Genomic DNA, 62822 nt, shown 5'->3' on the forward strand with positions numbered 1-62822 from the left:
GCTATGAGCACAGGGCCCAGTGACAGGTGACAGGTAACAGGCAACAGCCACTGCTGTGGCTCTGGGAACACTTAATAGCTGCCCAATTATCGCCCCAGCAGCCCTCAGCAAACTCCCGCACTGGAGCCTGGAGCTCCATTCTTCTGCCACTGGATAAGAGGCCATGCTGGCTCCTGCATTCTGGGAGGGACTCTCAGCCCTACCAGCCCTGGCCTTTCCCCAGTCCCAGCAGTTTGAGGAGGAGCTGGGGCCTGGGCTTGGGCTAGGAGAGAGCCTGGGGAGGACCCAGTAAGAGCCAAGCTGGTTGGACAGTTTCTCAGTCAGGCCTGACTGAGCAGGAAGGGGACCTGCAGGGGAGGGGCAGGACCCCAGGGGGTCTGTGCAGCACTGTACCCCTTCTGGCCTTTGTTCTAGGGCTCCCAGCCCCCAGGTTCTGAGCAAAGATGCCTTGTCTCCGTTGAGCTGCCCCTCCCAAACCCTCAGGGGGGCTCTCTAACCTCTCTGTCCTGCCCCCTGGCTCCCCACACACAGCCTCCGACTCCCTCCCCACTTCCTGACGCTGCTTTGTAACAAGGCTTCCTGGCAGAGCTCATACTTCCCTGAGGTCTCCCACCACCTGGGCTCCCACAGATGTGTGTGGTTCCTACTTAGCACGGAAAGGACACTCTGCTCCCTGGGTCTCCTTGCTCCTTAGAGCACAAGATCCCTGTGATGGCCCGGCTGTCCCTGCCTGGCTGGCCTTCCCAGCAGGTCCTCAGGACTGGGCACAGCCCTGGCAGTCCACCCAGCCCTGCCCTCTGCCAGCTGCCGGGTGTTCTCACAGGGGCCTGCTGGTCTTCAGATCCCTGGTAATGTGCCATGCATGGCAGTTGGCATTACTCAACATTGAGGGTGTGACAGCGGCTCCTTCCGGAAGAGCTCACAACTACATGCGTGCACCCATGCACACTCACATTTGTGAACACACTCTGCACACCTGAACATATGTACATGCACGCATATGCACAAGTGTGTGTGTGAATACAAGTGAACACTAGTCATTTCCTCCAGGGCCCCTGATTCCTCCAGGATCTGGGCTTAGGGACCCCATCCTCTGAGAAGCCGGGGCAGCAGGTCTGCCTTGTTGCTGTCATCTGCCCTGGGTCCCACCAGCTTGAGGGTATACAGGAGTTATGTAGGCTTCATGCCCCCCTCCCCACACTGGCTGAACAGTAGGACTTCCTGCTCAGCCCTCTGACTCCTCAGCCCAGGCTCCAGATATCCTGATGGACAGCCGCCTGTCCACTCCTTTGCTGTCCCAGAACAGCAGGATCTGCTGACCTTGACCCACAGCCTGCTTCCACTGCTGGCTCACCTTCCCAGCTCTCAGGACTTCCCAGGTCCCCCGTGGGGCCCTTAGTCAGCTCTGGCTAAATCTGGGAGCCAGGCACAAGGCCTGGCCAGAGTAAGGGGCTGAGGAACAAGGGATGCACTGCTCTCTGTCCTTCTCTGGTTGGAAAAACCTTGTTTTTCCATCTGTCCAAGGGGGTGATAAGGCCAGGGCCAGGCTGGGGGCTGCAAACATGAGGATTTCCCAGCTCCTCAGTGTCATGTCTGGGAGTGGGAAGGAGGGGAGGTGGGCCCAGCCTCTGCCCTGTGGGTCAGGCCTCTAAGGGGTTCCTTCCTGCACTGCCTCCACCCACGCGTGGGTTAACCACTGGCAGAAGGAAGGACACCTGGCCCTCCCACCAGCCCTGCACAGAGCAGCCTCCAGTCACCCCACTGTCAGCATCTGGCCAAAGTGGGGGAGGCAGAGTCCAGGAGCTGAGAGGTGAGGGTCCCAGACTCTACCCAAGGCCAGTCAGATGAGTGGGGGAGTGGCACACACAGCTGGTTGGGGCTAAGCCTGGGGATAAGACCAAAGGAGATAAAAAAGGATTAAGGGGACAAGGGGGAGACAGAGAAAGATCAGTAAACCAGGATTCAACTCTCGTTTAATTCCTCAGGAAGACATCTTCACCTGGTTTTCACAGGGGTCCTGAGGAGGTGGGGGGACCTGCCTCAGGCCACTGAACCCGCAAATGACAGAGGCAGGCTGGTGTATGTATGTGGGGACTGAACCCGAGGGCTTTGGACCCAGGGGAGATAGAGGTGATGGATCTGGAGGGGTTCAGAGCTCCCCTCCCTCTCCAGCCCCCCCACCCCAAGCTGCAGGAACATGTTCTCTCTGCCCCCCTTCCTTCCTTCCTTTCCTTCCTCTTCTGGCAGGCTGTGTGCTGCATCCTTGTCCCCGGAACAGGCAGCCTGTGCATTCCTGGCCCCCACACAGCAGACCCTCCTCCCTCCTCCCTCCTCCCTCCTCCCTCCTCCTTCCTGCCTCCTGCCTCAGCGTCTCCAGTCCAGCCTCCAAGGAAAATTGGTATTTTTCCACTGATCCTGCACAGTCCTGTGGCTCCCTCATCCCCTTGGGGCCTTGAGGCTCAAGGAGCCCAGGCTCTGCCCACATGATCAGCAACAAGGTGTGGGAATAAGAGTTCAACTTTGAGGGATGTGTGTTCCTCACCACCACCCCAGCCATTATCAGAAGAAGAACCCAAGGTCCAGAGAAAGCCAGGGACTTGCCTAAGCCACAAAGAAAGGAAGGCCAGAACCAAGGCAGGAGGCTTATGGGGGTGTCTGGGGAACACCTCCAAGATCCCAGAGACATCCCACAGCAATTTCCTGTCCTGCATGACCATGGATAAGTCCCCTCAGCCCCCATCTATTCCCTGGCCTCAGCCTCAGCTTCCCCACAGTGGTCCTCATCTATGCTCCCAACGTGGCTACGCCCTCTGCAACCAATCAGCACCCGTAGGTGACACCTGCTCAGAGCCTCAGAGTTCCCTAAAGGGCGTCCATGAGTATTTTTCCTATTGCGGCCAGTAGGCTGGCCTCCTCTGACGGGCACTGCCCAAGCAGGGATAAGAGGGAGGGGCATTGTGGTGCAGATCTTGGGGTACACCAAGAGGCAGGTGTGAGGGTGGGAACAGCGGGCCTCTCTCTGGATGCCCCTCACACAGTCAGTGTCCTCAGCACAGCCCATCGAGCCTGGTCTGAGTGTCCAGAGAGCACGGGACAGAAGAGAACTGGACTCCTCCTTCTGTGTGTCCTTAAGGCAATGTGTGACTTCATGCCCCTTCGAACAGCAAGACTAAATGACTGAGGGTGAGGAAGAACCTGCTGGACCAGTGACTGCTGGATTCCCTCCACTGGGAATGCCCGTCCACCCTGCTGCCCACCGCTCCTTGTTCATTTGACAAAGGCCAACCCAGTGCTAAAGCAGAAACATAGACTCGGTTTCACTGTGGTGCCATCTGGACCTGAGACGACGCTCTCCCTCCAGGGAAGCTTCCGGGCACAGCATCGCGCTGTTCCCTTGTGCCTTGCCTTCCCTGTGAGCACCTCCACGGAGCCCCTGAGCACCAGTGGCCTCTTCCTGGATGTCTGTGCAGGTGTGGGTGTGTGAGTGTGACCGTGTGTGCCCGAGGGGAGAAGCAGCTTCCTTTCTGAGTTAATATAGAATTCTTGCACACTCACTGAGTCTGGTTCTGCCTGGGCAAAGATGTTTGAGGCCCCAAGTGTACTGCTGACGCTGTGTGACCACGGCCAGCAGGGTGGCCATCTGTGTTCTATCCATCGGGCAGAACATGAAGGCAGTGGAGACCAGACAAGAGGACAAGTCTATAGCCCTCCCCACCCCACCCCTCTATTTTGGCCAAGATACCAGCCTTGAACCAGAGCCTGGGATGGCTCAGGGCCACTGTGACCTGGAGAGGATGTGGGTGCAGGAAGGGGCAAGCAGATGCTCCGGGATGGGTGTTCCCACTGAATGAGGTGCCCAGCCAGGTTTGAGGGCTGCTGAGCAGGGCAGGGATAGGGCCTGGCAGGGTTCCTGACGTCTAGGTGACCAGTCCCAAGCTGCAGAGCTTAGGCAGAGTTGGGGACTACAGCATGGGGAGGGCTCACCAGGAGCAGGAAGGGGCTGGACTGAGGTTGGAACATGGCATCTGCCCCCCTACATCTCTGCCCCACTGGGTCTCCCGGCCAGGCTGAGTGCCCCCCCCTCACCTCCCTGCATGCCCACCAGGCCCAGATCGTGCTTCAGGAACCCTGAGGGTAGCTTGCCCTCCAGGGCAAGGGCGGGGGTTCGCTGCCAGCTGGCCTGTGCAGATGCACCCAGAGCTGGGGATTCAGGACACCATGCCAGGGAGGGGGTGGTGTCCAGGGCAGCCCACCCCCAAGCCCTGGTGGCTGTGCTTTCCTGCTGTTCTCTGCAACTCCTTTTAAATGCCTCCCCAGTGCCAGCCAGCATCTGCGGCTCACTTCCGGATCCATAAAAGGAGAGTGGCTGAGAATAGCTCTGCCATGACGCAGCCAGGAGCTTCCCCACGCAGACAGGCTCTGCGCAACTGCCTGCTGCTCGCCCAGAGGCCACCCTAAAGGGACCCCTGCCCGACCCCTGCCCTGCCCCTGCCCCAATTCTGTCAGATATAGGCAGCCAGAGTCTGAGCCAGAGAAGCTAGAGGTGGGGCCACACTGCCCTGCTGCTGATGCTGTGTGACCATGGCAGGTCCCTACGCTCCCTGGACTTTGTCCACTTGCACCCTAGAATTCTGGACCCCTGGGCAGTTCTACACCCGCGGGAGGGGCAGGCTGTCCCAGTCCTGCCCAGCAGTGCCTCAGCCCTGCAAACCCTTAGGCATTTCCCATATCCTGAGGGATCCAAGCTCGGTTCTGGATATAATGTGTGGCCAACAAAATGGGAACATACATCTCCCTCTTCCCCTGACTGCTCGTGGGAGGGCCATCACCCAAGAGGAAACGCTGAGACTACAGGAATGGAACAACTGCAGCAGAAGACCCCAAAAAGTTGTGTCTGGAAGCTTTGAGGCCCAAGAAGGTTTCCTGGGCCAGGGGCCTGCAGATCCTACTGTGAAGGGGCACAGCACCCCGTCCATAGTTTGTATCTGCTCCATTGTCTCCTGCCTGGCTCCCTTAAAGCCCTCGGCCCTGGCCACCCTTGTCTGGCCGTCTTCTCTCTCCTCTCTGAGGACTGGGGTGTAGAACTCCACCCTTCTCAGCTGCCTCCCTACCTGGGCCAGCTTCTCCATTGCCACAGGCCACCTGGATTGAGGTCTTGGCCTCACCTGGGGTCTGAGCCTAGGTGTCCTTTGACTGCCAGCTCCCATGACCTGCACAGCTGCAAGCACTGGATGCCCTAGGCTGGATTCCTACTTCCTCCAACTTCCTGAATGTGGACACCTCTCTGTCCACTTGTGGGCCTTCTAGGCATCAGCCTGAGCCATGATTCTTGGCCTCACCCGGGTGTGGGCCACAGGCTCAGTGACTGCCAGCCCCAAACCTCCTCATCTCCCAGATCTCAACTCAGCCACTAATGGGCGCCTCTGGGATGCTTTGATAGACACCTGTCCCTAGGGTGCCACTGGTCAGCTCACTGTGTGAGGCTCTTCTTTCCCCTGTACCACACAGGGCTTTCAGGCTCAGGTTCCCAGGTTTTTTGCTTGCAGGATGATTCTAGGCAGGTGACATGGTGCTTGTCAGGGCCAAGCTCACGGGGGCCTGTGTTAGTCTTCGTAATGTGCAATGCAGTTCTTACTGTTTTCATTTTTTTGCTGGGCCACTGATTATGCACCCTGTCCTGCCTGACCTCTTCCTATCCCAGGCCTGAGGGAGGGGCACTGTTCTCTGGCCTTTCTGGAAAAGTGGGTGGAAGCAGAGATCACTGGGAGACAAGGGCGCTCTATTGCATGGAAACATTTTACCAAGCCTCAGAACAGCCTGGGAGGGCAACCACTGTCCCTTCCCCCTACACTCACCCACCCACTTCACAGATGAGGAACCTGAGGCATGGATAGATTAAGTGGATGGCTGAGGGCGAGATGAACTCAGAGCCTCTGATTTTGGGGACCTCCCAGTCTGACTGCTTGCTGTTGTTTGCACTTACAAGATCCTGTGAGGTTGGGGGTGGGGCTTCCTCCACTGCCTATGGGAGTTCTTGGCGTGGGCAAGGTCCTAGAGCAGATCTGCAGGGGTCGGTTCCTAAGACCTGCCAGGTGGGCTGAGGGGCTGAGGGTGTGGCAGGCTGAGCAATCCAATGGGGACACTTGGAAGGCTGGGGGTGGGGCATGGAGGAAGAAATACCCATCTCCCTGATTCCCACCTGGCCCAGAGCAGTGCACTCCTCCCAGAGCCCAAGGTGGTCAGACAGGGAAGGACAGGATGGGGTCAACACCCACCCAGGCCACTGAGTTGTCACCAGCTCTCACCAGGGGGTGCTCAGCCTTACCAGATCCCTCAGGCTGTCTCCATGGCCCATTTGCCATTTGCAGGTGGGGATGGCAGAAGCTATCAAGGGGTCTTATCTCCCTTGGTCTGTGGTCGGGGATGCCTCCTCATTCAAGGTCCAGCAGGAACTGAGCATCTGGGGAACACCCAAGCGGAGGCCTCAGACACTAGCCTCAGCCCTGGGGAATCAGCTCTCCCATGTCTGAGGCAGAGCTGAGATAGTGGCCAGATGGGCAGCTGGAGCAGGGCAGGTGGGGGTTCTCACACCCAGGCACTGCTAACCTCCCTGAGTGGAGGGGGGATGCTGAGGTCCCACTCCCTCCTTCTCCACCTCTGCCCGGCCTCAGGACCTCTCTGAGCCCACCTGGGCCAAAGGTGGGAGGCCCTAGGTGGGCCCAACATGCATGCAGCTTTTTCATCTGCACGATTTACTGCCAGCAGACTCAGTCCTAGGAGTCATTCAGCTGACTGTCCCCACCGCCCCCATCTGCCAAGGGGAGAAGAAGGTAGGAAATGGGCCCTCGGTTTATAGCTAAAGCACTTCACAAGGAAATCTCACTCCCAGAGTGAAAATGAAATAAAATGTCCTCTCATGACCTTTGGTTGGACGCAGAGGACAACGTCACTTTCAAAAGGTGTCCTTCCAAGTTGGACCTTGTAGGGGCATGGCTCCTAGGCCCTGTTTGTGCAAACAAGCTGGGAGGACCCTTCAGTCACTAAAAATGACACTTCGCTTGCTATGAGCACCAGAACTAAGGGGCCTGATGAATTTCAAAGCATTTGCTTGAATACCCATTTTGTATTCTGGCCTCGGTCTGTGGCCCCCCCTCCCCTCAGTTAAATAGCTCAACAACAATAAAGAACCTGGCAGCACTGCAGTAATCGGTGGTGATGGCGGGCACCTGCGGGAGGGTGGGGTATAAACTGTGAACTCCTCAGTGCCAGAGCACACAGCGCTCGCCAGTCAGCAGGAGCTTAGCATTGGAGCTGGCTTTGTGTTGGCCCACCCTGGGCTTCTATTGAGAAAGCTCAAGACCACCAAGCTTCCTCCAGCCCAAGGCATGCCTGTGACTGCGAGGCTGCCAGGACCGTATGGGGGCAATGAGGATCACTTCAGGGAGCTGTGAACTATGCCCCTTCCTGGAGCCTCTCCTCCTGTCCACTAAGGACTGTCCCCAGATCCCCACTGGCAGGATCTCTAACTCCAAGAGATGTTCCCATCCTGGGCTCCAGCTGACAATGGCAACCCCATCCTCTCCCCCCCCACACACACCACCCATTCATCAAGTGATGAGGCCCTTGTTCATCCTGCCTGAGTACCAGAGAAACGCTAGTGGACATAGCCTCCTACAGAGGTAGGTATGGGTGTTGTCCTGCCCACCTGCCCCCATCAGGGGCTATTACAGCCACCACCCCCTCCAATCATGCTTTGCTCAGCCTGTGCCAAGATGGGGGCTCAAGAGAGCTTGAGACTCAGTTCTGGGGTTGTCCCAGCCTCCTGGCTGGGCCCAACTCCCAGAATGGCGTGGGAGCCAGTGTGTGGGGGGGAGGGGTGGGCGCGGCAGCTCAGCCACATGCAGCCCATGCCTGTCAAGCTTCCCAAGGACAGCGCTTTTTTGTCTTTCATGTTTCTAATTAAAAGGAATTAGTCAGCGGAGTGACACGTTTACAGGGAGAGCCAAGTGACAGTGCTGCCCTGCTTCATTAATAAGGAGAGGGGCAGATTCTCACACTGCTGGAGACTGGCGTGGAACCTCCTTCTCAGCACATAAGGGTTTGGAAACCCAAGCTACTTTCTAAATTAACTAATTCCTCACTAGACTTTTCTCCTGGCTCCTTCTCTTTCTCCCTCATTCCCTCCCACCTTCCTTTTTCATCTTTGTTGGACCAGACAAAAAAGAAATGGCACAGTGTGTGGGTGCCATTCAGGACCCTCTGCCTCCCTCCCCCATCACGGGGGGTGCTGAGGGGAAGGGATCTGCAGAGCAGGGACAGAACTGGGCCCAGGACCCAGGGCTTGTGTCACATAAGGAGGGCTCACTTCTGGTCCCAGGGCTCAACTTGGTCACTTCCCCTCCCCTGACTTCAGTTTTCTTCAGTATCAATGGGTATTAATCCATGGTGTCTTTATTACTCCCGTCCTCATCACCTGCCCAGGGAAAGTCTGAGCACATGCAGGACATGCTGGAATGGGGCTGAAGCCTCTGCCAGGACTAGCTGGCTCTAGAGGGAAGGCAGCAGCACTCTCTCTTCAACGCCGCCAGGAGGCCAGAGCGGAAAACTGCAGCAGCAACACCTGTCCTGCAGCCCCTTGGCCTTTGTCTCTTTTTGGTCAGATAGTGAAGGGCCTGGGCCTTGGCACAGCCCCCATGGGGAAAGTGTGTTAAGCGACAGAACACGATTTTCCCTGACAGCCTACACCTGACTCAAGGGCTTGGAGTGAAGGCGGGGCCTGGGTTTATGGACAAGTAGCTGAGCCAGTTCTGGAGAGAGTCCCAGGCCACTCTGACTCCCTGAGTCTGACAACCACCATCAGCACTGGTGACACCCATCTGATCAACCCATCTTCACCTCCTCCCAAAACCAAGCCAAGTGCCACCATCACTGATTCTGATACTACACCAATACTCTTAACCCTCCTCCTTCAGTTTCCATAATTCCATTACTATTGCTGTCATCAGCCTCACCACCATCATCACCACTGACACTGATGGTGACATCGGCACCATTACCATCACCACCACCATCACCACCATCACCATCACCATCACCACCATCACCATCACCATCACCATTACCACCATCTCCACCATCACCATTACCACCATTACCACCACCACCATCATCACCACCATCACAACCATCACCATCACTGCCATCACCCTCATCTTCAGCAGCACCATCACCACCATTACTGTCCATCACCACCATTGGCACTCTGAGTCATCCCTACCAGGATCACTTCCCACCACCATCTGTTAACATCAACCAGTTGCCATCACTTGCATCTTTCTTATGACTGTTGACATAATTAACGTGACTAGTACTACCCTAATCACTTTGATCCCAATGCTCTTGATACCCAACACTTGCCCCATCATGGCCTCATTTGTCATTTTTATAACATCAACTCCATAATCAGAACAGTCATTCACCCGGCTCATCTACCCTAACCTCCACTCAGCCTGCCAGCCTCCACCCAGCCTCTGCCCCACCCCCACACACCCTTTGAGGCCAAGGATGGATAAGACAAACTGCAATCCATGGGAGAGCCAGGCATCAGCAAGGAGGGAAGGGCACAGGAGGTGCTACAGGCCCCTGCACTCACTGTCACCTTGTCCTGCGGCAACCCAGCTTGGAAAGCTGCCCTTCCTCCTCCAGCTCTTCCCAGTGCTCTTTCTGAGACCCTTCCCCAGGGAGACCTGCTTCTGGATACAGCAGAAAGAGGGTGCTGGACCTGGGTCTTAAACTATATTGGCCAAGTGTGTTCTGCTCGGGGTTTGGCTGGATTGAGGGCAGCATTGAGCTCAAACCAGAGTGGATCACAGGTGGCTGTGCGCAAAGTCCAGAGATTCCATGAAGAATGTTCCCAGCACATCAGAGTTATTCCCAGATGCAGCCAACCTACATAGCCTAATAAGCACCACTCAACCCTACTGAGAGTGACTATCTCCAGGCTCGGCTCCCTGGAGGCAGAGCCTAGGGTGAGACCGGCGTTTGAGTGACGGGACTGGGAGGGTTGGCATTAGGACCAGTAATAGGCTTGTTCACTGAAGAACATAGCTCCAACTCTAACCCTGGGGCAAGAACAGAGCAGCTGCCTCTGGCAGCTGAGGTCCAGCCGCCCATAACCCTGGGTCACCAGTGGCCTCGATCTTCCTGGGGCGGGCACAGTAACCCCCTTTCCTCCAAAGATAGTGGGAGGATGGGGTTGGGGACACTGGTCCTTAGTACTGTCTTTGTGTTCCTGAGGCAGGAATTTGGGAGGGCTCAGCTCAGGGTCTCTGAGGCTGCATTGACATTGTGGCAGGCTGTGCCACCCAATGGTTGAACTAAGGCTAGATCTGTTTCTAAGCTTGTTCACACAGCCTCCAGCCCCTCACTGCTTATTGGCAGGGCTGATGGTGATGGGGCAAGCAGATGAGGAGAGACAGTGACAGAGATGGAGCGAACAGACAGGAAGGCATGGTGCCTTTCAGACAAGGGCACACTTCCACCATAGTCTGTACATTAGCTGTGTCACACACACATTCAACAGAGGGGAGCTGGGCTCTCCTCTCAAGTAGGAAAGTATCTAATTTGTGGACATTCTGAGAGCAGTACAAGCAGCATCTCTCCACAGCACTCTCCGTGCTCTCCCCAGGCTGAGCCACACCCCCAATACCTTCTCATCACCCTCTTTTGTTTTTTGGTGTTGGGGATTGAACCCAAGGCCTTGCTAGGCATGTGCTCTACTGCTGAGTCACACCCCATCCCTCACCTATTCTTGCAGGGGAAGCAGCAGTACCGAAGCACAGCCCCCCTCCCCAGTTCCTCAGAGCTGGGACAAGCTCTGAGCGGAAGAAACCTTCAAGGGAGGAGGAAGAAAGGGCCGGCCCAGCCCATGGCCCACCTTTATGAAGAACGCAGGGGTAGCACATGGTTCCCCGAGCTGCAGTCTCCTGTTGTGCTCCTGGGAAGGGAGTCCTGAGATCCCCAGATGAAGATGAGGGGAGAGGGACTGGGATGAGGATGGGCTGAAAGTGAACCCAGTACTTTTTAGGTGCTGGTTCCAGCAGGTTCCATGAGGTCAACCTTTAACCACCACCACCACCACACACACACACACACACACACACACACACACACACACACACACACACACACACACTGCATGCCCAGCTCTCATAGCTGGGACAAGACAAGCTTCCCACCATCCTAGGGCTGCAGTGTCCAGGCTCAGGGCGAGGCCCTGCTGGTTGTCCAAACAAGAGGCCAGAAGTGAGCTCCCTGGAGGGAGAGGCAGACGGCGCCTGTCTGAGGTGTCACAGAGCTGAGTCAGGACTGCACAGTAGATAGGAAGGACAAGGCTCTGCCTGCTTTACTGTGTGTGCTTATGTGCAATGCACACGGCACACACACACACACAGCAGCCCCTGGTGGGGTTCAGGCACAGCCCGCGGACCCAATGTCACTTCACCCCTCCCTGCTTCTTGTGGAGCCTGGTAACTAGCAGAACCGACCAAGAGCCAGTGCCCTTCCTTCAGCAACTCGGACAGGGCAGCCATAGCTTGGCCTGCAGGAGGTGGAAGGAACTGTCTGCCCTAACAGGGTTGCTGGAACAATCAGAGGCGCAGGCTCTGCTCTTGTGAACAAGGGCCAGGCCACAGAGGCCCACCCTGCTGGTTATTTATGGCTTTTAAGGCAAGACCTCTCTTCCACTCTCCCCCTGGTGGCCCCAAAGAAAATGCCCCTGCAGAGGCCTCAGTAAAAGGGCAGTTCTAGGAGATGGAGAAGAGCAGCCACCTCAAGCCAGGGTCAGGTCCCAGAGGACCCAGATGCCCTCTGCCCTTGCTCCCCTGGGGCCCTCATCTGGAAAATGCAGAGGATGGTGACCCCCTCAGAGTCTTGTTGGGGTTCCACAAATAGTAAGGATAGGACACAGCCCACCTCTGCCCTGCCAGGTGAACAGTATGTGAAGGCTGGAGCTCACTGGCCAGATCAGCTGTGCCAGACCAGAGCCATGTCCTCACTGCTCCTTGACCCCATCCCCTCTGGCCTGAACCTCCCGGGTTCAAAACATCAAGGTAAGGCACTAGTTCCACGGGTACTAACAGGCAGAGGAGGTGCCACAGCAGCTCCCGGCCACTCAGGATGCTCTCCCGCCCTTACAGTGTGGCTACATCCCTTTCTGGACTATGGTCCCACCCCCTCCAGGAAACTTGTCTTCTGCTGTCAAGCTCTCTTCTGCCCTCTCCTCACCAGGCTCCAATGTCCCTCTTGGAAGGTCTGTGCCTCATATTTGTACTCTACCCCACCCCCAGCCCCTGGGCTCAGCCAGTGTCCATCTGCAGGGCCCTTGAGGTGGGGGACTTTCCAATGAGCTCAGGGTCAAGCAGGAGTTCCCTGCCCCTAAGGACCACTTCCAGCTTGGCTTTCTGGGATTATCCCCTGGACCATACAAGCTCTGCCATCCTTCTCTACCAGGCCTCAGTTCAGTCTCATGAACCCTGTAGCAGAGGCCACTGGCCCCTGCTATGGTCCCTGATGGTGGAGCTAGAGTCAAAAGGTCTTGGCTCAGTCCTCTGGGTGCCTTGTCCACACCAGGAGAAGATGGCAGCCTAGTGTCTAAACTTGGGGGAACTGAGCTGTGGCATTTACACTCTCCCCAACTCAGCAGTGACTCAGCCTCACAGTCACCCATCCACCCCCAGGATGCTGACTGTCACCCAGAGGACCTAGAAGCTCACTCAGTGTGGAGTTGTGATGGGGGGCGAGCAGGGAGTGTGGCCAGGGACAGTAGTGAGTCACCTGTGGAGGAGAGGCAGCAGGACAGCTCTGTGTTTTTCTGGGCTAACAACAAAAGCCATGTGGGGACTCCCAGATCCCTGGTTTCATACCCTATATGACCCACTGAAGACAGAATAAGGGCTCAGCGTGCTAACAGGATCAGGGATTGGCTTAAGACCAGGCTCAGAGCTCAGTGTGTGACCCAGATCAAGGCTTAGTGTGAGACCAGAGTCAGGATAGAGTGTGTCCAGGATCATGGCTCAGTATATGACCAGGCTAGGAGCTCAAGGTATGACAGGATCAGGTCTTAGTATGTGACCAGGGCCAGAGCTCAGAGTGTGATCAGAATTAGGGTTTAGTGTGTGACCAGTTTGTGACCCAGGTCAGGTCTAGGCATGTGACCAGGTTCAGGGCTCAGATTGTGACCAGGGCTCTCAGCTTGTGACTAGGGTCAGAGATCAGAGTGTGACTAGGACCAGGACTTAGTGTGACCAGGGTCAGGGTTCAGCCTGTGACCCAGGTCAGTGCTCTAAGTGTGACCAGGATCAGAGATCAGAGAGCCTGAGTTAGAGCCAGGGCTGGTCTGATCTGACTGCCCTATGTCAGAAAGATACATTATGGCCCCTTGGTCCTCTATCAGCACGTACCTATCCTTACCCCAATACCTGCAGGACCTCAGCTGTGGTTGACTCCAGCAGAGGTCACTTGCAGTGCCAGAGAGAACAAGAAAGTGCCCTGTTCTGTGAGGAGTGAGAGTGTCACAGTCCCTGTGACACTGGCAGTGTCTATACCCCATCAGCACTGCCTTTGTCCCCAGACTGGGAGACTGTCTTCAGGATGTGACTGATGTCATGACAATTTCTAGCTTCCATCTGGGGTGCAGCCAGTGAACCCAGACACCAGGAGCCACCACACCACCTCCCTGACCCCACCGTTCCTCTGCCAGCCTGGGTGTGGGGCTGGTCCACAGTGAGACTCTTGCCCACAGGGCCACACCTGTGGGCCCATGTGGGTACATCTGCTCCCCAGAGCAAGGCCTGGGCAGGGTGCTCTGGACACTGACTGATGGGGAGGGAGCTTAAGGGGCTGAACAGTGTGCTCAAGTCCTAGGAGGGGACAGACAAAAGAGGGAAGGAGTGAATGAGGGAAGGGGAGGGAATGAATAAATGAGGGATGAAATGCCTCAAATCCTGAAGCTCAGTTCCTTCCTCGGCCCTTCTCCCCTGCTCTCTCCCTCCCTGCATCCATCTCTCTCCCTTCAGTCTGCCATCTCTCTACTTCCTCCCCTCCCCCTCTTGTTCCTTCCCTCCAGTATGGTACAACCAGCTCCTATCCACAGGTGGAGCTGGCACTGACGCAGACAGCTATTCACCACCATTGCTGGCTGACTCACCTCCCAGATATCCAGGCCTCCTCTGCATCGGAAAGAGGCCTTTGTATCTGGGAACCTTGGCGTCAGCATCAGCCAGCAAGAGGCATCCGGATGGAGCCCCGGACAAGGCTGTCAACAGTAGGTGTTGGCCCTGGGCTGGCACCTGGAGCCCTTTCCAGGTGTCAGAGCTCAGCTGCCCCCTCCCCCTTCTGCAGCAGCATGGAGGGGCTGCTGAGCATCTGTGGGCTCTTGCTAAGGTTCAGCTGCTTTTCCCCAGGGCCTATTGGGAAGATGTTTACTATGGCAAACTTGGCACACACACAGGAGTAGCGACTGGAATGAGGAGCCTCAGTGCTCAACGGCTGTCAACACACTCAACACTCCCTTTTTGCCTCACCCCCCCGCTTTCCCTGGACCATTTTAGAGCAAACCCACACACATCACTTCACCTGCGAATACTTTGTTACGTACCCTGTGAAATAAAGACTTCCGGGAAGCGTTGCCAGCACCATCACCCCAATAAATGTTGCACCAAGTCCCAAACAGGGCCTAAGACCTGTCCACCCTCAGTTTCCCCAGTTGGCTAAAAGTTGTCTTTTTATAGTGCATTGCTCTGGGTTGATTCTGGTCAGTACCCCCATCCCGGAAGCCAAGGGTTCAAGGGTTTTGGTATGTCAGGGAGCTCACTCAGCACTTTTTATAGGCACAGCCCTGCACTCCTCTGGGGGGGAGCAGACCTGTCCCTGGAAGCCCCTTCACCAGTGAGTCCTCCTGAGCAGCAGGAACAGGCAGGAAGCCTGGCCAGATGGAGTCCAGAGAAGTGCCTCAGGGAGATATAGGTGAGCCTGAAGGGTGGTAAGGGCTGGGCACTCATAGACTCAGGAGGCAGGAGGCAGCTCACGCCTGTAATCCTAGATACTCAGGAGGTTGACATCAGGAGGATCACATTTCGAAGCCAGCCCAGGTAAATAGTTCGTGAGACCCTATCTTGAAAATACCCAACACAAAAATAGGGCTGGTGGAGTGGCTCAGGGTGAAGGCTCTAAGTTCAAGATCCAGTACCACAAAAAAAAAAAAAAAAAGGCTCAGGATGAATTGTGCAGACTGATGAAAGCAGGCACAAAAGCTCAGGCAGGAATGAGCCTGCTGGATTTTAGAACCACAAGCAGGGAGCTGGAGATCAAGGTCCTGTTCAGTGACTTCCAGCACGTGAAGACAGAATCCCGTCCCAACTGTAGCATCCTCCAGAAGGACTGGGACCTCCTGGAACCTCCCCAGCCCATGCCCTTTCTGTGACCACAGCTCTAACTGCCGCTCTGACCACCCCACTGTGTCCCACTGAACTGTCTTGATTTCTCTGTTGTCTCCTGGCCAAGTGATCCTTGAGGACCTACACATCGCACAGCAGGCACCCAGTCCACACTCAGCCTCTAAGGATGAGAGGGCCAGACAATCAGAGAGGCAGCAAGCACAAAGGCCCAGAGGCAAAGAGCTGCCCAGGGATGACAGGAGGTGACCCCAAGGAGGGATGGAAGCAAGGGAAATCCACAGAGCCTACTGGTTCCTGATGAAGGAGTAGCGGTGAGTCTGTGTTCCCAAGCCCTCCCTGAGCAGAGATCCCTGGACAAGGCAGGGGACATTGCTGGGACCTGTATGCCCAGGTTCCACTGTTTTCTTGAGGGGGTCAAGGCCTCCTAGGCAGGGAAGCTGGGTCCTTCTCCCCATGATCACCCGCCATGTCCAAGGCATCAGCTGGCGATGCCCAGTGCTGGACTGCAATCCCTGCAGCGGTCAGGTGGTGTGGGACAAGAGGAGGCTGACAGAGTCAGAGCAGCACTTCCTCTGTGACAGTGGCTGCAGAGAGCAGCCTGAGGGAGGCAAGCAGGAGTCTCTCAGCTCCTGTGACGGGGACCTGCCCTGAGCCAGGAGCAACTTCAGGCCCCGAAGTAAACACAGAGGTAAAAATTCTTCCCTGCGCGTTTGGCCTCCTCCCCTGAGAACACCCAGGAAGTCCCTTCCACTGAGAGAGACCTCTGCCCATCTTTTCTTCTCTCTGTATGGACTGTGACAGGCACAGGACAGGAGGACCATCTGCAAGGCTGGCCTACAAATCCCTGTGGCTTGGAACCTCTGCTTCCCTATCATCTTGATCTTCGGGTCCCTACAAGGTGATGGAGACTCCTGGGCCGGGGCCCCACATAGGCAGCCGTGTCTGATTCAGGCCGGACCACCCCAACTGCCTGCATGTCCCTTAGCTGAGCCACTCCCACCCAGATAGCCAGCTGTTCTGAAGAACCCACCCTCAGGCAAGGGGTGGGAAGGGATGGGTCTGACTGAGCCAGACAGGCTCAAGGAGCAACTGGTTCCCTAAAATTCTTGGCCACCCTCCTCCATCATTCCCCAGAAAGCAAATATCCCCACCTTGTCAAACCTAAATTGGGGATGGGGGCAGGAGAAGGTTGGTGGCTTGGGGGGGTCAGAAAAGGGGCCTGACCTTGGACATGCCAGGGCAGACAGTTGGCAGTCCATCACTGGCTGAGCACACAACTGTCCTGGGAGCTGAACTCCCTTTACATCATCATGGGCTCTCTGAGAGTGCTGGTCCCATGTCAGTACCTGGTACACAGTAGGTGCTCAATAAGTGTTGAGGCTGGAAGTGGAGGTAAACAATGCAGATGAGGGACTCTATGCCCCTAAGGGTGTCTGTGGTCCTGCTTTGTGCTCAGCAAGCAGGGAACCAGAGAACCAGGCCAGAGAGGGATGGAGGGGCCCATGTGACTAAATGTGGGGACTCTGGTGTAGTAGAATGTCAAGAACTCCCCAGGGGCCACTGAAGTTCCCTCTAGGCAGCACCCCTGCACTAGAATTAGGACAGAAACCCCCAGGCATGGGACACCAGGAGAGAAAACCAACTCCAGGAACTTCTGATGTGTAGTCAGGGGAGGTGAGCTGCTGGGCAGGCACATGAACATGGTCCCAGGGCATGTGGTCAAGGACTGGCTCTATCATCACTAAAATTGTAGGGACCACAACCTTTCTTAGACTTTGTGTGGCTCAGTCTTTGCGGGCTCTACTGACTTTCAAAGGGCAATGGATGTACCACAGTGTGACCTGGGAGGAATGGCCTCAGTGGGAGCCTGGGTGAATGGTCATGGGTGTCACAGCCCCTCCTGGCCTCATGTCCCCTGTCTATGAAGGTGGGTGAGAAAACTCTCATTTGTAGGATGCAATGAGCCCAGGGGACAGTCACCATCCAAAGAGAAGGAAGAGGAAGGCTCAGTGGAATCAGGGAAAACCCCAGCATCTTAGCTGGTCTCCTCAGCTGGTCCCTGCAGCCTCTAGCAGCTTGCTTTCCCTCTCTGGACCTCTGTTCACCATCTCTAAAGTGGGAATGTGTAGCAAGGGAGTTATGGCATCAGAGGGTGATTGACAAGGAGCCCATTATGAACTCTGGTTCTAAGTGTAGGAAAGGCATGGTCCCAACAGTCTAAGGAGGAAGAGAGGCCTGATCCAGAAAGGGCCAGGGAGGATCAAAATCACAGCAGGTTGTTCAGTGAGGGTGATCTGTCAGATAGACAGATGGAGTGGTGGATAGATGGGCAAATGGATGATGGATGGACAGGTGGACAGATGGATGGATGCATACACAGGTGGACAGATGGGTGAATGTATGGATTGATGGGTGGGTGGGTGGGTGGGTAAGTGGCTGGGTGCGTGGACAGATGGGTAGGGGAGCATGTAGATGACTGGGTGAACAGATAGACGATGGGTGGAAAGACAGATGAGTGGAGGATGGACGGGTGGCTCAATGGATGGATACACGTGTGGGTGAGTAAGTGAATGAGTAAGGGAGTGGTCACTGGCAGAGCCCCGCTGAGTGACCCCTCTGAGGTGGACGAGCTGCAGTACATTTTTCACTTTCTCTCACAGGTTCGGATTTTCTTCACACCTGTGGTGGAACTGAGACAGAGCCATCTCTCTGACTGCAGGCTGTGGTCTGGCTTCCAGAGAGACCTGTCGGGCAGATGCCTCCTGAATACGGAGGCAGACGCCTGGGAAAGTGGAGGCGGTGTTGTGTTTTGGATATGAAGTATGCCCCGAAAGCTTGTGTGTTGAAATCTTGGTCCCCAGCTGGTAGATCCAATCATTGAGGAGTGATTGGATCAGGAGGGCTCCGACCTAATCAGTGGATGGATGGATTCATAACCTGATGGTAATATTGAGAGGCGACAGAAACTTTCAGTAGGTCACTGGGAGAGTGTACTTGGAGCTAAATTTTATCCCGGGACCATCGACTCTCTCTCTCTCTCTTTTCTCTCTCCACCCCCTTCCTTCCCTCCCTCCCTCTCTCTCTTCTCTGGCCGCCATGATCTGAGCAGTTCTCTTCCATCACGTCTCCTCGCCACAGCCTAGAGACAATGGAACCAGCCAATCATGGACTGTGAGCCAAAATAAATCTTTCTTCCTCTACGTTGCTCATGTCAGGTATTTTGTCAGAGCAATGAAAAACTGACTAATACATACAGACGCAGGCCATCTCTGTGGCCAGTCAGATGCTGGGCACAATGTCCTTGAACTCATGGCAGATACCTGCTTCCCCCTGAGTCTAGATATACAGCAGGTGGTCAAGGCCTCTCTCCTCATCTGTGTCCTTCTGGCCTAGGACCCAGGGCCCAGGAGTTTATTCACGATGGCATCTCCAGGGCCTGTATATAGTAGGTGCTCAAAAAATGTGAGGAAAGAGACAAAAGAGGGAGCAATCGCCCCTGGATGGTACAGCCATTGGCAGGCCTGGCCTGCTGGACTCCCAGCAGGGAGTCCACTCCCTGGAGTGGACTGGAGACTGTACTCCCACTGTGTCAAGGACATGGGTCTGGGCCTCTGCTCCACAGGATCTGACACCTTGGCTCCTCCCTGGTTTTTTCCAGGCTTAATTCCACTCTGTGGATTGGCAGCAGAATTTAGTGCACAGTAAACGTTTGCTGGTGGAATGACTTAGCCAAAGACTGTCAGCGCTCCCATCTGGCTCCATTCCCCATCCCTCCACTGCACTTCCAGGCAGGCCTGTAGGCTGGGCTCTGGCCAGTAAGGCTACAGGGAGACAGAAGAGAGAGACAAGCAGATATTTCTCCCCTCCCCAGCACCTTTGTGGTGGGTCCCAGTTTCTACTGGATGATTCAGCCTTGGGCTCAGGTGACCTCACCAACTCCTTTTGTCCCTGTGGGGTTCTGCTGTGTTGCTGGATTCTTGGTGGCTCCAGCCTCTTCTCTGAGGTTTCCCTGTCATCATTCCAGGGTCACCAGGACCTACTCGTTATTCGTTATCCAATGCTTATGTTTGGCTGTTAAAGCCATCCATAAGATAAGGCACCGTTTTAGCCATTGCAAGCGGACAGTTGATGGTCCTCATTGCAGTCAGTGCTGAGCAGTCCTCCCACCACCTATTTCTACAACAGGAGCTCTGACCCCTTCAACACAAAGCCCCCACCCGCCAGCCCTGGCAGCTTCCACTCCACTTACTGTCTCCGTGACTTTGCCTGATTGACATACTTCACAGATGTGCCATCTGACCAGCTTTCCTTTGTGCCTGAGCCACACTCCTGGGTTGTAGAGTTACTGCTACAATGTCAATCCCAGCCCAGCCCCAGGTCCATGGGGGGTGGGGTGAGAGGGCCTGGGAAGGGGGCCTGGCAAGTGGGGATGCTCTAAGAGGCCACTGAGAAGGGAGGGGGACAGAGAGGACATTGGAAGCCTGCAGAGGTTGGCACAGGATTAAACACTACATATATGTGACAGGCACGTCCTTTGTAAAACTTTTAAAGGACTCACAATAACATTTTGATCCCATTTATAGCCAGGAAGCCAGGCCTGTCAGTCCACAGTGCCATTTAATGCCAGGAAATAAAATCCAATCAATAAGAAAGGCCCAGAGCGCTTGATCACAGTGCAGTGGCTGATGGGGCCTGGCTTCCCCTACTGTGAGAGGAGGCACTTAATGAAGTGTGAACTGCATGGCCACCACACCATAGTGTGGAGCCTGGCATGTGGCCGGCACACAGTGCAGGTGACAGGCAGCCAGGGTGGAGCCTGTAGGGACCCAGCCCAGGGGTTGCAAGAGCCTTGGTCCAGCAGTATTTCCTGAGTGCCCACTGGGGACAGGCAGAGACGACAGCAGAGGTTTCCCAGGCAGGTGGGAGGGGAAAGAGGTGGTCAGATGAGGCTGGTTGCAAGATAGAGCTGTGTCTGGGGGCCAGACTGCCCAAGGCTTCAAGGGAGTTTTGGGGGTTCTCAGATTTTCTTCTATAAGTTCCACCAAAAAAAAAAAAAAAGAGAAAAGGGACCACAAAGTTTGTGCTCTGCCCCACTTCAGTGGTCACGAGCCTGCTCACCCTGGTAGGCCCTGAGTCTTCCTGGGGGAGATCGAGACAGGACTGCAGATGGCCCTGGTGGGTGGGGGGAGGGTGAGCTCTGTCCTCCTGGCACACACATGTGCACACATGTATTGCTGCATGCACTTGAGCAGCACTACACACAGGGCCCCGCGGAGGGAGCCATTCATAGAAATGTGCACCTACCTACGTGCTCAGAAACCGGTTCCCTCTCACATCACGGGGAAGGGGGTCAGGGGTTTCCTGCCATGCCCCAACTATTACTGACCTCATGTCTGTGCGGAGATAGTGGCAAGTGGCTTGCACCAGGAGAGGCTCTCCTAGTACCTGTCTTCCCACCCCACACTGCCTCTGTCCACTCGGGGCACCCATGAAGGCCAGCCTGGTGCCCCTAGAGCCTGCCCAAGTGCAGAAGACCACAGTCCAACAGACCTGGGCCTTACTGTGACCTGCTTCTAAGGAAGCCTGAGGCTAAGGGCACTGAACAGGGAGCCCCGTACTCAGGCCTTGCAGATCAAACAGAAAACCCTTTATTAAAGAGCATTGTCCTGTGAACAGAGGCAGCATGTGTTATTCATATTGGGAACATGGAGTGTGCCGATGGCAGATCTGGCCCCAGGCAAGGACAAGCAGGCAGAGCACTAGCTGAGAGGCCCCCACTCACCCCTACAGCCCCACATCTGTGCCATCCCTACCCCTTTCACAGCTGCTACCCTGCCTGATTCAGGGTGTCACCTCACCAAGAACCAGAGTCACAGAAGAAAAGTGCTAGCTCCAGGTCCGCAGACTTGGGTCCAATCGTAGCATCACCTCCCAATAGCCACATGTTCCCAGAGGCCTTTTCCGGCTAAACTCAGCTCCCACCCATAATAGGGGAGTGACAACAGCCACCAAAGCCCCCCATCCAGTTTCTTCTCTCTGCCAAGACTGGATGGCCTCCCTGTCCTCAAACAGCCGTGCAGGACAGTATGGTGTCCAGGCCCAAGGCCTTCTGCTATGGAGTCTTTAAATATATACTGGGTGGGAGCAGTACTGGGCCCAACTCAGGGCCTTGCACTTGCCAGGCAGGCGCTCCACCACTTGAGCCAAACCACCAGCCCTTTTTGATTTACGTATTTTAGGAATAGGGTCTTGAATTCATGCCTGGGCTGGCCTGGACCACAACCCACCTATTTACACTTTCTATCGAGCTTGAATGACAGGTGCATACCACCATTATTGATTGAGATGAAGCCTCAGGAACTTTTGTGCCTGGGCTGGCCTCAAACTGTGTTCCTCCTGAATTGCTGGGATTATAGGCATGCACCACCACGCCTGCTAACTCTTTAAACCTTTTTTCTGCTTTCTCACTCTCCTCTCCTCCTGGTACTCCTATCACCTGTAGGTTGGTGCACGTACCGGTGTCCATGTTTCCCTTGAGACTCTGTTCATTTTTCTTCATTCTTTTTCTCTGTTCTTCTAACTGCACAATTTCCATCGATCTATCTTCAAGTGCACTGATTCTTTCACCAGCTCAGATAAACTGTGAGCGCCTTTGGTGAAGTTTTCACTTCAGTTGTTTTACTTTTCAACTCCAGAATCTTTATTTGGTTCTCTTGTTTTGTTTCATTTCTGAGATAGGATCTTGCTTTGTATTCCAGGCTGGCCCCAAACTTGTGATCCTCCTGCCTCAGCCTCGCTGGTACTGGGATTACAGGCGTGCACCAACTACCATGCCCGGTTCACTGGCAGTTTCTGTCATTTTTCCTGGTGTATGGGTCGGACCTTCTTGTGTCTTTGTAGGTCTCAGTATTTTGCTTGACAGTGGACTTTATAGTTGACGTTCTATAGCAATTCTGGGTACTGGACAGCTCAGTCTGGGATTTACTGCTATTCTCTTGTTCACTTTGCTTAGTGGCTGCTAGATTCTCAGGGGAAGATTTCCCCTGGCCCTTGCAGCCTCTGCAGGAGCCTTGGACGATGCAGCCCAGGTATACCATCTCCGATTCGGTCATGGTTTGAGAGTGTTGCAAGGCCCTTTGACTTGCTTCCCTGGACATCCTCAGTTGCTCTGTGTTTTCAGTAATGCCCTGAGCATAAGTTGCTTTCTAGATGAATCCAACCAAATTTGGGCTCCAATGAAGGGATGGTTCCTGAGGTCAGGGTTTGAAATTTTTTGACTCCTAGCCAGGAGGGCATGAAGGGCACAGTGAAGGAAATCTGCTCACCTCATGGGAACCAGGGAGCAGAGAGAAAAAGGATGAGGCTGGGAACGAGATACACCCTTCAGAGGCCCCGCCACTCCTCTTCCATGACTTCCTCCAACCAGGCCCCACCTCCCCACACCCATTTGTCACTGGCCTGAGTGGTCTAAGATGACACTAGTACAGAAGATCTCAAGTTCTTTCGTTTCAGAGAACTGAACAGAGACACAGATTGCAAAACAGTAGCAAAACTTTATTGAAAAAGTAAGAGGAAGCACAGTGGGCTCCTGCCAGGTGGCCTGAAAGCATTGATCTCTTTGTTTAAAGACCAGTTTTTAAGTTGTAAGGCAGGAAAAGTCTGGGCAGTCCTTATGGAGGGGCTAGGGTGACTGGCAGGTATAATTAGCACAGCCTTGTCACATGACAACAGGTACTCCGTGCATGTGCTCATGCTGATTTCCAGGTGTTTAACTTCATGTATGAGATATGACCAATGTTCATAAGGTCTTAAGTAGAGGATTTTGAGAAGTCACATTGGGTGTAGATCCCCTGCACCAGGCAAACCCAGCTCAGAGGCGCCCCTTTGGGCACTATCTTGCAAAGAGATCTGTAACTGCCAGGGCATTTACATCTTGGAGGGGACTTACTGCTCTAGCGATGGCTCAGGGTGGTGCTGAGGGAGCAGTCAGTCTCTAGCATGGAGCTATCTGTTTGCTTAAGAGAAGCGAGTCCCATGGTGGTTATTTTCCCGTTAAAGCCTGCCTCCCAGTAAGTTGTGAACTTGTCATGAAGACAGTGGCCACAGGCCCCATGTCCACATCCCATGGCCAGCCTCCTGAAGCAACAGCTTTTCTGCTTCATGGGGACCAGTACTGTGTGCACGCGCGTGTGTGTGTGATGTGACCATGTCCCTCCCTCTCCCAGGAAGAAAAGGGGTGAGGAACTCAAGTCCAGCACTTTACATCTCTTCAGAATTCACGGGGCGCCAAGCTGCAATGGCAGGGGAAGAAGTTAGCCTGGGTGCCAGGTCTGTTTGGCCCAGAAGCTTCTCTGATGAGCCTCACAGCTACTCCAGGGTTCAGGCTTTCCTTCCACAAGTGTCTGAAATAGGGAAACTGAGGCAGGCCCCAAGGGGCTTGGGTGATACTGGTGGGATCAGGGAAGGACTCCCGGCCCAAAGCAGGTCATGCTATGCATGGTATTGGGGAAAGCACTCCCACTCTGGGCCTCAGTTTCCCTGGCTGATAAACAGGCCCAGCAATCCTGGCCTGCTTGGGACTGTCTGAGCAGACATGGAAGGCCTCAGGAACCTTGTAACCTATTTCTGGCTAGTCTGGTATGGAGGACATACTGACAGGCTCTCCCAGGAAAAGCCCAGTCACTGCTAGCAGGCCTCCCAGGACCTGGCTCTGGGTGCTGAGACCTCAGCATGCAGGCTGCCGAGCTGCCTTTGAGGCCAGATCCCAGCTAGGGGCAGATTCAGGGACTCGGGTCGACCACAGAACTGAAACAAGGCTTTGTGGTCTCACAGTGGGGCCTCAAAAAGCAGGTGAAGGGGTGTCTGTACATTTTCCATTTCACAATCTAGGGCCCTGCTCGAGGTCAAGACAGGGAAGGATTGGTGCTGGGAGGAGGTGGCCCTGGTCCTGCTACACCTGCTCCTCCCTGGGCCAGCCTCACCTCTACGTGGGATTATCTCTTCACTTCAAGTTACAGTACTTTCCTGCAAAGTGGACAAGAAATGTACAGGGCCTGAAGGTCCAGGTGTGGAAGAGGAAGTGCGAAACTAAGACTACACCTGGGGAGTGAGAGCAAAGAAGTTGTGGGGGTGGCAGACCTTATCTGGGAAGCTGACAGCCATCGTGACAGGCAGGCCTGTTGTCTATAGGAGCTAAGGAGGAGCAAAGCCTCACAGGTCCAGCTTCCTCTTCCCTTAGCAGGTAACTGGGCCCAAGATAGCTCAGAGAACCTGACCCTTGATGGGCAGAGTACTTGAGTCCAGGGGGCGCTGGCTGAGCAAGCAGAGAATCATGCAAGTTCTACCCAGGCCTTGCCACCCAGCCTCTGCCTACCATTCACGGCTGCCACACTGAGCCAGTCCAGAGGACTGACCCCACCCTACAGCTATCCACACTATGACCTCCACTCTACCCCCACATAAGCCCACTCATGCCAAGAATGGCGGGTGTGGTGCCTGTGGGTGTCTCCTTCCAGGTGCCAGTGGATCCCTCAGGAGTCCTGGTTTTCCACAGCCTTCCAGGAATGGAAGCCCTTTGTCCTTTTCTTACATCTCCTACCTCAAGCATGGCGGTTACCATGGCTGAGCTGCCTTCAAAGCACTCTGACCTTCAACCTGAGTAAGACTGACCAGGAGAGGTCATGCCAGGCACTGCATCTTCCTTCCCTTCTTTTCCATTCATCCGCACACTCACTAACCCACCCGCTCACCAATCCACTCACCTATCAAGGCCTCCCTCCTGCCCACCTACCCGTTCTGCACTCACAGGGTTGTAGCCTCCTGTCTTCTTACACAGTCTGTCATGGACAAAGGCTGGCTGGCTGCCTGGGAAGGGAGCTTCTGTGGAAATACGACAACGGGGTGGGTCTGATCCTGCACTCAGGCATTACTGATGAGGGGAACTGTCCACTCCAGGCCCTCTTGGGCTAGGATCAATCTTCTCCAGCCAGATGCCAGCCGGGATGATCTTCCCTAGCCACCTGCAGAGGGCCAGGTAGTCCAGCGAGTGCAGACCAGCTCTCAAGCACCAACTTCAAGGTCAGAGAGCCTTATACCACCTACCTGTCCAGCATGTGAGTGGGTTCCAAGCTTCCACCCACAGTCTTGTGAGTCTAGCCTTCAACCACTACGCCCAGGCATGGGACCCCCACCCCCGCCCAGAGCAGAGCTGCCTGTCCAGAGTCAGGGAAGCTGCACTGGGAAGCCCTGACTTCCCCATCAGACTCCCACACCTCCTCTCTTGAATTACAGCTCAGCTTCATGCCCTGCATAGCTGCAACAATGGACACAGCACAAATGTGGGTGCTAACTCCTCAGATCCACCAGAAGGGAGCAAAGGGGCTGATCCTGCCTTGGCACTGCTGAAGACGTGGGGCCTGCCATCACCCTAACCCTCAGGAACTGGGGTTAGCACTCCTAGGAAGTAGCCTGCAGGGTCTTGACAGGCAGCATGGTGGATCCCTGACAAGTGCCTAAGTAATGCCTAAGGGAAGGGGAGGTGAACATGGGGGAGAAAAGGCTGTTAGTGGGAAGGGAGCTGAGTCAGGGAAACCATGAGACGGAAGGACTCACCAGCCAGCAGGGCTGTGCTGTGCCTTGTCTGCAGTGAGAAGACAGTGTGGACTCAGCTGGCTCACAGGTAAAAAAGAGTAAGTAGCTGGGCATGGTGGTGCACTCAGGAGGTAGAATTAGGAAGATTATGAGTTTGAAGTCAGCCTGGGCTATATACTAAGACCCTGTTTCCACAAAAAAAAGAAAAAGAAAAAGGGGACAGGCACTTAAGTAGGACAGAGATCAAACTGCTCTGGAGAGCTCAGGGGCTTCCTGAGGGCCTCAGCAGCTACAGGGAAATAGAAGGGGAGATGTGGTCCCCCAGCTGTTTCAATGTCTGCAGTGGGTCTACCTTGGACTATCTGAGAAAATATTTTTGAGGCAAACACACTGGGCTGCAAGAACTTGCAAGCATGTTGAGGCAGTAGTGGCAGGCCCTGCAAGGAGGCCGAGATGAGGCAGGGAGGCAGGAATGCTCACCTAGCACCAGGGCTGCTGACTGGAGACGAGCAGGGACCCTGGGCCCCCATAGACCATGTACACCTGACGTTCCCTCACCCACTCTGCACCCTACACATCTCCTAGGAAGCTGCCAATGGTTCTGGAAGAGAGAAAGGCAGAGAGCAGGGCCTGCATCTCTCTGCATTCCTCAAAGAACCCTCCCTGGGTGGTGTCAGGCCTAAGGGGCTGCAAGCTGCAGCTGGTTCCAGAAGGCAGAGTGCCCTGAGGCCAAACATCACCCAGCAACATAATGGGGACAGGAGCTAGTTGTAAGAGTCAGCGAGTACTGGTCCTGGGATGCAGTCTGATGGGCACAAACCTTTTGCATGGGTGGTCGGGAACTCCACCTGCCCCACTCCATCCTCCCAGATGGGAAAAATCCTCTCCATGTCTGTCATCCAATGGTGCCAGCAAGACAGTGATTCCCAACCTGAAGCCACTACAAGTCAACAGTCTCCATCATGACCAGAATCAGTACAAAGCACACGGACACAGGAAGGAAGCGTGACAGCAATGTGACACCAGACCAAAGGGGTCCAAAGAATCAACAAAGTCTTTGAAAACTATCAGTTTTTTATAGTCTCCACACATGCATTTAAAGTGAGAACATCCCTACAACTGGGTGCTATGATGGCAATAGTACTCTGTGTTCGGACAGATGTAAAAATACAAGCCAAACACTCCCCCACAAGTTCCCACGGCTCGCACGGGATCCTGGGAGCAAGGTTCTCCTGATGGAGTAGTTGGCAAACACCAGAATGAAAGGTAGGTGCTGATTCAGGCACCACGATGTGAATCAAAGACAGAAATGATGTTCAAGGGCAAAGCTGTGGAGGGATGTAGAAAAATACACCTATTTCATGTTCACTCAAGAGCAGAGGATCTCTGTGGACAAAGGGCCTCAGGCAGCCACGGCGCTGTGAAAATGAGAAGCTATGAATCAGCTGAGGTTGGGGAAAATAACCACATCCTACTAGAGCAAGCTTCTGTAAAGCCAACCAGCACAACACACCTTCCCTGTGAGCATCTCTGACCTGTCAACACTGCTGGAGACCCACTGTTTTCCATGACTTCTCAACGCCTGCTCAAGACCAGTTTCTGTAAAAGGTGTGACCGGGGAATTCTGGGGTGCCTGACGACTGCATTGTATGCTGGCCTCCAAGCAACACTGACAACAGCCTGCATCACTCGCAGTCCCCGGGGGCAACGAGAGGAGCTGGTTTGAGGGCTCCAGCTCTTTGCAGGAAGCCACCCCACACTGTCTACTGCACACACCCCTGGCCTGGACCAAGGGTGGGGCCTGCTGGCCACAGGGACACTGCTGAAAATGACTGTGGCTAAAGCAGGCCCATGACAACAGGGCACTGTGCTGCTTACACAGCCACCAGCAGGGGACGTGACCACCAGGAAGTGAGCAGCAGCTCCTAGCAATTGCCTCCAGGAACCAGGCTTGGAGTCTGCCCAGCCTCCAGAGCCTCTGGAGGCCAGGAAGTGTCCCACAGGCCTCTCTTCTCGTGGACAGACATGCCTCTATCCAACACAGCACACCTCTGCCAGTCAACACCAGCAGCATAATCAGCTTGGCCGGCCCCAGCCATAGCTGGGGGAGGCTCAGTGTGCAGAAGGGGTAGGAGGGGGGACCCTTCCAGGTCTCCTCCCATTCAGAGGATGTGGCAGGTGACACAGGAAAAGCACACAGGGCTGGGCCCTTTCACAAAACACTGGTGCGCACCACACTCTTGGGGCCTCTCGAGTGTCTACGCTGATGGCCTGTCCTGCCCAGCCAGCAATTTGCGCGCCACAACTGCATACGCTAAGAGCTGCAGGCGCCAGTGGCCAGGTGGGTGCAGACAGCCTTCAGTTGTCACCTGCTGTGGATGAGCAGGGCAAGGGAGAGTGGGCTGGGGCTGTGCACCCACTAGGGTGCTCCTGGAGGGCCTCAAGTTTGACCACAGCCCTGATAGCAACATGCCGCCCCCTCAGCTGCCACTGTCTCCTGAACACTGAGTGCAGCCCCCGCAGCTGCCCCAGCTCCTGTGTGGTGAAGCACGGCTGCTGCTCCGCAAAGCGCATGACCACCTCAAAGGATGAGGCCACCTGCTCCCAGGCCACCTCGGGGTCCTCGCCAGCATCTTTCTCTGCCTTTTCTGTGTTCTCTACAGCCTCAGCTGGCAGCACCACGGTATGCGCCTCGTCCGCCTCCTTCCTGGCTGTACCCCACTCTTCAGCCCCGCTGTTCTGAAGCCTGCTGCCTGGGCAGGAGGGGCCTTCCTTCACAAGCTCAAGGATGTGGGCGAAAGCCTTATTGTGAGGCTTGGTGCTGCGCTGTTCTGCCTCCTCCTCCTCCTCAGAAGAGCCTGTGGTGAACATAACTGCAGGCCACAGCTTCCTCCAGGCCCGCCTGAAAACCTGGCTGGGCACGGCATTCCAGGCACAGGCCACATTGAAGATGGTGTCATTCATGCTGTAGCGGGTGTGGAAGCCCTGCAGAGTGACGGGAGGGTTAATAAAGTGCCTCATGAAGTCCCTTCGAATGCCCTGCTCCATGGGCTGGAGTAAGGAGGTTACACTGGCAGGCAGGAAGATGGTGAAGATGTTATCAGACACCAACTCGGACTCCTGCGGATGGGCCCGGGAGTTGTCCAGCAGGAGAATGGCCTTGCTATCTTCAGGCAAACCTATTGTCCTGAAGTGCTCTCTCACCGAGGGGACAAAGATGTGATGGAACCAGTCTGAGAAAATCTCCTTGTCCACCCAGGCGTTACCCTGGGCCTTGTAAGCAACAGGTAGGTGCTGGATGCCTCTGAAAGCCCTAGGGCCACCGCCCTTCCCAATAGCCAAGGGCTTGATTCTGTGGGAGCCTGTGGCATTGGCACACATCAGAACGGTCAGCCTGTCCTTGCCCTGCTTGAGGCTGGGCACTGTCCCACCCTCTGGGCTGGTATTTGGTAAGCACCGCCAGAAAAGGCCTGTCTCGTTGGCATTGTAAACCTGCTCGGGCGATAGCCCGTGCTCAGCCGTCAAGCTCCTGAAGAAGTCACAGAACTGCTCAGCTGCTTGGTGGTCAGCCACCTGCTTCTCACTGGACGCCTCCAACTTTTTAATACCATGCCTGGCCTTAAAGCGCCAAAGCCACCCTCCAGAGAACACACAGGGCTCAGTCAGCCGCATCTGCTCATAGAAGTCCTTGGCCTTCTCAATGAGCATGGGGCCCGACACAGGCACGCCCTCAGCACGCTTCACCAAGAACCACTCATACAGCACCCGGTCCAGGTGCTCCAGCTTGGGCGTGTGTAGGGTGCGCCTCTGCTCCAGCGCCTGGTTGGAGTCAGAGTTGGCAAAGAACCTGAGCAGCTGGGCCTTGTGGGCCTTGATGTCATACAAGGTGGACATGCCCACGTTGTACTCCTGCATCAGCGCCTTCCTGTTCTCACCACGCTCCAGCCTCGTGCAGATGTCGATCTTCTCCTTCAGCGTCAGCACCACCCGCTTGCGCTTTTCCCCCCGGCCCTTCATGGCAGCCTGCTTGGAGGCCATGGGGAGGGCAGCCTGGCCTGGGCTGCTGCCTTTCCTTCCCTGCCTCCACTCTACTCTGTGCCTCGTCTCTCCCTCTTCTCTCTGCCCACCAGACTGGGGGATCCCAGGCACAAGCCCAGTCCCTCCTTGGCTCTGCCCACAACCTGCAGCAGTCTCTTGCCTCAGCTTCCCCTTGGTGTCCAGGCTCCAGCACACTCAGGTCTCAGCTCCTAGGAATGCAGTTGGCTGCCAGCCCTCTGCAGGGGAGGTGCAGCTTTGGCCTGATTCCTCAAGGTGGCAGAATCTTTGACATTCTCCACATAGAAGGCAGCAGAGCTTCCTCAAACACTGTCCAGGTTTCAGGTTACTGAAGATTTGGCACGAGCTCAGGGGGCTTCTCAGCAGGGACACGATGGTGTCTCACCCATAGCACTTCAGGAACTGGAAAGCAGAGGAAAAACAGAAATGTTATGGACGTGCCTGGAACGTTGCTTAGACTCAATGGAAGCTTCACCTGAAATAACTCAGCCCAGAATTTGCTGTCAGGTCCTGCTGCCCCTCACTTTCTTCATGACGCAGCCTCCACCCTCTCCACTTCAGTATCATTGGGGTGGGGGGCACAAAACAGAGGTAGTAGCTCCAGCAACCTTATCGCCACAATTACACATAGGACTCACAATTTCCTACCTCCCTGTCAAACCCTTATCCCTGCTTCTTCCAACCACACACAGACCCAAAGGCAAAGGCCAGCATGAAAATGGACCCAAGATCACAATGCAAGGCAAATAATGTTTATTCAGACATAGCAAGAGCACCAAAAACACATGCCAGGATTGTCACAACCCAGCTCTGGGTGAGCCAGTGCCCCTCTCTGAGTCAGCCTCCTGGGCTGCAAACTCAGTGCTGGTGCTCTAGGGCCTCCCATTCTAACCACTGAGGGTGAGGGTGGTGTGCACACTGCCTACAGCACATGGTGTGCTGTGTGCACCTCACCACGGGGAACAGAAAAAATATCAAAGCTGAAATCCACCCTTGTGGGGATCTTAAGTATGAAACCACAGGAGGTGGAATCCAACAGGAACTTGTGAGGGGCCAACAAGCTTCCTGGAGGCGTGGCACCCCAAATGAGCCCATTACAGATGTTTCTTGGTCCCTGGCATGCAGATGTGTGCAGGGTGGTAGGATATAGCTGAAAACCACGCTGACCAGCTTGGGAGACAAAATGCAAAGAAATTCCAATGTTACTTCTGACATTCTTCTTCAGCGTTAAGAGGAACAGGGCACGGCAGGAGAAATTCAGGTGGTTTTCAGCCTTGAGGCTTCAAAGGAAGCACTGACAACCAAAGGCTGTGGTGAACAAGGATTTAGTGCCATTCTCCTCTGTCCAGGGTGGGCTGAGGGGACAGAGCTGGGACAGAGCTGGGACAGGAGGGAAAGAAGAAGGCACTCATCCACATGCAGACCTGCCCTGTACGAAGGCAAGTAAACTTCTTCAGAAAGCCCTGAGGAATGTGGGGAAACAGTAAGAAACAACCCTCTCACCACGGGGCTATGGTGGTCTTCAGGGCAGAGGCGGGTAAACGTCAAGAAGAAAGACTCAAAAAACAGGTACCCTGGAGATGGACAAGGCATGAACTCGAGGGTCCTGGGTGGGAGGAGGATGGCGACCCTGCCGAGGGGACACAAACGGCAGGGGGAGCGTGCAGGGAGCGCGCCTGCAAGCCCGGGGCGGCGAGTGGACCCCTGCTCCGGGTGAGGGAGTCCAGCGAGGCTGGTCGAGAAAGCGGCTCCACCCTGGGCCGTGCTCGGTGGGAGATCCGCGCTGGGCGTGGGAAACGAGAAAGCCGAGGCCTCCGCCCGGCCTCCGGGGCAGGTCCTGGCGACGACGCCCGGGGAAAGCGCGCGCAGGGAAGGCCTAGCTGGGCCGCCCTGATGGGGGCAAGTCCGACTTGCGAGCGCGGGGGCGCAGCGCAGGCAAGTTTCGGGGGTCGCGGACGCGGCGGCAGCAAAGGCGGACCCACTAACGCAGCCAGACGGCCAGCGGGAGACGTCGCGGCTCCGCCCACCCCGCCCCGGCCGCGCCCCTGCCCCGCAGCCCTGGCCCCACTCACCTGCGGATCCGGAGGCGCCGCCACCGGCCGGAAGTGCCGGCCGCGCTGCTCTCCGCTGGTCCGCGCCTGGTCGTCTTCCCCCAGCCACTTCCGGGACGCTCTAGGCCGGCTGGAGGACTCAGGCTCGGTGGTATCTGGGAGGTGGCTGAGGCCCGGGAAGGCAGTGGATTAGCCCCTTCTCAAGGACAGCCTATTGCCAAGGGGAGGTTTCCATCCTGGATCTTATTCAACTAAAGCCTCATCCAGATCTACGTACTTTAGATGGTTTTGATGATGAGATGTGAAACTTGTGAAATTTGGACTTGTGTTGGTGCTCAGTGGAGGCCATGGGGGACCTTGAGATGGGCTGAATGCATTTTTCTTGTGGGGAGTGAGTGAATGTTTGGGGCTGAGACAGCACTTCAGTGGACTGTGTGATGCACCCCAGAGGATGGCCATCCTAATGCACGGAACCTGTGAATGCATATCTTTACGTAGTTGGCGAAAGTGACTTGACAGGTGTGACTGAGTTGAGGTTCTTGAGGCAGGGAGATTGCTGTGATTATCTGGATGGGGCCATGTAAGCACAAGGGTCCTTGTAAGGTGGAACGTGGAGGTCAGGCTGTGCCCTGCTCTTCACTCTATTTTGTATAGCACCGTGGCTTTCAGACTGTACTGAGGTGGAATGACTACATCTTGTTTGTGCAAATAAACGACCACCATCTGTCCAGCACAAACCATGAGGCAAACTGATAAATAACTTATGTATGCAAATAAGAGATTACTACCTATGAACTTATCAAACTGAATCATGAGCACATAGACACATGGGCATATCAAACCCGTATCAGAAAAACCAGGCCCAAGAACTTACAGAACACACTGGACAGAGGAATGACGTCACTCCCTCACTTGATCACGTGAAAAGAAGGAGCACCTAACACCATCAGATCATCTGGTGCATGCATCATAGATTAACAGGTGACAAACTCCCAAGTTTATCCCTAGGGCATCAGCCCAGCTCATTCCCCTGTTTGATGGGACCCACTTGAATTGCCAGATTGCTGTTATCAGGACCCAGTAATGTTGGAAGCAGTTTGGGACCTTGAGCCAGCATTGTGCTTTGAATTAGTTTTGTGTTTTGAACTACGCACCTCACAGCTCTGTGACTGGTTCCTTATGTTAATATCTTATCTAACCACCCCCAGTGGGTCTCTGCTTCTGTATTACCTCTCTGCTCTTGCCTTCAGCAAGGCCTCTTTGACTCCTACAGCCTCTTTAACCCTTTCTTAGCAATTCTGTAAGCTATATGTTATTGTGAAGTATAATATGTGATCTGCAAGTTAATAATAATTAAGGTGGGAATAAAAGAACCTGTTGGCCAGTGGTTCACATCAAGTGATGTCAGTAGTACTTTGAAGATGGAGCAAGGGCCACCAGCCATAGGAGCTGAAAACAGACTCTGTCTTGGAACACAGCCCTACTGACAGCCTGATCTCAGCTCCATGAGGCTCATTGCAGACTTTTGTCCTGCAGAAGTGAGAGACAACAAATCTGTGTTATTCTAGGTCACCACACTTACAGATTTTGGTAACTTGCTCCTCGTTAATTCACATCCTTCCCTTGGTTCCCAGGACCCTACTGTCTTCTTCTTCCCCATCCTTTTCCTCGCTGGCTTGGAACTGACCAGTCTCCTTGCCTGTCACATTCCCTCTGTGATCTCTGGTACCAAAGTTCTAAAACCAGGGCAGGCTGGCAGCTCCCAAATTCATGTCTCCTGCCAGCCCTCCTCCCCCCTGAAGCCAAAGGTGCTCTGTCCTGCCCAACAACTCCACACAGCAGTCCACAGGCACCTCAAACACAGCATTTCTAAGATGGAGCTCGGGATCCACCTGTCTAGCCTTGCTCCACCCATTGTATTCTCTGTCTGGGTAAATGCCATCCACATGGGCCAAAATACTCAGGGTCACCGTGGGCTCTTTTTCTCTCATACCCTGCATCCAAATGACCAAGCGCTCTGATTGGTTTTGCCCACAAAATCCATCCCCTGGACCACTTCTCTCTCCCTGCAGCTGCTCCACCCCTGGCCCACACATTGCCTCCTCCCTCATCTGCCTTCACTCATTATCAGTTGTCACTGTTGTTACAGAGCCACCCAGAAACTTAGTGGCTTGGAACAGCATCCATCCTACAGCATGATTCTGTGGGTCAGAAGTTACATGATAGTTAAATGTGTTTGACAAAGAAGGAAACTGAGTCACAGAGTATACATAGGACCTCCAGAGCCATCCCTTAGCCGATTTCCTGGAAAAGCCAGGTCCTCCAGGAAGGCTGGCCCTACCTCTGTGTGTGGCTCTCTGCTGCCGCCTCATGGACCCAGGATCAAAAGCTCCTCCCAGACCTAGGTGGTGCTGACAGAGGTGGGGCTTGGCATGGAACTTCTGCTGGGAACATTAACCCAAGACCCTCAGGACTCCTCTCAAGAACTGGCAGTGGGGAGGGAGACAGAAAGAGAGGAAGAAATGCACTGCAGCCCAGCACTAAGAGCTCCCCTTCCCCAGCACTCACTGTAGCCCAGAGTCAAGACCTTCCGACCAGCTGGGCTGCTACACCAGCCTCCTCACAGACTGGCCTTGCCAGGCCCACTCCTCCTACCCAAGTAAAGCTCAGGTTCTCTCATTACCTGACCACACATGGTCTGGCTTCTCAAATTCCCTTCCAAGCCCCCGGGTCATCCTTGCCATGTGGAGCCTACAGCCCTTTGCCTAGAGGTAGGCCTGGGCCCTGGCAGTGCCCCTCACTCAGGTTCTAGAGGCCTTGGGTGGGGAAATCTCCTGCCAGTACTCCCTCTAAGGAGGGTCTCAGGGGGCCCCCAACACTCACATTTGCACACACATGTGTGAACCACGTGCTCACCCACTTGCCGCACCCCACACTCCCGCGTGGCACACACAGAGTGTAAGACACAGGCCCCCAGCTACCCTGGGATCTGGCTGCACGGGGGTCACACTCTTGATCTGCAGGTGCATTTTTCAAAGGAAAGGATCCACAGTGGTACAAGCAGAAGCCAGATGTTTTTCAATTAGCACACGGTCTTTGTTTTTAAAAACTAGCTGTGTGAAATTTTAAAAAATGGTCATATGATGTGTGGTCAAGCAGAGGGCAGTGTGGTGGTCCTGGGAGAGGCAGTAGGCTGTTGGAAAGGCCTTGCTGTGAATGGTCTGGGCCCCGGGCAGTGGCAGCTCCCTCACTATGTGACTGGGGAGGATCTTCAGGGAGCCCTCGGACTTGGGTGGGTAGGTGGAGGACCAGGAGAGAACAGGAAAAGCTGGAATCTCAGGAAGTGGCTGGCAGAGAAGGCGACTGTGGCTAAGGGTGAGTCATATTGAGGCCACACCTGGACCACATCCACTCACGGAGGGATTGCAACCTGTCATGGCCCTTTGTGATAGACCTTTCCAGGAAGCTGGGCCACCAGAGGATCCAGGCTCAGTCTAGGCTCAGGGACTGCTTTCAGTGTGTGCCCAAAACATGCATGGTACGGGGCAAAGATCAGCCTGTGACCAAGGTCAGGTTTCAGCGGGTGGTCAGGATCAGGGCTCAGAGTGTGACCAGGGTCACGGTTTAGGGTGTGACCAGGGTCAGGGCTCAGTGTGTGACCATGATGCTGGTTTATTTGGAAACCAGGGTCAGAGTTAAGACTGATCAGAGTGAGGACTCAGTGTTGGGCTGAGGTCAGAGCTCAGTTTGTGGTAAGGGTGAGGCTGTCACAGTTATGGCCTTCTTTGATATTTGAGTCACCACCACTAGGCCATCGTGAGGTCAGAGCTCCATGTTGGGTACTACTGGCATTGGGGCTGTGCACTGCTGGGTGTTGAGCAGATCGTGGGTCTGGGCCCCCTACAGCCAGTGCCAGTGGCACCCTGAGTTGGGACAACCCAAACTGCCTCCAGGCATCACCAGGGAGGGGGAGAATCACTCCACTACCTTAGAGGACTCACCTATCAAGGCTGATCGGCAAACATTTACACACCTGTAAATATTTGGGAAATGAGTGTTCTAAGCCGGTGCTGGGTGCTGCATGTCTCCAGTGCAGAGACAGATAAGAAAGGCTCAATCCTCTGTTGTTTAGGGCTGGGGTAGGAGGGTGCTGACAGGCAAGCAGCCCCAGGTGGAAACAGCCGAGCCACTGTGTTACTGTGTGCAGCACTTGCTGGGCTGGAAAGTCTGCGTCCCGGAAGGGTGTTCAGAGAGGGTGTTCCAGGTGGGAAGAGAGGGCAGAGAGGCCTCCACACACATTATGTGTAACCTTGAGCAAGATCTTTTCCCCTTCTGAGCCCCAGACTCCTCACTGCTAAGGGAGAGAATTTACATGGAAAAGAGACCTACCTGGGGGGCCTAGGAAGTCAGGCAGGTGAGACCCACAGAGGGTCTGGGGCTGCCTGACCCCAGGTAGAAGTCCACAGGCCAGTTTGTACTGGGGAAACGGAGCCTCATGTTATCCTGACCCCATTAGCTGGGTCATCTCAATCCAGGGCTTTGGTAAGCTCCTGTGCCCCTTGGCACTCCCAGGTCTCATGGCCTTCCTGGAGAAGGGCTGGTCTCCTGCATGACCCCTAGAATGCCAGATCTCTTCTTAGGGGAAACATTTGGGGTGGGGAGGAATGGTCAGGAGGCCATCAGCAGGGACAGAAGAGTGTCAGGGAACGAGTGGCTGCGCCCTGGCCATCGGCAAGTGGGCAGTGGGTAGTAGCCATGGCCAGTGTTTCTATCCACCAGAAGCACCAGCATGCCCAAAGGGGTAATAGGGGGAGCCTGGCAGAGGGACCATGTACATAGGTGAACCTCAGGTTGAGTTGGGCAATTGGGGCCACAAATCACCCCAAAGCCAACAAACAACCCAGGAAGCTCTGGGCCCTTAGGCCTGGAGGGATACACGGAAACAATAGTGACCAGAGATGGCTGTGAAATCCTGACCAACAGGACTCGGAGTCTCCAGTAAAGGGATGCAAGCAGTGCCACCACACCCCACCAGTCAGTGTGCCAGAGGGAGAGATGGCCTAACCTCTGTCCCCTTCCTGCTCTGCCCAGGGAGTCTGTTTCACCTCCCAGGACCCAGAGCAGGGTGCACTGTGGGTCTGGCCTGGAGGAGCACATCCAGGCAGTGCCCGGGCTCCCCCATCCTCCTCCGTCAGGGAGACTGCTGAAAGTTGCATGTTTCCCGACTCCCTTGCAGCTAAAGTTCCAAGTTGTGGGGATTAAATAAAGTCCTCAGGGCAACACCCTGAACCCAGGGTCCAGCACACTTTGAATGCTCTGAAAATGTGAGCCCATAGCTATCTGAGCTCCATATTCGAGTCCAGGTCTCCAGAGGAGAGGAGTGACCAGTGACACTCTCTAGTGGCTAGTCTATTTCATTTGCTGCAGTTGCTATTGGAATGATCTGTCTGAAATACTTGGATCAAGACCCATCAACCCAGGATGGAAGCAGGGTTTCCATGCAGAGCACTGGGACCGCAAGGGCATGTCCAGACTGGGAGAGTGGACAGTTTTGAGAAAGTGGTCTCTCTGGTCTGGCTTCATTCTGGGTGCTTGAGGACTTCTCAGTCCTTGTTAGGGTGTCTGAAAAACAGCCTCTAGCAGGGCGAGTGGCCCCACCCTGGGCAGGCTCTGCCCTCCAGAGGCAAAAAGAAGGACAAAGGTGTAGGAGGGGCAGCCTGGGAGGACGGAGATTGGAATTGGCCCAGCCCTGGGCTCTCGCTGGGCTCAGGGAGCCTGTCACTGTTGACTGTAGGCAGCAGCACCTCCCCACCAGCTGACTCCATATAAAGCTCCTTGCAGCCTGCTCTCCACTGCCCACTTGTGACCATGAAGGCTGTCCTCCTTGCCCTGTTGGCCATTGGCCTGGCCCTGCAACCAGGTAAGTCTTCAACCCACCACAGGGCAGGGCTAGGGGAATGGGTGAGGGAAGGAGGGCAGAGGGGGACCCAGAGGGACAGAGAGGGGAAGAAGCAGGGAAGGAGGAGGACAAGGAAGAAGAGGAGCAGATGGAGGAAGGCACCCAGAAAGGAGTGCAGTCCCATGACAGCCAGGCATTGAGAGGGGCATGGGGCTACTTTTCTTCACCACCGGAGGCAGCCCCTGGCTCCCAGAGCGGGAAGACAGATGGACAGGATTGCTGACCAACAGCCTGGGAGTCCCAGGGGCAAAATTCTCAAGCTAAGAAGCACCCTAGAGGGACAGAGAAAAGAATATCATAAAGAGGGAAACTGGAAGTGTCTTGAGAGAAGGCACGGGGTCCACCCCAGCCCAGCCTCCATTTCTGCTGCCTCTAGCAGCCTCCAGCAGGGCCCGTGAAGGTTCATGAGGCGGGGCAGTCTGTGCTGCTCTGCTCTGGCTGGGTCCCCGCACCTAGCATTCCTGGGGAAGTCACCACTGTCTTAGAGCCTCAGCTTCTGCTTCTGGATGGTGTATACATGTTGTGTGGGGGTAGGGGGCTGTCACAAAAACTGGCCACAAGGCAATGTTTGGGAAACATCAAGGGCAGGACTCCCGGGGTGGGACACTAGGCACCTGTTTCTACTGGAGTGACTGGGATCCTGGTTTTGAGGGAAGGAGACTTAGTTAGGATGTCCTGGCTGCTGGGGCCTGTAGTCCCAAAAACAAGGCGTCAAGTGGCCCAAGGGTTCATCTTTGGTCACAGCACCAAGGAGGCCTGGAAAGGACTAAGAGGCTGGCTAGTTTAGGGGACAAGGACAGATGGGCCCCAATGCCTAGCAGTACTGAGGAAGTCCAGGAAGGACCTTTTTATACCTCCAATTCCCCACTGCCCAGCTGGGGTGCTGCTAGGTATGACCAGCCAGTCACTGGGGTTTGTAACCCTTCCCTGGATGCATGGACATTTTAACAAAGCTTTAAATCTGTAAGTGGTGGATTTCAACACGGATGGTGGGCTTTGGATGCCAGGAGGTAGAGCAGTCAGAGAAGTCATTGCAGGAGGACATGGGCCACACAGACCCCTCCTGTAAAGCCCATGGAGGGCCTCATTGGGCCCTCGTCTCCTCCATGCTCTCTGCAGTCTGGAAGGGGCTGAGGGCTCCCTTTCCACGCTGTATGGGGAGAACAGAGCACCTGCAGCCTTCTGCCCAGTGTGGTCCTCTGGCACAGGGCAACTGGGCTGCCTCTGAACCTCCCCGCCCTAACCACAGGTGACGCACTGCAGTGCTACACGTGCACCGCCGAGATGAGCAACAAGAACTGCCAGAACGTGAAGAACTGCACTGTCGCTGACACCACCTGCTGGACATCGCGTGTCAGTGAGTGCCCTGCCACCCTACTGCCCCGGCCTCCTTTCCCTCCACTGACAGGGACCGAAGATGCTGGGCCTTGGTCTCTGCTGCTGTTTTTCTTTCTCTGTCCATCTGCAATTTTCCATCTGTGCACATACCTGCTCAGCCTTCCACCCATCGCCCCATAACCTTCCACTGCCCATCACACACTCCCCCTGTGCTCAGTCATCCACTAACTAAAAATTTCCGGGGCTCAGAGCTCAGCCCAACCTGGTTTGAGCTTCAGTTAGAGTGGGCTCAGGAGGGAGTCCTGGGGCAGAGCCAGGCAGGTAAGAGTCCTAGGACCTGACCCTCACTCAGCAGTAACTGTGTCCTTCCAGGTGCCGTTGGGTTTGTGACAGTCATCAGCAAGGGCTGTAGCTCAAACTGTGAGGAAGAAGCAGAGAACTACTACGTGGGGAAGAAAAATGTCACGTGCTGTGACACTGACCTGTGCAATTTTAATGGGGCTCACACCCTGCAGCCTGCCACCACCCTGGGGCTACTGTCCATGCTTGGGGGCCTGCTGCTGTGGGGCCCCACCCAGCTGTAGGCTCCAGGAGGGCCCCATTGCAGCCCACGCTGGACCTCTCCACACATCCACCTGGCCCAGACAGGGCCTTTCATGGTCCCTGGAGGTGGGCGCTGACACAGTCTGGCCCTGCCCTATGCCCCTGACCCCTTCTAGGACTGCTCAGTATCAACCTGCCAGGCAGTCTGGGCTGTAGCAGCACAGCATGGCCTGCAGTTAGCTGTAGGATTGAGCTGCTGTTTCCACAGTCCAGAATTTGACCCAGCGATCACCTCTGCTCAGGCACCCCTGCCTCCAGGACACCTCCCTGCCCTCCCCTCCAGGAGCTGAGCCAGGACCACACGGACAGCATTTGGGAGGGCTCAGTGAAGGCTGAGATGAGACAGACTGAGTAGAGGAGTTGAGAGTGGGCACGAGGTCCAGGAATCCCAGAAGATGAGGCCTGGAAGGGGGCAGCAGCTCCAGCACACATAGACCCTTAATAAACACCTGTTGTGTGAGCTGGAGAGAGACTGTGTCCTTATGTGAGCCCAGGCTGTGTCTGGGCTCCACCTGGGCCATGTCTGTGGCTGTGGACCCGCCCTTGGCCATGGGGATTGGAACTCTGACCTGGGAAGAAGCAAATGCGCGGCACCTGGCGGGAGGCAGGGCAGCATCTCTTCAGACTCCTGGTCCTGGCTGTGCAGCCTCAGGCATGTTACCATGCCTCTCTGAGCCCCAGACGTTCCTCATGGCCCTTCCTGGGGCCCAGGGCTCTCATGGGAGGAGAGATTCTGCTGGGAAGGGTAGTTCCTGCCACTTCCACTGGCTTCAGTTACCCTGTCTCTCAAAACCTTTGTTCTGAGAGCTGCCATCCCACACTAAATACTCATATGCCACAAAGGTCCCCAGTAGCAGGCCACCACCCCTACCCTGCCCGAGGCCTGACCTGTGTTCCAGGGTGTCCACCACACCTCCCAGACCCTTCCAGGGGAATACCCGTACCCACAGAGGCCTGCGGGAGGCAATGCCTACCATGCTTCTCCACTCGCAACCAGCCTGCCTCTGCCCCAGGGCTGTGGACAGCCTGGGCCCTGGGTGGGGACCTGAGTGGGTGGTATTTCCGGAGGTATGGGGGGTCACAGAGGCTCAGAGAAGGGAAGGAACCTGTGTCCTGAGCTGAATCAGAACCTTAGGGCTCTGGGGTGAGAGTGGGAGCCCAACCGCCAGTGGGCCAGGAGTCATGCTGAGGATGAAGCTGGCCAGAGGCTTCAGGGATGTCAGCCAAGCCAGTGCCCTCCAGGTGGAAAGCCTCGGGTGAGGGGAGTGGATGATGGGACATGTTGGGAGGTCAGTTTTCCTAGGCCTGCATCTGGGTGACCCTAAGTGTGGACTTCCTCCCCCCTTGTCTCCAGCCCCACCCAGAGGGAGCTCTGGGTTCCAGTCTTCCCCAGGCCTGCCTCCTCTGGAGCCCAAGGCACATTCAGCACACAGACCTGGCTTGCCCAGGGCTGGGTCCAGGGTTGGAGGGTGGGGAAGGCTATGTTTTTTACTGCAGATCTGGGGGTCCCCTGGCAGAACTCCACATCTGTTGGAGCTCTGGTGCAAGACTTGGGACCAAAGGCAGCCCAGGATTGTGGGCGCTCAGGATGCGCTTCTGGAAGCTGTGGGTTCATGCTTGCCAACCACCTCTGGTGAGAGTCAAGAACAGGCCGCGGGGTGCTGGTGTCCTGCTGTGCTCTGTCCACTCAGCACACAGTTACTGAACACCTGGTAGGTTCCCAGTGCTGTTCCTGGCACTCCACACACAGCACTCACCCAGGCTTGGTTGGGTTCTCCCCGGCCCTCTAGACACCACACAGCCATCCCATGCCATGAAGCCTACAGGACAGTGGTCTCAGATGATACATAACTCTGTTGCCTGTTAGTGATAAGGTCTGGGAGAACAAAATAAAATCAGGGAAGAGGATCCAAACTCTGGCATGGCCAGGGAGGGCCTCTCAGACACCTCCCAAGGGGAGGGGATCACAGGTCAAGAGCAAGACCACCTTCACTGACTGTGACACAGCCCACCAAGGGGCTCACATGTCAGCCACTCCCGAGCAGAGGCGCTCCTTCTCCCTGGGGCTGACATCATACCCAGGGTTGGGACACATCAGAGGCCAGGGGTGCACAGGGACAGAGGGACAAAAAGCCCTCACACCCTTTCCTCGGGAATTCCTTGCAATGAATCACTGCAGCTAGGATGAGGGGAGGTGTAGAAGGCAGGTGCTTCTACATGAGATGTGGGAGGCCTGGCTGGGTGCTCCATGCCAGGGCCAAGCCTGTGACCTGGGCTGTGCCAAAAGTTCCTTGGTAGCTACAAGTCACCAGGATCAGCACCTGGCCTTGGTCAGGGGCCAGGCACCTGCTGTGCTCCCGCTATTCTCATCGCTGTCTGCAAGTTCTGCTGGGCGGTTGCCCTCTGCCCACACGTGTCCTAGCTGCGCAGCTTCGAACCCAGGCAGCAACCACTAGAACTTAGGCTGTGGGTCTGCTTCTGGCGGTGACACAAGGCTGTACCATGCACACATAGGAATCCTTGAGGAGCCAAGGGTCAGGGATTACCCCCTGCCGGAAGCTGGCATTTTGCACCTGGCATTGTTCCTTGGGTTCCTGCAGGCCAAGTGCAGGTGGAGGGAGGGGCTTCTAGGACCTGGACTCCCTGCCAGGGACCCACCCCAAGATGTTTGTGTCCTGTGTAAGGGACCGACATGGCCAGGAGATGGAGGGGGAGGAAGGGGTGGGTTCCTTCAACACTTGCCTGTGTTGAACAACTGCAGTGTACCACAGGGTGCACTTGCTGGGGAATACTGTGGTCAACCAGGCTGACCAGACTCTGGCCCTAGGGTCCAGCAGGAAGACAGCATTTCGTGCTTCTGTGATCCCACCTGTGTAAAACTGCAACCGAGGCATGGGGATCCCTCCAAGGAGAGCCCTGGGAACCCAGCCCAGGCAGAGGGTCGGGGAAGGGGAAGACAGGAGGAGAGGGGACAATGTGTAAGGCAGATTTCATAGCATCTAAGAATGAGGCAGGATGGCTGAGCTGGAGGCAGGAAGGTGGGCACAGATGGTGTAAGCTCTTCGGGGCCTGGTGGGATGGGACATAGTGGGCAAAGTGAGGGACAGGAGGGCAAAGGCCAATGGGCTCAAGGGAAATATCCTCAGTCTCTTCCTCCTGAGGGGTCACCTCCTTGAGGACAGCACTCAGAGGCAAGCCAGGACAAAGTGGGTGTTACAGGGGTAAGTGTGAGTAATGTGCAGAGATGGCCCTTCTTAGGGACAGTTAGAGCTGTCCTGACCAGCGGTGAGTTCTCCGTCCCTGGAGTATCCAAGCAGATCCCAGGGATCCAGGAAATTCAGCTCCCACTCTGCCACAGCTGCCAGCCTCAGAAGCAAAACCCAAAGAGCAAAGAACTCAGCCTGTCCTTGATGGAAGAGCAAGGCAGCAGGTGTCCAGCCCGGCATGGAGCAGGGGAGGTGGTGCTGCCCCCTGGGAGCTCCTCTCTTGAGCAAAGGTCCACTGCCAGAAGCGCAAAGCTCTCCTGCCATCCCGAACCACAGGCAGACCTGAGCCGGCCTCCCTGGTCACCTGCACAGGGAGTCATCAGAGAACCCTGTGGGGAGAGAGAAGACAGCCAGGCCTTCTCAGGGCCATCACGGAACCTGTGACAGCTCCCAGGCAGAGTCCCCCTAGTCGAGGCACTATAGCTTAGGCCAGGTTACTGAGTTATTTACGTTCTCCCGGCTCCTCCTCCTCCATCTCAGACGTTTCCAGTTTCAAAAGGGTCAAAGGGAGGAGTGCTTGGGACAGCCTTGGGTAATCAGGTTCTTTGAGGGGTGCTGAGGGAAGGAATGTTGGGGGTGCAGGTTGGGATTGAAATGCCCATGGGGGCCAGATCTAATTCTCCCCAAACGACCCCCCCCGGGGGGAGCGGAGGCCTGAAGCAGGGTCGCAGGTTCAGCGGAAGCCTCTCAGCAGAGCCCCTGGGGACCTGGTGTGTCCTCTATCACTTGCAAAGTCCCTCATCGTGGGCCTGGGAAGTGCTGGAGTCTGTGGCTCCACTCAGATCAGGAGCTGAGCCTGCTTTCTCAAGAGCTAACACCTGCCTGTGCTCTATCCAGGATGGAGACACGACAGACGCGCTCAGCGCCCCTGCAACACCAGACATAGCCGCCACGTGTCGCTGTGGTGCTCCGCGCACCCGCCGACCCCGCCCTGGGAAAGGCGAAAGCTACGCGCCGCCGGGGACTCGGCACAGACCATCGAGGGCGCGGGGGGCCACCAGGAGCTTTAGGCGGGGCTCCGGCCCGCGGCTCTGCGGCATCCGGAGAGGCTCCCCCTCAGCCGGCTGAGCGAGGTGGTGTGCTCCAGCCCGCAGCGCTAGCGGTCTCCGGGGCAGGCGGGTAGCTGGCTGCGGCACAGCGGCCCCGGCCCGCAACGAGCGCAGAGGGGCCCCGTTGTACCCCGCGCCTTCCGGCGCCGCCGCCGCCGCGATGGTGGGGCTGCTGGTGGCGTTGCTGGCTCTCGCGCTTGCCTTCTTCGCTCTGCTGGACGGATGGTACCTGGTGCGCGTGCCGTGCGCCGTGCTGCGCGCGCGCCTGCTACAGCCGCGCGTCCGCGACTTGCTGGCTGAGCAAAGCTACTCCGGACGCGTGCTGCCCTCGGACTTGGACCTGCTGCTGCACATGAACAACGCGCGCTACCTGCGCGAGGCCGATGTGGCCCGCGCCGCGCACCTGACGCGCTGCGGGGTGCTCGGAGCACTGCGCGAGTTGGGGGCGCACGCCGTGCTGGCCGCCTCGTGTGCGCGCTATCGCCGCTCCCTGCGCCTGCTCGAGCCCTTCGAGGTGCGCACCCGCCTGCTGGGCTGGGACGACCGCGCCTTCTATCTGGAGGCACGCTTCGTCAGCCTGCGCGATGGCTTCCTATGCGCACTGCTGCGCTCCCGGCAGCACGTGGTGGGCACCTCGCCGGATCGAGTGGTGCAGCACCTATGCAAGCGCAGGGTGAGCAGCCCCGGCCCCCGTGCACGCCCTCCCCCACCCCCCGCCGCCGGGGTTCCCAGCGGTCTCCCAGCCCTGGGAAGGTCGCCAGCCAGTGCTTCTTTGGGGTGCCCAGTCTGATCTTGTACACTCCTAACCTTTTCTCTGGGCCCAGGGCTTTACTCATTGGTGCCCTTCTACTAGGGGGTCTCCAGGGTCCCTGAATCAACTTTATTGTCAGGCTTAACCATTGCAGAACCTGATCCCTCAGGGTTTTACTTCCCCTCTTCCAAAACAGATGCCCAGACTCCCCCCAGGAGTCTGTCTGCTGGTGCCATGAGTCCTAGAACACTAAGCCATCCTCTCTGGTCTTTGGTTCTGAATATGGAATGGAGATGGTGGACAGTTAAAAGTGGTTGCCAAGAATTATGGGGGACTTGAGATATCCCCTTCCCCTTTCGCACAGCTTGGAGCTGAGGGTTTGGATCCTGTTTTCCTGGATCTGGGGTTGGATTGAGAGGGCTGCAAACCTTTCAGTCTTTTTGTAGTTTAGAGAGGGGAGGGCCCGGTCCCTGCAGACGCTCAAGGCCCCTCCCCAGGGCCCAGTCCTCCTAGCTCTGTGGCAGAGCCAGCTACTGCAGTATGGCAACCATGGCCCTGGGGACAGCCAGTGGTGATGGTTGTCAGGGCAGGCCTCAGTATCTGAGGTGGGGAAACAGGCTCAGAGAGGCAATGGCCGCCAGCTAAGGCTGCACAGTGATGGATCACGGGCCTTGCTCCCTTGTTTTCAGTCCTGAGGTTGGTTGGTGCAGTCCATGTGAGAGGTGGGGGGTGGGGATGAAGGGCGGGGTCACTATGCAAGGAGGAGGTGGAACTTGCACACCCTAAGGAGGCCCAGCTCAGCTGGAGGGCCAGGGGCTGGCTGGGGGTCACCCCTCATTACTTGTCTGAGTCCCGGGATTAGGGAGGATCTCAGGCAGAGGCATGTGTGTTTTGGGACAGGATGAATCTGAGGTTAGAGGTCCTGTAAGCAGAGAGGCTAGCCTGAGGTGCTGTGATCAGGAAGGGACAGCTGGATCTGACTACTGAAACTAGGCAAGGAGCAGGTGGTCCTGAGAGCCAGAGCTGGACATGAGAGCAGAGCCCAGCCCTGCCCTGCCTGGCCCTTGGTAGTTTCCTCCTGGTCTTACCCCTGAGATGTGGTGGGCATCTGCCCGGCGTCTCTCTCGGCAGCTCTCAGTGTTCAGTGGCAAGGCCTCCAGCTCTCAGGCTGCTCAGTGTCTTGTTCCCATCAGAGTGAGGACTGTTAAGAATAGAGTGGACCAACTCAGAGCTGGCCTGGCAGATCAAATCCAATTCTCTTGGTACCTTTGAGAAAGAGAAGGGCTCTCAGAAAGGTCACTCTAGCCCTTTCCTGGGAGCATAGCTTCCATGGCCAGTCTTCTTCTGCCCCTACGTCCTGCTCTTCCTCACTTTCTCCAATCAGCCAGCCTCACAGGCCTTTGCCTGGTTCTAGGGATTCAGAGACCTCAAGCATGGTGCCACTGGGGTGGCCTGGCAAAGGGAGGTTGGGTGGAAAGAGGAAGGAGGAAGTAGGAGCTCAGAGGGGCTAGGGGAAGTATGGGTGGGCATTGAGGAGGAGACTCGTGGAGGGTCACAGGGCTGGGGAATGGTGTGGGCAGAGGCCCAGCAGTGGGAGGGCAGCAGCCTGTCTGGGTGCTCCCTTGGTGCACCCCTTCCTCGGAAGACCTCATAGCAGCAGGTAGCTCGCCAGAGCCTCGATCTCCTGTCTCCCTGTAGGTAGAGCCCCCGGAACTGCCGGAAGACTTACAGCACTGGATTGCCTACAACGAGGCCAGCAGCCAGCTGCTCCGTGCTGAGAGTGGGCTCAGTGACACCATCAAGGACCAGTGACCGCCACTTCTGCACCCCGCCTGCCCTGCCTGTCACCCTGTCCCACAGAATGGACAGGCTGGCTGGGCTCCTAGCTGGAGTGGCTTTCTGACCCCCTTTACCCGCTTGACCCGCTCTCTGCTGGACCCCCACACTGGCAGCTGATGGAATGGCATTGGTGGGGCTGTCTCTACAGTGAGGCTGTTTACTTAGGGCCCACGTTTTTTTTTTTTTGGGGGGTGGGCTGGGGCGGATCATTGGAGTCACATACGTGTATGGCCAGACAGGCCACAACAGTCCTGGGCATGGGCTGGGGCTCTCCAGGGCTGGCTTAGGGCCTGGGCCTGACTCAGGGATAATGGGGCCCTCGAAAGGGTCACCTTACAGCTAAGGAAACTGAGGCCTGGACCACCCACAACTTCTGAGAACCCAGAGGGCTAAGAGGGCTGGTCCCAGCCTGGGGCTCTGGCAGAGAGGGCATACCATGTCTAGCTAGGGCTCGTGAGGTGCAGCCCTGGGTGTGGGTGTTATCTGTGCCTGGCTTCTGCTCTACCAGGCCAGGGTGAGGACAGCAGCTGGAAGCCAGGAACTGACTCCTTGCTGCCCTTCCTGGAACCACACCTGAGTGCAAGCCAGGAGTTTCAGTGATGCCCTTGACCCTTCCTCTGCACATCCCACCCCACTCCATGCTACTGTCCTTGCCTTAGTGCTGCAGGGAAATTGGAATCTTTTATTTAAAGAAAGCACAAGATTAAAGAGTTTTAAGGTGCGTGTGCTGGAGAAGGTGCTTATTTCTGAAGCCTTGTTTGCCTGCTGTGCCCATTCCCTGGTGTGTCTTCGTGTGTGTGTGTGTGTTGAAGGAGGCCAGGCTTGTCAGGCTCCTGTGAACCTAGGGACCAGGCTGGCAGGGCTAGACTTATTACTGTCCTGGAGAACATGGGACTGACGCCAGGAGGAAGTTGCCCAAGGCCCCTCGCTGTCTTCCTGCCTGCCGCCTTATCCCCAGCCCATGAAGCTTGGCAACCCTGTACATAGGTACATGGCCCATGTTTTGCCCTTCCTTCCTTGGAGTCCTGGGATGGCCCCGGGAGGCCAGGACCTCCAGCCTTCTGGGGTTATGGGGGAGAAGGAAACAAGTGTGTAGAGGCTGTTTTACACCTTTAGAGTGGGACCCCCCCCAGGGACTTAAGGCAGGTGAGTGGGGGATATCTATGCTCTGCCCACTTATCCAGGGGGAGTCCAGAAGGCTCAGAGTCTGGGAAAGGAAGGGGGAGGAACAGGCGTGGTGAAGGGCTCCTGTCGGGGCAGGGCCATGGTTGGCAGCCAGGGAGGCTGGCCCTAAGCTGACCCCCACCCGCCCTGCACCTCTTGCCCTGCCCTGAGCCTGGAGGCAGTCATCGGATGGACATGTCTTTTTCTTTTCATCTAAGAGGTTTTGGCCAAGGCCCTTCCAGGTCTCAGAGAGACAGGGTGCACATAATAAAAGGCCACAAGTTTCTCCTAAGACTCCAGACAAGAAGTGAGTGTCCAGCCAGTGGTCCCGAATGACTGGTGGGAGCAGAGGAAGCTGCAGGACGGGGTGTGCCTAGAGATTGCTTGGGACGATATGGAGGTACCGCTTGCGGTCCCAGCCTCCGTAGCTGTCCCTAGGGCCGGGGGTGCCATCGCCTGCCCGCGCAGTTCCAGGATTAAGAAGTGTTCACCCAGGTGAGGCAGGTGTCCTCAAGGCCAACCGTAGGCTAAGGGCTTTCCGAGGTCCGCTGAGGGCCGGGACCTTAGCCCATCGGGGTCCCCACGTGCCCGCCCTGCGTCGCCGGGGACGCACGCCCCCTGCTGGCGGTGCTGGCGCAGTGCGGCCTCCCACTGCAGGGATGCCGCTGACTAGGGCAGTCTTCAGAAGAGTCCGGATGCAGTAGCCCTGCTGCTCCACTGGGCAGCGACATCTGCACAGCTCCTATGGTAAGGCCATGTCCTTGACTCCTAATCCAGAACCCCCCATCTCTGGAAGTCCAGCCCAAATGGAGGGGAATGACCCTAATGGGGAGACCGCAGGCCCTGCGGAGAGGCCCTAAGGTAGGATGCCCCTGCATTCGTGCTCCCACGCATGTTGGTTGCCAGTGAAGATGGGGGTGGGGAGGGGGCTGGGAGGAAGTAGGAGCTGACCTCTGGGCCCTTCAGAGACAGGAGCTCGCACAGGGGTCCTGAGGGATGCTCACACCATCCTGGTCACTCGCCCATGCCCGTCCAATCTGCCAAGCTGGCTAGCCTGCTGCCTGCTTCACATGGTCCCCACCCGACAGCCACAGGTCCCACAGCCCCATGGCTTATGGGGTTTGACCCAAGACCCAGCTGGGCAGAACCCAAAAAGTGCCAAGCCCAGAGGACACCAACAAGAATGCTAGCCTGGAGAGGGGCATTAAGGCCTGAGGTGCCCAGGCCCCACAGCTGGTGGGCAGAGCACTGTGAAGGGGACAGCGGGGGCCACCTGTGAGCCAGGGAAGCAGCAGCTGAAGACAAGGTCATCTGGGTCTGAGGTCCTCTGGGCACCTGGGTGGGGAGTCAGCCCCTGAGGCCATTCTGACCAGCGGCTACCACAGAGTCAGCCTGGCCATGGGGTCTGAGGGACAAGCTGGCACTGGCCACTGTCTCATCGAATCTCCCAGCTGCCCCAAGGGAACAGGCAGGGCATTGTCAGAGGGGATAGCAGGGACTGTGGAGATAGGTCCCTCCCAGGTAGAGGGAGCAGGCTGCCCGAGCTTCCTTGTGCTCTCCTGCTCTGCCCTCCCCATCTTGTGAGACATGACTGCCCAGCCAGACCCACCCAATCCTGGAAGAAATCAGGTCCAACTCCAAGCTTTGTTTCCACCCTAGAGTGGGTGACCTCTGGGGTTTGAGGGGAGATTCTTGGAAAGATGGTTTTCCTGGGGCTAAGGAACATTTTGTGTCCTGGTGTGGAGTAGGTTTGCAGGGAGGGTGGCCCAGGAGGCATTTCTGCCCCTAAGCGTTTGTCTCCCCATTTGGGAAAAGGGCCCAAAGAGCCCTGGATGAGAATGCAGGTTGGGTGCCTAAAAGATGGCAGAATTCAGCCCAGCTCTCCTGCAGGCCTTATCTGTGGATTCTCAGTGCTCAGGAAGGACAGAGTCATCTCCACCCTTGACTTATTTATTTTCTACAAGTTTAGGAGACAGAATAAGTGACCTGAGATTAAGTGAGCTCTGCTTTCAGAGATATGCAAGAAGAGGGAACCACAGGCTCTGTCAGGAAATGAGGTGCTGGAGGAGAGTGGTCCCGAGCACGGCCAGAGTCCCCATGCCTGGTCTGGCCATCCCCACAGAATTGCAGAGGTCACGGAAGCAGCAGAAGACAGGGCGGATAGCCCCAATGCTGTCAGGGTCTGTGGCCAGGCAGGAGCTGGAGCAGGAGCGTGTCACCATGGGGCTCTGGATGAAGGGGTACTCTGTAGGGCAGGCAGGCATCAGAGCCCACACCTGCCTGACTGCATACCCTCCCCTCTGTGCCCTGGCTCCTCCAACCTCACCTGCGTTCCCCATCCCACCCTTGACTGTGACATATATTAATAATACACCAGCCCCTGCTGAGTGGTTGCAGTGCCCAGGCCTGAGGCCCTAGCCCAAATTCTGTATCATCTGCCTGCCCCACCCCCATGCCTGGCACCCAGCACGGGGTCTCTGAGGGGGCTGTGACTCCCTGGCTGCAGGCAGCCCCTCTAAAGTGGGGAAGCCCCCCCCCTACCCTTTGTGCCCCTCCTCCTCCCAGGCAATGCTGGATGGAGGGAGTCATTTGGTGAAGGTGGGCCTGACCTCTGTGTAGACCCAGGCCCTGCCTGGGTCCAGCCTTACCCGACTCCACCGTCTCCAATGTGGTCTTGCAGGCCGTGTCTTCCGGCTTGCACTGGGTAATGTTCTTGCATGAATAAATGGGTGTGGGCCAGGCACAGGCGTAGCACCTGAAGGCCTCACCTGGGCAAGGAGCAGGGACAGAGCCTCATCACCCGGCCTGGCAACCCTGGCCTGGAGCCGGGAGGAAGGGGCTAGAGATCTGCTGAGATCCTTCAATGCCCAGCTGGCTTACTGGCAGACTTGAACACTGCTTCCACCACCCAAGCTTCAGTCTCCCTCGACAACAGGGGCCATGATCCCTTTCCCAGGGGGAAGTTGGGCTTTAGGATCCAGAAGACTCACTGAGAACCTAGGATGCCCTCAGCCACAGGGCCCCCCAGATGGGCAAACCGAGACCCAGGGCAGGATCCCCTGGCAGCCACACCCCCAGCCACTCACCACAGCCCATGCTCCAAGCTGCCACGAGCAGCAACCATGTGGCCCAACGAAAGGCCATTCCTGAGCGCTCAGGAGCTGGGAACCGTGGCTGGTCCCATGTTGAGGATTTATACCAGCCCCTCCAGCTCCTGCTCCTGGGCGGCAGCAGAACCTGCTGTGACTCAGTAGGGTGGCTCTATGTAGAATGGGGAAAGCTGGTGGACCATGGGCGGTGGACAGCAGCCATCATCACTCACCAGCTCCCAGGGGTGGGACTCCTTTGCAGATTCCAAGGGAGCCCTTGTCTGAGGACCCTGGCCCTGCCCTGGGCAGACACACCTCGTACTGGGACCTCACCCCTCCTCCTGTTGTCCTGGCCAGCTCTGATTGAGTGACTGAGGACATCCTTCCCACTGATGAGTCACTCCCTCCTGGCTCTGTCCCAGGGCTTCACAAGCTTCATGGCTACAGTCTTGAGGGACCTCCAGACCCAGGTGTAGGGCACCTACCAGTGCAGGGAGCCATGTGGGAACAACAGCTCCATCTGCCTAACCAGGGGCCAAGGCTGTCCTCATGCGCACAGACTTTTACTGCCTGATATATACCTGGTACCCACAAAATAGAAACTGTGCCAGTGTAGAACAGGAGAGTGCCTGGTGAAGTGTAAGTGGTGTGGGGGTGCTGGTGGCCAACCAGACCCTCTAGAGCAGATGGGCATGGGGCCCCTCATCACTGGTCCCTGCCCACTAGAGCTTCTTGGTTTTAGGCTCCTGACCACAGGGTACTTACTGCCCACCCTGCAGCCTCCTGGCCTGACAATCTCATCTGACCTTCAGCGCTTGCCTGCCCACCACTCAGCATACACCATCCTGTGCTCATGCCTTTTCCTGTGTTGGGCCTGTCTCAGTGTGGGCACCCCGTCTGGTTTCCCATCCAATTCCTCAAATCTTCCCCATGCTGTAAGATCCATATTCCTCTACCACCCTGCCCAGTATACATCTCTTTGGTTTTTCTGTTTTCTACAATTCTAATGGATGACTGTATGAGTGAATAGATGGGTGGATGGACTAAGGATGGAGGAATGGGTGGATGGATAATACATAGGTAAATGGGTGGCTGAGTAGATGGATGGATACATGTAGAATGAATAAATGGTTGGATGTGTGGGTAGATGGATGGAAGGTAGACAGACGAATGGGTGGCTGGATGGGTGCAGGATGAATGGATGGTTAAATGGATGGATGGATAGTTGGCTAGAAAAGTGGGGGTAGGCGGGTAGCTGAGTACATGGATAAGAAGACTGGATGCACCTGTGTGGAGGGCTGGTTGGTGGGCCTTGCCATGGAGTAGGGGAGTCACACTCTATCTTGAAACAGGATAGGAAGCTGGAAGGAGCTCTGGGTTGGCACCTAGGAGGCATGAGTTTTTCTCTTGACCTTGAAGCTCTTTCCGTGTGTGGCCTTGGGGTGGCTCCCTAGTCCTTTCAGACTTTGGTTTCCTGTTTGTAGGTTGCTAGGGCAGAAGTGGCCTGCCAATGTGGACTGAGGCCAGTTGTACAAGGCTTTGTAGAAAACAAAGGGCGGGCCAAGGGAAAGACTATGGTTACTGCAGATCAAACAATGGGTCCTGCATGTGGATAGAAACAACAGTGGTGGCTCATCCCAGGGGCTCAGTCCACAGCCCACCCAGAGGTTGCCATAAGAGCCAGGGAAGGTCTGGTTCTGGGCCTGGTAGACTGAACCCAGTCCTGGTTCCCTGGCTGCCCATGTGACCCAGGCCTACTTGTAAGCACTCATTCTTACCTCCCTCTCTAAACTAGGCAGAGGAAAATCTGCTCCAGAGGAAGGCCATGAAAACTAGCAAGTGTACAGCATGAGCAGGTCTCTGCCACACTGCAAGCTCATTGCAGAGCTCAATGCAGGTGAACTTGGAGCATGGGGTTGTGGGGTGGGGTGCCAATAAGCAGCGCAGGCCTGGGTGCTGAGAACAGGAGGTGCTGATGTGTTGCTAGTTGAGGCCACGTGCAAGGGACCACTTGTCCTGGCTCTGAAAAGGAAGGAAGACCTCAGGTGTCAAGGATGGCAGGGAGGATGCTGGGGTAGAGTGGCAGCCTAGGGAGGATGTCCACCTTCCTGTGGGCAGACCAGCACCACTTTGTCCCATTTCCAAGCCTAGCACTCAGTGGGCAGGAGGAAAAGCTGTGCTGTGTCTGGGACAGACAACACTGGGAAGGGCACAATTTACACCCTAGTTTGGCAGCCTCTTTGTGAGTCCACACCCTCCCCACTGGCATCAGGTGTAGAACTGGGAGACCAGGTTTGAGCCCAGTCAAGGACAATGTGTGACACGAAGAGGCAGCTCACTTCCCAGAACCTGGGACACAGCTATTACACAGACCTGGGGAGCCCTGACCCTGTCAGAGGCTTATGGTGTGGCCACAGGCAGGTCACTTCTTCCTGAGCCTGTCTGATCTTTAAATTGGGACAGTGATTGTTCCTAGCCCTCAGGGTTGCTGGGAAGCTGAACTGAGAGGGATGCCCGGGCCATGTGAGACTGCAGGAGCAACTGACAGAGGCTCTGGTGGATGCACTTATGTCCTCCTTCCTACTGCCTTCCTCTGGTGGGGAGTATAGAGAAGAATCTACTGGATCTCATCCAAGCCTGGCCAGGCACCTGAAGCGATTCTCACCTGCTACCCAATATGGAACCATGGCCCCTCCCTGTTCCCTCCTATCCAAGTGGCTAGGCTACTGTTCAGTTCACACCCAGCCCCAGACATCTGCCAGGCCACTTTATCTGTCTCTGGGAGCTTGGCTCTTCGTCCTTGACCACTCCCTCCTCCCTCCTCTTGCAGGGACCAGGCTAATATGCAAATCACACCACACTCTACTCTTCTCAGAAATGCTCCCTGGCTCTCCGCTGCCTTCGGGATGCAATCAAAGCCCCAATCCCACCACTGGTGCTTGATGCCTGCTCTACCCTACCTGGCCTGTTGGGCCTTTAAGACTCTTCCCCTCTGGCTCAAGCCTGGTCATGCTAACTGTTGAGTAGCATTTACTTGAGGATGGACGGATGGAACGATGAATGGATAGAGGACAGAAGGAATATGTACATGGATGGGTAGATGGATGGATAACTGGGTGCATAGTTGGGATGGTGGATGGATGAATGGGTGGAGGAGGATGGATGGGATGGGTGAGTAAATGGATGGATGAAAGGACAGAGGACAGATGAGGTAGATGGATGGTTGAATGATGGATGGTAGGGTGAATAGATGGATGGATGAGGTGAGTGAGTAGGTAGATGGATGGATGGGTGGGGGCATAGTTTGGTTGATGGGTGGATGAATGGATGGGTAGATGGATGAGTAGACAGTGGATGGCAGGGCAGATGGGTGGGTGGATAGATGATAGAAGGATGGGTGGGTGTTTAAATGAGACGATGGATATATGGATAAAAGGATGGAGGATGGATGGATAAATGAAAGGGCGGATGGGTGAGATTAGTGGATAGGTAGATGGTTGAATACAAGGTGTTCATGTTGTATCTTGCAGGGAGACCTCAGCTAGTGCTGTCTGTAGCCCAGCATAAACTTTGTCCTAGAACTCAGGGCTGGTGTTGTCTACACCCGAGACCCAGACATCCCTGCTCCAGAGTGGCAAGAAGGATGTTCATCCCTGTGTCACACAAGCCATTGTGGTGAGGATCCCTCTGCTGGTCAGGGTAGATCAGGGGCAAGAGCAAGGCCAGAGAAAATGGTCTTATCACTCTTGACTTCAGATCCAGAAGGAGGGTGCTAGAGCTGGCAGGTCCCAGGAAAGCAGAGCCTACCCCAAAGCCAGCATATGAGTGGGGCCTGGGCCACCAGACACTGAACTCTACGCTTCTTTTCTTGCCTGTTCCTGCTCCTCCTCCCCATCAGCCCAGTTCCTGCCCTGTCCACTTCCTACCGGATGTGGGATTGCATGAGCCACCACAGTGGTGGGTCCTTGCTCCAGCACTTCTCTTTCTGCCCTGCTTCCCCAACTGGTGACTCAGAGGTCCCTGGCTGATGGACTAAGGCTATAGCAAGTCCTAGGACAGGGACAAGTCCCCTAAAAGTAGTCTCAAAACCAATGAAGTTGAAATTAAAGATGGGGTTCTAAGGCCTCGTATAGCCTGTGCCTAGGCACATGCCACAGATTGAACACTTCTGTCACACTCTGAGCCTTGACCCTGGTCACAGGTGGCCTTGTCCCCAATCTCTCTGGGATTTATGGAATGCATGTGTGTATGTAAGGTGCACCTGTGACACAAGAAAAACCAGGTGAGAGGGTGTGATGTGATGACAGGACCATGTCTCCCTGCTAACAAAGTCAAAACTTTGACTTTGACAGCCCTGAATTGGGCCACCCACGCCAGCACCTGGGAGGTTGCCTCAGTTTGCCCTCAGTGGCCCCAGACAGAGGGTGGCTGTGCTTGGGGTGGGCTGAGCCCCAGGGTTGGTGGTGGAGCTCACCAGGCTGAGGACACTCTGACCCCTGGGAGCTGGCCCAGGCCTGCAGAGCCCCATGGCAGCAGGTCTTGATCACAAAAGGCAGGGTAGGGAGTTCCTGCGTCCTAGGGACAGGGGCCTCCTGGGCCCCTGGTCTCTTCTCCAGGCATGGGGTATTCTCAGCAGTTCCTGGTCATGGGACCCTTGCCCAGGAACAGAGCCTCCCTCCACCCAGGAGGGTAGCGATGGCTGAGGTACAAGGCCCCTTGGACTCAGCATTGTGGGTTAGGAGTATGCTGGAAGGAAGGAAGGAAGACCTACAGCCCATCTCAGCTTGGCTGAAATGCCATGAACTACGTGAGGGGCCAACTCACCCAGGGACCCGGAGCAGGGAGGGTGAATGAGGGCTGGGTTGTGGAGGCATACAAGTCAGAGGAGAGGCAGGTGGTAGGGTGGCAAAGAGGCCTCTGCCCACCTTGGTAAGGCTCTCCACAGCCCCCAAGGAACTGATGGGCAGTGATCTACCCGCTGGGTGAGTGTCTTAGTCATGGTGACTGTCCTTGCTTGTGGGATTAAGCTTCAACCCATCACAGAAGACTGGAGGAGAGACAGACAGGGACAGGGAAAGTTAGAGACGTAACCCAAAGACCCCTCTCCCTGCCCTGGAAGGCAGCTCTGTGCCCAGAAAGGAGACTTAGGAGGCCGGATGCAGGTGCACTGTATTTCTTTAAGGCGTCTGGGACTGGTCAGCACAGGGGCGGGGTAGGGGTAGGGTGGGGGTAGGGCTCTAGAGCAGGAGGCCCAAGAAAGGGGTAAGTGCGAGGGTGAGAGCCAGGTTACCCAGGGCAGGTGCCCCATCCACATTGCACAACTCAGAGTTACAGCAAGACACTGGCCGGGTTTGACCGATGCTGTCCACGTCTGAGGGCTCACACTTGCTGGCACAGGACTTGGTCACCGTGGAGTCCCCCAGGAAGGGGAACACTGTGGGGTGCAGGAAGTGTCAGCTGCAGGGGCAGGCCATTTGCTGCCTCCAAGTCCCAGCCTCAGGAACCACCCGTTGTGGAGTCATCCACCCCAGGGGTCTCAGTCCCCCCATTTCCACCAAAATTGCTGAGTGTTATGAAGTGTCAAGGACACACATCGTGCCTTGCATTGGGATTCCCCAACTTATGGGCTGATTCCTACCAGGTGCAGAATGAAAACCCAAAACTGTACGTAAGCCAGCCCTTCCCAGGGACTCCCAGCAAGCTGCAGGTGCCCCTTTGACAAGGAGAGAAGTGGGGAGGAAAAGGGAAAGGAGATGGGTGGCCCAATTGCTGGAATAGAAAGCCTCTGTTTGGAAATGGTGGGATGGTGGCTGCAGGCCATGAAGGGCTCAGCTGGCCAGGGGTGGATGGGCTAGAGAGGGCTGTGAGCCTGGCCCCCACCCTGCCCCACTCATGCATACTGACCGATCTCCAGGGAGTAGAGTGTGGTCTTGCACATGGTTTCGTTGGTATGGCAAGTGGAGATGGTGACACAGCTGGACACAGGCATGGGCTCCTGACAGGTGAAGCACTGTAAGGCCATCACTGGGAAAGAAATGATGAGGGACAGGTCACACTGGCTGTGCCCCTCAAACTGAAGAGATAGTCTACAAGGTGATGCTCAGCCTACCCTAGAAGCCCAGGTCTGAGGGTGACAATGACACTAGCTGGGGCCAGTTGCCCACCAGCCAAGACTCAGTGAAGATGCCAAGAGCATAGAGTTGGGGTCAGGACAGGCTCTGACTTGGGCCCTCAGATCCCCAAAACAGAGTGTGGCCCTGGGGAGATGGGCTCAGCCAATGGCCAGGGCAAGGAGAGCTGCCTTGAAATACTGGTGAGGAGGCCCAGGGAGACTAAGGCCCAGGCATCACCACAGCAAGAGGTCCAGAGGAAGGGAGGCCCAGGCCCTCAGGCCCTCATCAGCAGAGTGCCCTTTCCCTTTAAGGCTGCTGTGGGATCAGGTAAGGAGGTCCACGGAGCCTGGCAGGTACCAGCTCAGCAAAGGTGCCCTCTCCTTAGGGAGAGGGGTACAGGTAAATAGGGTGTACTTCCCCTGCTTAGCACCCTGCTCCAGCCACAGGAGCTCCAGTGTGCCTGGCTGGCTCCCACTGTCCCAAGAAGCCTGGGTGCACAGGGAAGTCACAGATCCTTGTGTCCGCTCTGTGTAACCTGGGTTGGGCCTCTGTTTCTGGCCAACCTCAATTTCTTCCCTCCAGGAAATGGACAGAGCCACCTGGCTTGGGTCTACACCACTGAGCCCCTTGCTGGTACAGTGCAGGGGCGATGTTCACCCCATTGTTCTTTCAAACCCCAGGTCCAGTACTTGAACCGCTGCTGGACGTGTCCAGGCCTCCTTTCCATCCCCATTGCCAGTCCCCAGACCAGCTTACCCCCAGCCTTCTTGGGCTCTCCTTCTGTTCAGTCCCCAGCTTAAAGTTCTTCCCAGGTACAACTCCCCAGCTGGCACCATGGCCTTGGCACTGGCCCCTGCCCGTCTGGCTAGTCCCGGCCTCTGACCTGGCAGTCAGCCCCTGCTGACCTTCTTTGGACCCAGATCCCTGTCCTTCCTGGCTCTCCATTGCTTCCCTTCCCTCCCTGGACCCTGCCAGTGGGCCAGTTCCCTGTCTACCCCCATCCTCTCCTTCTCCAGGTCTCTCCCTGAGGTGCCCACAGTGTGCCAAAGTTGGCAACGCAGAGTCCTGAGGAGCACAGACGTACTCCTCGGTCCCCACTCCCACCCCCCACCTCCGCGCCCCTCACCAAGCTCCCTGCAGGCGGCCAGAGTCAGTGCCAGCAGTGCCAGTCGGGTCCCCTGCATGGTCCTGGTCCATACACTCGCCCTCCACTGGTCTGGCGGGGATACCAAGTGCGGTGGTCTGACCGGTCTGCTGGGCAGATTAGCAGGATCAGGTTTCTGAGGGTGGAGGTGTGGAGACCCCGCCCCAGCCCTGGGGCCCCTCCCCACCTCTTTGACACCCCATCCCCTAGAGTACTCCGCCCCTTCCAGACCCCTCCAGGTCCACCCCTCCCTGTCAAAGTTCCTCCCCCCTTCCACCCGCCTAAGGCTGGTACTCCACCCCTTCCTGACCCCTTCTCCCTGCCTGGGGGCCTCCCTTACTCCTCCTCCCCTCCACAAAGAACCATCCAGGGACTCTGAGACTGCCTGGAAGGGGAAGTGGAGAGTGATGTGATCCTCCTGCTGAACTCCTGCTATCTCAAGAACTCCTCTGCCTTGCTCTTATTCCAGGGCAAATTCATGATCTAGGGGCTCTGGGTTAGAATCTTCCTCCCAGGTCTGTGGTGGGGGGAAAGGGGGCATGCAGAACTGAACTGCCACTGACAAATCAGCCCAGAGTTTGCTCAGAGGCTTAAGGGACAAAGGCAAAAACTGTTGGGTCAACAGGAGAGGTCCTGGGAGGGGCCCAGGCTGCCTTGATGACACTATTCCTGGTCCCTGTTGGTCAGACACCTTGGTCTCTAATGGCCCTGGGTGGCCCTCAGGCAGGACTTCCCAGCCCATGGCAGCTAAGGAAGTTGAGGGAGTTCCTTGCCCCAGGCCCAGACAGGAGAGTGGTGAATTTGGGTCCCCATGTACTGGCAGCACTAGCCAAAACTCTCCCCTTGTACATCCCTCCCCACCAGAGGGCCCTGTTTACTACCAATCATGTCCCATAGCTGCTGTGTGCATTTTCTGGAGGGGCCGGGGGGAGGCAGGAGGAGGGATGGCCACTCCAATGACAGAGAGGCCTAGATTTTCCTCCCTAGTGGTCAAGGCCACAATCACCTAGCAAGCCAGGGCTTCACCTGGGCTCCGTTTTGCAACAGGGTGTCCAAATCTCACTCCCCTCCTGGGCTTTGCGCACTCTGGGGACTAAGCCTCCTCCTGTGGTTGAAATTCTGCCTCCCAACCCCCACGGTCCTTTTGTGGTCCCTGGGGCTTTCCTGCTGGGTCAGCTTCACTGGGATTTGGTTTCACCCTAGCGTGGGAGACCCATACCCTCCTGGGCACTGGGCAGGACCCAACGTGCATCTATCGGGCCCCCAGGCTTCCCCAGCCCCGGTGGGAGTCAGGGACTTAGCCTGCTGGATCTTCTTTTTCTTCATGACAGCTCACGAGATATAAAGTACTAATTAATTTTAGTTTGGATAAAGAAACTGGGCTCAAGAAGCTAATTGACTTCGGCAAGGTTGCCTGGCAAGCCAGGGAGCAGCCCTAGCCTGCCCGATTTTGCACTCAGTGTCCAGGAAGCCGCACCACACTGCAATCAGCATGGATGCTGCAGCTAACTGGATTAGACACCCCACCACACACACCCTTGACGCCTCCTTAGGTTTAACCCAGTTTTTCCATCACGCCCAGCCCAGTTGCTGCCAGTCCCCAGGCTCAGGGGCTCCACCTGTGCCTTCCACCTGGAGCACATGCCTGGCCCCCAGGACCCATTGCTAAACTTTCCGCCTGATTGCCAGGGAGACCCAGGCTGCACTTGCGTAGTCTTTCTGCACAGTGGCAGGTACCTGTTGGGGCGAGGAAGAATGTGGTCCAACCAGGGCCTGGTCTGGCTTTGTCTGGGAGGCCTCCATACCGAAAGCCCACACCCTTTACTTCCTAGTTTCTCCAGGAACCTCTGGGTCAGGACTCAGAGTGTAACCCTCTGGGTCAGGGCTTAGAGTGTGACCAGAGTCTGGATATGAGTGTGACCAGGGTCAGGGCACAGCCTGTGACCAGGCAGGCTCTCACTGGGATGTGGTACTCTTGAGTTGGCTTCTGGAGCTGCTGACCTCAAGAACTTCCCCTAGAACCTGGTTGTAGGGATCACAGGTCACTCTTGTATTTCTCTCCCACACCTCTGCCTCTTCTGGATGCGCTAGACCCCTGTCTTCTAGTCAGGGTCAGGTTCAACTCTGGTGTCAGGTGATGTGAGGCAGACATATGAAGGAGCCACCTCCTGCTTCCATGACTCTTCTTCCTGACAGTGCCCAGTGTGGAATGGGTGCAGGCACATGGTCTTCGGTGTCCATGACACCCAGGGGTCATCCAGTGTCCTTGATCATTCCAAGTCTCACCATCATCAAATGTCCTATGGTCAGTTAGTGTCCCATGATCACCCACATTTGTTGTTTCAAGTTGCTTTGAGACCCTCGTGTTGGCTGGGCCACAGCCATCTTGAGGCTTAGCTGGGAAAGAAGCCATTTCCAACCTTGTGTAGGGCTGCAGGGATCCTCTTGGCTGTCTGTTGGTGGAGGCCACCTGAGCTCCTTGCCATGTGACCTCTTCCCCCTCTATGTTCTTCCCTACTGGTCTCTCTTCATCAGAACTTGCCAGCTGCCTGTGCTCCTATTGCCCTGTGATGAATTCCCCAGCACCAAGAAGTTTAGTAAGACCCATTCTTAGCTTGGTACTTCCTGGCCCTGTGGGTTTGGCTGGACTCCACTGCTGAGTCTCACAGCCCGAAATCAAGGTGTGGGCTGAGCTGGACTCTTACCTGGGGAGGAATCTGCATCCAAGCTTTTTGGGTGCTGGCAATGCAGATCCTTGTGGTTGTAGATCTGGCACCCCTGTAGCTATTCTCTGTGTCTATCTGCCCCGATCCTTCGCGCATGGCCCCCTCGACCTGCAAGTCAGCCCTTCTGGGCCTTCCATCTTTATTTTCCTTTTCCACCACCAGCAGGCACTCCTCACCCTGGCTGCACCTTGGCCAAACAATAAAGCCCTAGTTCTTAATCTGTCTTCAGGCATTCGTGTTCACTACAGGCAGCCCAGCCTCAGCACTGTCTCCTTCTTTCCTGCCCTCCTAGTGAAAGTGCAAGTCCATCCCCAAAACCTTACCTTCAGTGGCCACTCCATCCGGGGGTGATCTGGGGAGCTGATTTGACTATGCATGTGTCAACTACCTCAAGCTGGTGGGACCTTGAGAGGTCAGATCAGCCTGAGACCTGACCTGGATTTTCGGCTGCATTTGACTCCTTCGAGACTCCTGAAACAGCTCACTGACTTCAGAGTGAATGGAGGTGACCCCTATGATGTCCACCAGAAGGGAGGTGCCTTTCCTGATTCCTGTCTCTGCCTTTAGAGATGGAAATCACTAGCAGAGCCCTAGGAAAGGGAGCATTGGTGTAGCCCCTGAGCCCAGGATGGGCTCTGGAGGGAGGAAGGGATGGATGTCCTCCCCTGAATCCAGGTAGCCCTGCCTTGGCCTCCCTCTTCTGCCCTGTGCTCTGTGGTTCCTCCTTTATTCTCTCACCCCATCTCCCTGGGGTCTATGTACCCTGTGAGTTACCCCTGCTTTATGGAGGAGTCCCCGAGTCCCCCATGGAGTGCTGGCCAAGCCAGGGGCACTTTCTCATTACAACCTTTGGGAAGGACTCACACCATTCTTGAAAAGCACAGAGTCCCCATGGAAGCTGGCATTGTCCCCCTCGTGGCTGTGTGAGGGGACATAAGGTTTATGTTGGCCTCCTCATCCTCAATCCAGAGCAGTGCTGCTGCTCCATCTGCCCATGTGCCAGCCTCAGCCTGCATCTGGGTGCCCTCCTCCTGTGACCAGTCTCTGCTGACCCCAGGAAGGCCAAGATATCCCTACCTGAGCTCTAGCCGTGCTGTGCCACGTGAGGGGCACCCAGAGCAGACGAATGACTCCTAAGCCAATGTTTCTACTTCACAAATGAAGTGGGTGCACACACAACATAGAGGGTGCTGCTTGGAAAGAGGCTGCTGCACCTGTTTCTCCTGTGTCCTTCTAGAAGGACGCTGACGTACACGTGCCCTCCTGCGCGAGTGCCTTGGGACTCTGGGCTTTGGGCACGAGTGGTTTCACACTGAAACAGCAGCAGCAAGTGTCAGCTCTACACCCATTCTTTGCACCCTTCAGCCAGGTGCTGGTGGGATGTTTCTAGAAGGTACTCAGTTAGTCACATTGGAACTGGAACCAGCTCCCCTGTGTCATTGGCCATGAGGTCATGACTTTTTCCTCCTGGGGTCCTCATGGTCATAGCTCAACACTTCCAGGAGGCTTCCAGGAAGTAGCAAAGAACTATGATTTACTGTCTTCACTAGAAGCCGTTGATGGACACCCCAGGCTAGGGACTCTTGGCCTCAATCTGGCCCTTGTCCAGCCCTCACTGGAAGACCTGTC

The 62822-nt window shown here is 56.1% G+C and overlaps 5 protein-coding genes across 6 annotated transcripts; 2 read left to right on the forward strand and 3 right to left on the reverse strand.

The window, feature by feature from the left end:
• Positions 1 to 21765: 21765 nt before the first annotated feature.
• Positions 21766 to 32245, reverse strand: Jrk (Jrk helix-turn-helix protein). 2 transcript variants are annotated; one of them, XM_020156853.2, is made up of 2 exons: positions 32174 to 32245; positions 21766 to 30503 (listed from the first exon to the last, which is right to left on the reverse strand). In XM_020156853.2, exon 2 carries the CDS (start codon positions 30081 to 30083, stop codon positions 28404 to 28406), a length of 1680 nt encoding a protein of 559 aa, XP_020012442.2. In that variant the 5' UTR covers positions 30084 to 30503; positions 32174 to 32245; the 3' UTR covers positions 21766 to 28403. The 2 variants fall into 2 exon arrangements, with proteins under 2 accessions (XP_020012442.2, XP_073925420.1); XM_074069319.1 differs by lacking the exon at positions 32174 to 32245 and adding an exon at positions 31605 to 32044.
• Positions 32246 to 37931: 5686 nt separating this feature from the next.
• On the forward strand, positions 37932 to 40512 carry Psca (prostate stem cell antigen). The gene is made up of 3 exons (XM_020156752.2): positions 37932 to 38072; positions 39361 to 39468; positions 39822 to 40512. The coding sequence occupies exons 1-3, from the start codon at positions 38021 to 38023 to the stop codon at positions 40031 to 40033; spliced, it is 372 nt and encodes a 123-aa protein (XP_020012341.2). The 5' UTR covers positions 37932 to 38020; the 3' UTR covers positions 40034 to 40512.
• A 3693-nt stretch (positions 40513 to 44205) lies between these two features.
• Positions 44206 to 47678, forward strand: Them6 (thioesterase superfamily member 6). Its single transcript, XM_020156736.2, has 2 exons — positions 44206 to 45040; positions 46817 to 47678. The coding sequence occupies exons 1-2, from the start codon at positions 44528 to 44530 to the stop codon at positions 46928 to 46930; spliced, it is 627 nt and encodes a 208-aa protein (XP_020012325.1). The 5' UTR covers positions 44206 to 44527; the 3' UTR covers positions 46931 to 47678.
• A 2379-nt stretch (positions 47679 to 50057) lies between these two features.
• Slurp1 (secreted LY6/PLAUR domain containing 1) lies at positions 50058 to 51508 on the reverse strand. Its single transcript, XM_020156657.2, has 3 exons — positions 51208 to 51508; positions 50770 to 50889; positions 50058 to 50366 (listed from the first exon to the last, which is right to left on the reverse strand). The coding sequence occupies exons 1-3, from the start codon at positions 51263 to 51265 to the stop codon at positions 50167 to 50169; spliced, it is 378 nt and encodes a 125-aa protein (XP_020012246.2). The 5' UTR covers positions 51266 to 51508; the 3' UTR covers positions 50058 to 50166.
• A 4872-nt stretch (positions 51509 to 56380) lies between these two features.
• On the reverse strand, positions 56381 to 58583 carry Lypd2 (LY6/PLAUR domain containing 2). Its single transcript, XM_020156720.2, has 3 exons — positions 58450 to 58583; positions 57115 to 57234; positions 56381 to 56644 (listed from the first exon to the last, which is right to left on the reverse strand). Exons 1-3 carry the CDS (start codon positions 58505 to 58507, stop codon positions 56448 to 56450), a joined length of 375 nt encoding a protein of 124 aa, XP_020012309.2. The 5' UTR covers positions 58508 to 58583; the 3' UTR covers positions 56381 to 56447.
• Between the last annotated feature and the right edge of the window lie 4239 nt (positions 58584 to 62822).

Source organism: Castor canadensis, chromosome 3 (genome assembly GCF_047511655.1).
Source record: "Castor canadensis chromosome 3, mCasCan1.hap1v2, whole genome shotgun sequence".
In the NCBI taxonomy this organism is placed as follows: domain Eukaryota; kingdom Metazoa; phylum Chordata; class Mammalia; order Rodentia; family Castoridae; genus Castor; species Castor canadensis.

Coding starts and splice junctions, on each gene's coding strand:
- Jrk (XM_020156853.2), bottom strand. CDS start 30,083: ATGGCCTCCAAGCAGGCTGCCATGAAGGGCCGGGGGGAAAAGCGCAAG.
- Lypd2 (XM_020156720.2), bottom strand. CDS start 58,507: ATGCAGGGGACCCGACTGGCACTGCTGGCACTGACTCTGGCCGCCTGC. Junction 57,235..58,449: donor GGCCGCCTGCAGGGAGCTTG/GTGAGGGGCGCG, acceptor TTTCTTTCCCAG/TGATGGCCTTACAGTGCTTC. Junction 56,645..57,114: donor ACTCTACTCCCTGGAGATCG/GTCAGTATGCAT, acceptor TGCACCCCACAG/TGTTCCCCTTCCTGGGGGAC.
- Psca (XM_020156752.2), top strand. CDS start 38,021: ATGAAGGCTGTCCTCCTTGCCCTGTTGGCCATTGGCCTGGCCCTGCAA. Junction 38,073..39,360: donor TGGCCTGGCCCTGCAACCAG/GTAAGTCTTCAA, acceptor CCCTAACCACAG/GTGACGCACTGCAGTGCTAC. Junction 39,469..39,821: donor CTGCTGGACATCGCGTGTCA/GTGAGTGCCCTG, acceptor GTGTCCTTCCAG/GTGCCGTTGGGTTTGTGACA.
- Slurp1 (XM_020156657.2), bottom strand. CDS start 51,265: ATGGCCTTTCGTTGGGCCACATGGTTGCTGCTCGTGGCAGCTTGGAGC. Junction 50,890..51,207: donor AGCTTGGAGCATGGGCTGTG/GTGAGTGGCTGG, acceptor CTCCTTGCCCAG/GTGAGGCCTTCAGGTGCTAC. Junction 50,367..50,769: donor ATTGGAGACGGTGGAGTCGG/GTAAGGCTGGAC, acceptor CCTGCCCTACAG/AGTACCCCTTCATCCAGAGC.
- Them6 (XM_020156736.2), top strand. CDS start 44,528: ATGGTGGGGCTGCTGGTGGCGTTGCTGGCTCTCGCGCTTGCCTTCTTC. Junction 45,041..46,816: donor AGCACCTATGCAAGCGCAGG/GTGAGCAGCCCC, acceptor GTCTCCCTGTAG/GTAGAGCCCCCGGAACTGCC.